This window comes from Squalius cephalus (assembly GCF_949319135.1).
Source record: "Squalius cephalus genome assembly, contig: scaffold_37, whole genome shotgun sequence".
Classification (NCBI taxonomy): domain Eukaryota; kingdom Metazoa; phylum Chordata; class Actinopteri; order Cypriniformes; family Leuciscidae; genus Squalius; species Squalius cephalus.
The window spans coordinates 1,789,945-1,862,033 of NW_027645811.1; the positions used below are offsets into that span (position 1 = coordinate 1,789,945).

General features: G+C 41.6%; 1 long non-coding RNA gene across 1 annotated transcript; it reads right to left on the reverse strand.

Moving 5' to 3' along the window:
- Positions 1-26,565: 26,565 nt before the first annotated feature.
- On the reverse strand, positions 26,566-29,361 carry LOC307154207. Its single transcript, XR_013820301.1, has 3 exons — positions 29,171-29,361; positions 27,262-27,356; positions 26,566-26,712 (listed from the first exon to the last, which is right to left on the reverse strand). It is a non-coding gene; the product is annotated as an uncharacterized lncRNA (long non-coding RNA).
- Between the last annotated feature and the right edge of the window lie 42,728 nt (positions 29,362-72,089).

Sequence of the window (72,089 nt, forward strand, 5' to 3'; positions counted from 1 at the left end):
GAATACCCTAGCAACCGCCTAGCAACCACCTAGCAACCACCCAGAATACCTTAGCAACCGCCTAGCAACACCATAGCAACTACCCAGAACACCCTAGCAACCGCCTAGCAAAAAACGTTCTGGTCCAAACTTTCTCAAGCCAACTTAAAGTTTGTCTCGACGAACTTTTGCATCTAGTTATTATTATTATTATTATTATTCTTCTGAGCGTAAAAATTTACAACTCAAACTCCTCCTAGAGCTTTAACTCCACATACTCCAAACTCGGCACAGACACTCAAACTGATCTGACTCGGTGTGCTATATCTTTTCAGACTGATCCGACTTACGGTTTTCCTAAAAATGACGATCAAAACTCGAAAAAACTCATTCAAAAACTCCCATTGACTTACATTGGGGAGTTCTAAAAAATTCAAACCGACAAAATTTAAATCAAAATACCTTGAAGTCTAAACCAAACTGCCATTCTATATACTATATGAGCCATTGAGACTCATTTAAACTAATAAACTCTAAACTCATACACTTATAAACTAATTAACTTATAAACTCATGAATTCATAGACTTATGAACTCTTAAACTCATAAATTAATAAACTCTGAACTCTTAAACTCATTTAAACTTATAAACTCTAAACTCATTAAAACTTATAAACTCTAAACTCATTTAAAACTTATAAACTCTAAACTCAAAAACTCTTACACTTATAAACTCATCAATTTATACACTTGTAAACTCTAAACTCATAAACTCTGAGTGTGTGTGTGTGTGTGTGTGTGTGAACACACACACACACACACACACACACACACACACTAAACTCATTTAAACTTAAACTCTAAACTCATTTAAACTTATAAACTCAAAACTCAAAAACTCGTAAACTACTTTAAACTTCAAACCACTTCTTAAGTTTAAAGCTTCCAGCTCCCAAGCAACTCCATAGCAACCAAACTTGAGTACCCTAGCAACCGTTTTGCAAGACCTATATCTCTGTATCAGAACATCGTATAGAGATGAGGTTTGGCTCTTTTGACTCATGCTAGCAAACAGCACTTCCAACATGCTACACATGCTAGCACTGAATAGCTACATGCTAATAACGATTAGTTAAGTGCTATATCATGCCAAGATCATGCTAAGAACTCTATAAAGACTCCATAGTAACCATCTGTGACAACTACCAACCACCTAGCAACACCATAGCAACCGCCCAGAACACCCTAGCAACCGCCTAGTAACCGCCCAGAATACCCTAGCAACCGCCTAGCAACACCATAGCAACCACCCAGAACACCCTAGCAACCGCCTAGCAACCACTCAGAATACCCTAGCAACCGCCTAGCAACACCATAGCAACCACCCAGAACACCCTAGCAACCGCCTAGCAACCACCCAGAATACCCTAGCAACCGCCTAGCAACACCATAGCAACCACCCAGAACACCCTAGCAACCGCCTAGCAACCACCCAGAACACCCTAGCAACAGCATAGCAACCACTCAGAACACCCTAGCAACCGCCTAGCAACCACCCAGAATACCTTAGCAACCGCCTAGCAACACCATATCAACCACCCAGAACACCCTAGCAACCGCCTAGCAACCACCAAGAATACCCTAGCAACCGCCTAGCAACACCATAGCAACCACCAAGAACACCCTAGCAACCGCCTAGCAACACCATAGCAACAACCCAGAACACCCTAGCAACCGCCTAGCAACCACCCAGAATACCCTAGCAACCGCCTAGCAACACCATAGCAACCACCCAGAACACCCTAGCAACCGCCTAGCAACCACCCAGAACACCCTAGCAACAGCATAGCAACCACTCAGAACACCCTAGCAACCGCCTAGCAACCACCCAGAATACCTTAGCAACCGCCTAGCAACACCATATCAACCACCCAGAACACCCTAGCAACCTCCTAGCAATCACCAAGAATACCCTAGCAACCGCCTAGCAACACCATAGCAACCACCCAGAACACCCTAGCAACCGCCTAGCAACACCATAGCAACCACCCAGAACACCCTAGCAAGCGCCTAGCAACCACCCAAAACACCCTAGCAACCGCCTAGCAACCACCCAGAATACCCTAGCAACCGCCTAGAAACAGCATAGCAACCACCCAAAAGACCCTAGCAACCGCCTAGCAACCACCCAAAAGACCCTAGCAACCGCCTAGCAAAAAGCGTTCTGGTCCAAACTTTCTCAAGCCAACTTAAAGTTTGTCTCGACGAACTTTTTAATCTAGTTATTATTATTATTATTATTATTCCGAGACTAAAATTTCTATATGAAACTCCTCCTAGAGCTTTAACTCTACATACTCCAAACTCGGCTCAGACACTCAAACTGATCTGACTCGCGTTGCTATATCTTTTCAGACTGATCGGACTTACGGTTTTCCTAAAAATGACGATCAAAACTCGGAAAAACTCCCATTGACTTGCATTGGGGAGTTCTAAAAAATTCAAATTTAGATTCAAACTCACCAACCGACGAAAATTCAAATCAAAATACCTTGAAGACTAAACCAAACTGCCGTTCTATATACTATATCAGCCAATGAGACTCATTTAAACTAATGAACTCTAAACTCATACACTTATAAACTAATTAACTTATAAACTCATGAATTCATAGACTTATGAACTCTTAAACTCATAAATTAATAAACTCTGAACTCTTAAACTCATTTAAACTTATAAACTCTAAACTCATTTAAATTTATAAACTCAAAAACTCATACACTTATAAACTCATCAATTGATACACTTATAAACTCTAAACTCATAAACTCTTGAGTGTGTCTGAGTGAGTGTGTGAGCGAGTTAGTGTGTGTGTGTGTGTGTGCGCGCGTGTGTGTGTGTATTTATACTTATTTATCTATCTATCTGTCATGAACTTCAAACTACTGTAAACTACTTTAAACTTCAAACCACTTTAAACTTCTTACGTTTAAAGCTCCCAGCTCCCAAGCAACTCCATAGCAACCAAACTTGAGTACCCTAGCAACCGTTTTGCAAGACCTATATCTCTGCATCAGAACATCGTATAGAGATGAGGTTTGGCTCTTTTGACTCATGCTAGCAAACAGCACTTCCAACATGCTACACATGCTAGCAGTGAATAGCTACATGCTAATAGCGATTAGTTAAGTGTTAAATCATGCCAAGATCATGCTAAGAACTCTATAAAAACTCCATAGTAACCATCTGTGACAACTACCAACCACCTAGTAACACCATAGCAACAGCCCAGAACACCCTAGCAACCGCCTAGCAACCACCCAGAATACCTTAGCAACCGCCTTGCAACACCATAGCAACCACCCAGAACACCCTAGAAACCACCTAGCAACCACCCAGAATACCTTAGTAACCGCCTAGCAACACCATAGCAACCACCAAAACACCCTAGCAACCGCCTAGCAACACCCTAGCAACCACCTAGAATACCCTAGCAACCACCTAGCAACACCCTAGCAACCACCCAGCATACCCTAGCAACTGCCTAGCAACACCATAGCAACCACCCAGAACACCCTAGCAACCGCCTAGCAACATCATAGCAACCACCTAGAACACCCTAGCAACCGCCTAGCAACAGCATAGCAACACCTAGCAACACCCTAGCAACCAACCAGAATACCCTAGCAACTGCCTAGCAACACCATAGCAACCACCAAAACACCCTAGCAACCGCCTAGCAACATCATAGCAACCACCTAGAACACCCTGGCAACCGCCTAGCAACACCCTAGCAACCCCCCATAATACCCTAGCAACAGCATAGCAACCACCAAAATACCATAGCAACCACCTAGCAACAGCATAGCAACCACCAAAACACCCTAGCAACCGCCTAGCAACAGCATAGCAACCACCCAGAACACCCTAGCAACAGCATAGCAACCACCCAAAACACCCTAGCAACCGCCTAGCAACCACCCAGAATACCCTAGCAACCGCCTAGCAACAGCATAGCAACCACCCAGAACACCCTAGCAACCGCCTAGCAACCACCCAGAATACCCTAGCAACCGCCTAGCAACACCATAGCAACCACCCAGAACACCATAGCAACCGCCTAGCAACCACCCAAAATACCTTAGCAACCGCCTAGCAACACCATAGCAACTACCCAGAACACCCTAGCAACCACCTAGCAACCACCCAGAACACCCTAGCAACCGCCTAGCAACCACCCAGAATACCCTAGCAACCGCCTAGCAACACCATAGCAACCACCCAGAACACCATAGCAACCGCCTAGAAACCACCCAGAATACCTTAGCAACCGCCTAGCAACACCATAGCAACCACCCAGAACACCCTAGCAACCGCCTAGCAACCACCCAGAACAACCTAGCAACCGCCTAGCAACACCATAGCAACCACCCAGAACACCTTAGCAACCGCCTAGCAACCACCCAAAACACCCTAGCAACTGCCTAGCAACCACCCAGAATACCCTAGCAACTGCCTAGCAACAGCATAGCAACCACCCAGAACACCCTAGCAACCGCCTAGCAACCACCCAGAATACCCTAGCAACCGCCTAGCAACACCATAGCAACCACCCAGAACACCCTAGCAACAGCCTAGCAACCACCCAGAATACCCTAGCAACCACCTAGCAACACCATAGCAACCACCCAGAACACCCTAGCAACTGCCTAGCAACCACCCAGAAAACCCTAGCAACCAACCAGCATACCCTAGCAACCACCTAGCAACAGCATAGCAACCACCCAGAACACCCTAGCAACCGCCCAGCAACACCCTAGCAACCACCCAGAACACCCTAGCAACCGCCTAGCAACCACCCAAAATACCTTAGCAACTGCCTAGCAACACCATAGCAACCACCCAGAACACCCTAGCAACCACCTAGCAAAAAACGTTCTGGTCCAAACTTTCTCAAGCCAACTTAAAGTTTGTCTCGACGAACTTTTGCATCTAGTTATTATTATTCTTCTGAGACTAAAAATTTCTATATGAAACTCCTCCTAGAGCTTTAACTCTACATACTCCAAACTCGGCTCAGACACTCAAACTGTTCTGACTTAGTGTGCTATATCTTTTCAGACTGATCGGACTTACGGTTTTCCTAAAAATGACGATCAAAACTCGGAAAAACTCCCATTGACTTGCATTGGGGAGTTCTAAAAAATTCAAATTTAGATTCAAACTCACCAACCGACGAAAATTTAAATCTAAACACCTTGAAGACTAAACCAAACTGCCATTCTATATACTATAAGAGCCATTGAGACTCATTTAAACTAATGAACTCTAAACTCATACACTTATAAACTAATTAACTTATAAACTCATGAATTCATAGACTTATGAACTCTTAAACTCATAAATTAATAAACTCTGAACTCTTTAAACTCATTTAAACATATAAACTCTAAACTCATTTAAACTTATAAACTCAAAACTCAATTAAACTTATAAACTAAACTCAAAAACTTGTACACTTATAAACTCATGCATTTATACACTTATAAACTCTAAACTCATAAAGTCTGAGTGAGTGTGTGTGTGTGTGTGTGTGTGTGTGTGTGTGTGTGTGTGTGTGTGTGTGTGTGTGTGTGTGTGTGTGTGTGTGTGCACACACACACACACACACACACACACACACACACACACACACTCACTCTTAACTCATTTAAACTTAAACTCTAAACTCATTTAAACTTATAAACTCAAAACTCAAAAACTCGTAAACTACTTTAAACTTCAAACCACTTTAAACTTCTTAAGTTTAAAGCTTCCAGCTGCCAAGCAACTCCATAGCAACCAAACTTGAGTACCCTAGCAACCGTTTTGCAAGACCTATATCTCTGTATCAGAACATCGTATAGAGATGAGGTTTGGCTCTTTTGACTCATGCTAGCAAACAGCACTTCCAACATGCTACACATGCTAGCAGTAAATAGCTACATGCTAATAGCGATTAGTTAAGTGCTAAATCATGCCAAGATCATGCTAAGAACTCTGTAAAGACTCCATAGTAACCATCTGTGACAACTACCAACCACCTAGTAACACCATAGCAACAGCCCAGAACACCCTAGCAACCGCCTAGCAACCACCCAGAATACCTTAGTAACCGCCTAGCAACACCATAGCAACCACCCAGAACACCCTAGAAACCGCCTAGCAACCACCCAGAATACCTTAGTAACCGCCTAGCATCACCATAGCAACCACCACAAACACCCTAGCAACCGCCTAGCAACCACCCAGAACACCCTAGCAACCGCCTAGCAACCACCAGAATACCCTAGCAACCGCCTAGCAACAGCATAGCAACCACCCAGAATACCCTAGCAACCGCCTAGCAACACCATAGCAACCACCCAGAATACCCTAGCAACCGCCTAGCAACCACCCAGAACACCCTAGCAACCGCCTAGCAACCACCCAGAACACCCTAGCAACCGCCTAGCAACACCCTAGCAACCACGAGAACACCCTAGCAACCGCCTAGCAACACCATAGCAACCACCCAAAACACCCTAGCAACCACCTAGCAACCACCCAGAACACCCTAGCAACCGCCTAGCAACACCATAGCAACCACCCAGAACACCCTAGCAATCGCCTAGCAACCACCCAAAATACCTTAGCAACCACCTAGCAACACCATAGCAACCACCCAGAACACCCTAGCAACCGCCTAGCAAAAAAACGTTCTGGTCCAAACTTTCTCAAGCCAACTTAAAGTTTGTCTCGACGAACTTTTGCATCTAGTTAAGTTGGCTTGAGAGAGCCAACATATTGAAATCCTATTTAAACTTATTATTATTATTATTATTATTATTAAGTTGGCTTGAGAGAGCCAACATATTGAAATCCTATTTAAACTTATTATTATTATTATTATTATTCTTCTGAGCGTAAAAATTTACAACTCAAACTCCTCCTAGAGCTTTAACTCCACATACTCCAAACTCGGCACAGACACTCAAACTGATCTGACTCGGTGTGCTATATCTTTTCAGACTGATCGGACTTACGGTTTTCCTAAAAATGACGATCAAAACTCGAAAAAACTCATTCAAAAACTCCCATTGACTTACATTGGGAGTTCTAAAAAATTCAAACCGACAAAAATTTAAATCTAAACACCTTGAAGACTAAACCAAACTGCCATTCTATATACTAGATGAGCCATTGAGACTAATTTAAACTAATGCACTCTAAACTCATACACTTATAAACTAATTAACTTATAAACTCATGAATTTATAGACTTATGAACTCTAAAACTCATAAATTAATAAACTCTAAACTCAAAAACTCTTACACTTATAAACTCATCAATTTATACACTTATAAACTCTAAACTCATAAACTCTGAACACACACACACACACACACACACACACACACACACACACACACACACTCTAAACTCATTTAAACTTAAACTCTAAACTCATTTAAACTTGTAAACTCAAAACTCCTTACTTGTAAACTACTTTAAACTTCAAACCACTTTAAACTTATTAAGTTTAAAGCTTCCAGCTCCCAAGCAACTCCATAGCAACCAAACTTGAGTACCCTAGCAACCGTTTTGCAAGACCTATATCTCTGTATCAGAACATCGTACAGAGATGAGGTTTGGCTCTTTTGACTCATGCTAGCAAACAGCACTTCCAACATGCTACACATGCTAGCAGTGAATAGCTACATGCTAATAGCGATTAGTTAAGTGCTAAATCATTCTAAGTACTCTATAAAAACTCCATAGTAACCATCTGTGACAACTACCTAACACCTAGTAACATCATAGAAACCACCCAAAATACCTTAGCAACCACCCCGAATGCCCTAGCAACCGCCTAGCAACACCATAGCAACCACCCAAAACATCCTAGCAACAACCTAGCAACCACCCAGAACACCCTAGCAACCGCCTAGCAACCACCCAGAACACCCTAGCAACCACACAAAGTACCTTAGCAACCGCCTAGCAACACCCTAGCAACCCCACAAAGTACCTTAGCAACCACCTAGCAACACCCTAGCAACCACACAAAGTACCTTAGCAACCGCCTAGCAACACCCTAGCAACCACCCAAAATACCTTAGCAACCACCTAGCAACACCAGAGCAACCACCCCGAACACCCTAGCAACCAGCCAAAATACCTTAGCAACCACCTAGCAACACCATAGCAACCACCCAAAATACCCTAGCAACCGCTTAGCAACACCCTAGCAACCGCCTAGCAACCAACCAGAATACCCTAGCAACCACCTAGCAACAGCATAGCAACCACCCAGAACACCCTAGCAACCGCCTAGCAACACCCTAGCAACCACCCAAAATACCTTAGCAACCACCTAGCAACACCCTAGCAACCACCCAAAATACCCTAGCAACCGCTTAGCAACACCCTAGCAACCACCCAGAACACCCTAGCAACCGCCTAGCAACCAACCAGAATACCCTAGCAACCGCCTAGCAACAGCATAGCAACCACCCAGAACACCCTAGCAACTGCCTAGCAACCACCCAGAATACCCTAGCAACCACCTAGCAACACCATAGTAACCACCCAGAACACCCTAGCAACCGCCTAGCAACCGCCTAGCAACCACCCAGAATACCTTAGCAACACCATAGCAACCACCCATAACACCCTAGCAACCGCCTAACAACACCCTAGCAACCGCCTAGCAACCACCCAGAACACCCTAGCAACCACCTAGCAACACCATAGTAACCACCCAGAACACCCTAGCAACCGCCTAGCAACCGCCTAGCAACCACCCAGAATACCTTAGCAACACCATAGCAACCACCCATAACACCCTAGCAACCGCCTAACAACACCCTAGCAACCGCCTAGCAACCACCCAGAACACCCTAGCAACCGCCTAGCAACACCATAGCAACCACCCAGAACACCCTAGCAACCACCCAGAATACCCAAAACACCCTAGCAACCGCCTAGCAACCACCCAGAACACCCTAGCAACCAACCCAAATACCCTAGCAACCACCTAGCAACAGCATAGCAACCACCCAGAACACCCTAGTAACCGCCTAGCAACCACCCAAAATACCTTAGCAACCGCCTAGCAACATCATAGCAACCACCCAGAACACCCTAGCAACCGCCTAGCAAAAAACTTTCTGGTCCAAACTTTCTCAAGCCAACTTAAAGTTTGTCTCGACGAACTTTAGCATCTAGATCGGACTTACGGTTTTCCTAAAAATGACGATCAAAACTCGAAAAAACTCATTCAAAAACTCCCATTGACTTACATTGGGGAGTTCTAAAAAATTCAAATTTAGATTCAAACTGACCAACCGACGAAAATTCAAATCAAAATACCTTGAAGACTAAACCAAACTGCCGTTCTATATACTATATGAGCCATTGAGACTCATTTAAACTAATGCACTCTAAACTCATACACTTATAAACTAATTAACTTATAAACTCATGAATTCATAGACTTATGAACTCTAAAACTCATAAATTAATAAACTCTGAACTCTTAAACTCATTTAAATTTATAAACTCAAAACTCATTTAAACTTATAAACTAAACTCAAAAACTTGTACACTTATAAACTCATCCATTTATACACTTATAAACTCTAAACTCATAAACTCTGAGTGTGTGTGTGTGTGTGTACACACACACACACACACACACACACACACACACACACACACACACACTCTCTAAACTCATTTAAACTTATAAACTCAAAACTCAAAAACTCGTAAACTACTTTAAACTTCAAACCACTTTAAACTTATTAAGTTTAAAGCTTCCAGCTCCCAAGCAACTCCATAGCAACCAAACTTGAGTACCCTAGCAACCGTTTTGCAAGACTTATATCTCTGCATCAGAACATCGTATAGAGATGAGGTTTGGCTCTTTTGACTCATGCTAGCAAACAGCACTTCCAACATGCTACACATGCTAGCAGTGAATAGCTACATGCTAATAGCGATTAGTTAAGTGCTAAATCATGCCAAGATCATGCTAAGAACTCTATAAAAACTCCATAGTAACCATCTGTGACAACTACCAACCACCTAGTAACACCCTAGCAACAGCCCAGAACACCCTAGCAACCGCCTAGCAACCACCCAGAATACCTTAGTAACCTCCTAGCAACACCATAGCAACCACCCAGAACACCCTAGAAACCGCCTAGCAACCACCCAGAATACCTTAGTAACCGCCTAGCAACACCATAGCAACCACCAAAACACCCTAGCAACCGCCTAGCAACACCCTAGCAACCACCTAGAATACCCATAGCAACCACCTAGCAACACCCTAGCAACCACCCAGCATACCCTAGCAACTGCCTAGCAACATCATAGCAACCACCTAGAACACCCTAGCAACCGCCTAGCAACACCCTAACAACCCCCAGAATACCCTAGCAACCGCCTAGCAACAGCATAGCAACACCCTAGCAACCAACCAGAATACCCTAGCAACTGCCTAGCAACACCATAGCAACCACCAAAACACCCTAGCAACCGCCTAGCAACATCATAGCAACCACCTAGAACACCCTGGCAACCGCCTAGCAACACCCTAGCAACCCCCCATAATACCCTAGCAACAGCATAGCAACCACCAAAACACCATAGCAACCGCCTAGCAACAGCATAGCAACCACCAAAACACCCTAGCAACCGCCTAGCAACAGCATAGCAACCACCCAGAACACCCTAGCAACAGCATAGCAACCACCCAGAACACCCTAGCAACCGCCTAGCAACCACCCAGAATACCCTAGCAACCGCCTAGCAACAGCATAGCAACCACCCAGAACACCCTAGCAACCGCCTAGCAACCATCCAGAATACCCTAGCAACCGCCTAGCAACACCATAGCAACCACCGAGAACACCCTAGCAACTGCTTAGCAACCATCCAGAACATTTTGCATCTAGTTTTAATTTAATACTGTGAAGCTGCTTTAATACAATCTGTATTGTGAAAAGCGCTATACAAATACACTTGACTTGACTTGACAATTTACTCATTTAGGCTCACAATAAGCAGATTACATAATTATACCATGAAAAAAATAAAAAAAAATAAATAAATAAAATAAAATAATAATAATAATAATAACTAGAATGTACATTTCCTGAAGAAAATGTGAGTGGTGCTTGCAGTGGCAAAACTCGCAACTCTGCTGTGTCTGTACGATGTTCTGGTGCTGAGATATGGCGTATTCATGTGTTTCAGGTGGTTGCTAGGGTGTTCTGGGTGGTTGCTAGGGCGTTGCTAGGTGGTTGCTAGGGTGTTATGGGTGGTTGCTATGGTGTTGTTCGGCAGTTGCTATGATATTCTGGGTGGTTGCTAGGCGGTTGCTAGGTAGTTGTTAAGGGGTTCTGGGTGGTTGCTAGGCAGTTGCTAAGGTGTCCTGGGTGGTTGCTAGGCGGTTTCTAGGGTATTCTTGGTGGTTGCTAGGGCGTTGCTAGGGCGTTGCTAGGGTGCTCTGGGTGGTTGCTATGGTGTTGCTAGGCAGTTGCTATGGTATTCTGGGTGGATGCTAAGGTGTTGCTAGGCGGTTGCTAGGGTATTTTGGGTGGTTGCTAGGGCGTTGCTAGGCAGTTGCTAGGGTATTCTGGATGGTTGCTAGAGTGTTGCTATGGTGTTGCTAGGGTATTCTTGGTGGCTGCTATGGTGTTGCTAGGCAGTTGCTATGGTATTCTGGGTGGTTGCTAGGCGGTTGCTAGGCAGTTGCTAAGGGGTTCTGGGTGGTTGCTAGGCGGTTGCTAGGGTATTTTTGGTGGTTGCTAGGGTGTTCTGGGTGGTTGCTATGGTGTTGCTAGGCAGTTGCTATGGTATTCTGGGTGGATGCTAGGGTGTTGCTAGGCAGTTGCTAGGGTGTTCTGAGTGGTTGCTAAGGTGTTGCTAGACGGTTGCTAGGGTATTTTGGGTGGTTGCTAGGGCGTTGCTAGGCAGTTGCTAGGGTATTCTGGGGGTTGCTATGGCGTTGCTAGGCAGTTGCTAGGGTATTCTGGATGGTTGCTAGGGTGTTGCTATGGTGTTGCTAGGGTATTCTTGGTGGTTGCTATGGTGTTGCTAGGCAGTTGCTAAGGTGTTCTGGGTGGTTGCTAGGCGGTTGCTAGGGTATTCTCGGTGGTTGCTAGGGCGTTGCTAGGTGGTTGCTAGGGTGATGTGGGTGGTTGCTATGGTGTTTCTAGGCAGTTGCTATGGTATTCTGGGTGGATGCTAGGGCATTGCTAGGCAGTTGCTAGGGTGTTCTAGGTGGTTGCTAGGTGTTCTGGGTGGTTGCTAGGCAGTTGCTAGGGTGTTCTGGGTGGTTGCTCTGGTATTTTTGGTGGTTACTAGAGCGTTTCTAGACGTTGCTAGGGTGTTCAGGGTGGTTGCTAAGGTATGTTTGGTAGTTGCTATGGTGTTACTAGGTGGTTGGTAGTTGTCAAAGATGGTTACTATGGAGTTTTTATAGAGTTCTTAAAATCTTTAATAACGAGTGCCTTCAGTATGGCACGAGGCCTGTGGCCTCGTGCCTTTGGCCGAATATACACAAGCATGGAGCAATATCACAAGGCTACGAGTGTGATATTGCTTTAAAAAATGTAAAAAAAAAATGTTTTTATTATTTATTGGTTTAGGGTGGTTGCTAGGGAGCTCTTAGTGGTTGCTAGGGTGCTGAAACTGGTTGCTAGGGTGTGGCTATTAAGATTTTAGGCCATTACTTATTGGCTGCTTGATAATATAAATCCTCTGAGGGAGAGAGAGAGGGAGAGACGCAGGGCTGTCAGGCCCTTTGGAGTCTGTGTGTGTGAAAACGGCAGTTGGGATTCAAATATTTTTAGAACTCCCAATGTAAAGTCAATGGGACTTTTTTGGCCGCTTTTTCGTCCGCTGTGCGAACATCGTACACCCGATCGCTTAGAAAAGTCATAGCACACCTCTCCTCAATAAGCCGGTCGATTTGACACCTCACTCAGGGGTCTGTGACAAACGGTGCGGGGCGCATTACGCGCCAAACTTTTGTCCAGAATAAGAAGAAGAAGAAGAAGAAGAAGAAGAACTAGAATGTACATTTCCTGAAGAAAATGTGAAATGGTGCTTGCAGTGGCAAAATTCGGCACGGTTGCTAGGGTGCAGTTAGCTAATTTTTAGCAAGATGATAACATGATAAGTATGTGACTGATATAATGCATGGTTGCTAGGCAGTTACTAGGGTGTTCTGGGTGGTTGGTATGGTGTTGTTAGGGTGTTCTGGGTGGTTGCTAGGGCGTTGCTAGGGTATTCTGGGTGGTTGCTAGGTGGTTGGTAGGCAGTTGCTAAGGTGTTCTGGGTGGTTGCTTGGTGGTTGCTAGGATATTCTTAGTGGTTGCTAGGGCGTTGCTAGGTGGTTGCTAGGGTATTCTTGGTGGTTGCTATGGTGTTGCTAGGCAGTTGCTATGGTGTTCTGGGTGGTTGCTATGGTGTTGCTAGGCGGTTGCTAGGGTATTCTGGGTGGTTGCTAGGCGGTTGCTAGGGTATTCTTGGTGGTTGCTAGGGTGTTGCTAGGGTGTTCTGGGTCATTGCTATGGTGTTGCTAGGTGGTTGCTAGGGTATTCAGGGTGGTTGTTAGGGCGTTGCTAGGTGGTTGCTAGGGTATTCTGGGTGGTTGCTATGGTGTTGCTAGGCGGTTGCTAGGGTATTCTGGGTAGTTGCTAAGGTGTTGCAAGGTGGTTGCTAGGGTATTCTTGGTGGTTGCTAGGCCGTTGCTAGGTGGTTGCTAGGCTGTTCTGGGTGGTTGCTATGGTGTTGCTAGGCGGTTGCTAGGGTATTCTGGGTGGTTGCTATGGTGTTGCTAGGCAGTTGCTAGGGTATTCTGGGTGGTTGCTATGGTGTTGCTAGGCAGTTGCTAGAGTTTTCTGGGTGGTTGCTTGGCAGTTGCTAGGTGTTCTGGTTGGTTGTTAGACAGTTGCTAGGATGTTCTGGGTGGTTGCTACGGTATTTTTGGTGGTTACTAGAGCGTTTCTAGACGTTGCTAGGGTGTTCAGGATGGTTGCTAAGGTATTTTTTTTAGTTGCTATGGTGTTACTAGGTGGTTGGTAGTTGTCAAAGATGGTTACTATGGAGTTTTTATAGAGTTATTAAAATCTTTAATAACGAGTGCCTTCAGTACGGCACTCGGCCTGCGGCCTCGTGCCTATGGCCGAATAGGCACAAGCATGGAGCAATATCGCAAGGCCACGAGTGTAATATTGCGTTAAAAAATACAAAAAAATGTAAAAAACATTTTTTTTTGGTTTAGGGTGGTTGCTAGGGAGCTCTTAGTGGTTGCTAGGGTGCTGAAACTGGTTGCTAGGGTGTGGCTATGAAGATTTTAAGCCATTACTTATTGGCTGCTTGATAATGTAAATCCTCTGAGGGAGAGAGAGAGGGAGAGACGCAGGGCTGTCAGGCCCTTTGGAGTCTGTGTGTGTGAAAACGGCAGTTGGGATTCAAATGTTTTTAGAACTCCCCATGTTAAGTCAATGGGACTTTTTTGGCCGCTTTTTCGTCCGCTGTGCGAACATCGTACACCCGATCGCTTAGAAAAGTCATAGCACACCTCTCCTCGATGAGCCGGTCGATTTGACACCTCACTCAGGGGTCTGTGACAAACGGTGCGGGGCGCATTACGCGCCAAACTTTTGTCCGGAATAATAAGAAGAAGAATAATAACTAGAATGTACATTTCCTGAAGAAAATGTGAAGTGGTGCTTGCAGTGGCAAAACTCGCCACTCGGTTGCTAGGGTGTTGTACATGTTTGCATTCGAGCCAACAACCATGTCTGTACGATGTTGTGGAGCTGAAATATGGCTTCTATATGTTGCAATATGGTTGCTAGGTGGCTCTAAATGGTTGCTAGGGTGTGAATACACAGTTACCATGGTGATATTTACAGGCTGTTTTACAACTGAAACTAATGAGCCAACCCCCATCTCTATACAATATTCTGATGCAGAGATGTAGGTCTTGTAAAATGGTTGCTAGGGTACTCTGTTTGGTTGCTATGGAGATGCTTGTCAGCTGCTAATGATGAAACTACAAAGGCTTCTTGTTAGCATGAATGATATAAACCAACTCCCATCTCTATACGATGTTCTGATGCAGAGATATACGTTTTGCTAAACGGTTGCTAGGGTACTCTATTTGGTTGCTAGCGAGTGGCTTGTCAGCTGCCAATCATGAAACTCCAAAGGCTTCTTGTCACTATGAATGATATAAACCAACTCCCATGCCTCTGTGACATTCAGAATGGAAGATATGCCTCTTTGGATTTTGGTTGCTAGGGTACTCTGTTTGGTTGCTAGGGAGTGGCTTGTCAGCTGTCAATGATGAAATTCCAAAGGCTTCTTGTCATTATGAATTATATAATCCAACTCCCATGCCTCTGTGACATTCAGAATGTAAGATATGCCTCTTTGGATTTTGGTTGCTAGGGTACTCTTTTTGGTTGCTATGGAGTTACTTGGCACCTGCCAATGATGCAATTCCAAAGGCTTCTTGTCACTATGAATGATATAAACCAACTCCCATGCCTCTGTGACATTCAGAATGGAAGATATCCCTCTTTGGATTGTTGTTGCTAAGGTGCTCGACAATGGTTGCTAGGGAGGGGCTAGGAAGTGTTGAGGTGATTTATGATTGGCCGTTTGCTGCCCTGAGTCAAACTTGTGTTAACCCCATCTCTTTATGATGTTCTGATGCAGAGATATAGGTCTTGCAAAATGGTTGCTAGGGTACTCTGTTTGGTTGCTAGGGAGTGGCTTGGCAGCTGCCAATCATGAAACTCCAAAGGCTGCTTGTCAGTATGTATGATATAAACCAACTCCCATGCCTCTGTGACATTCAGAATAGAAGATATCCCTCTTTGGATTGTTGTTGCTAAGGTGCTCGACAATGGTTGCTAGGGAGGGGCTAGGAAGTGTTGAGGTGATTTATGATTGGCCGTTTGCTGCCCTGAGTCAAACTTGTGTTAACCCCATCTCTTTATGATGTTCTGATGCAGAGATATAGGTCTTGCAAAATGGTTGCTAGGGTACTCTGTTTGGTTGCTAGGGAGTGGCTTGGCAGCTGCCAATCATGAAACTCCAAAGGCTGCTTGTCAGTATGTATGATATAAACCAACTCCCATGCCTCTGTGACATTCAGAATAGAAGATATCCCTCTTTGGATTGTTGTTGCTAAGGTGCTCGACAATGGTTGCTAGGGAGGGGCTAGGAAGTGTTGAGGTGATTTATGATTGGCCGTTTGCTGCCCTGAGTCAAACTTGTGTTAACCCCATCTCTTTATGATGTTCTGATGCAGAGATATAGGTCTTGCAAAATGGTTGCTAGGGTACTCTGTTTGGTTGCTAGGGAGTGGCTTGGCAGCTGCCAATCATGAAACTCCAAAGGCTGCTTGTCAGTATGTATGATATAAACCAACTCCCATGCCTCTGTGACATTCAGAATAGAAGATATCCCTCTTTGGATTGTTGTTGCTAAGGTGCTCGACAATGGTTGCTAGGGAGGGGCTAGGAAGTGTTGAGGTGATTTATGATTGGCCGTTTGCTGCCCTGAGTCAAACTTGTGTTAACCCCATCTCTTTATGATGTTCTGATGCAGAGATATAGGTCTTGCAAAATGGTTGCTAGGGTACTCTGTTTGGTTGCTAGGGAGTGGCTTGGCAGCTGCCAATCATGAAACTCCAAAGGCTGCTTGTCAGTATGTATGATATAAACCAACTCCCATGCCTCTGTGACATTCAGAATAGAAGATATCCCTCTTTGGATTGTTGTTGCTAAGGTGCTCGACAATGGTTGCTAGGGAGGGGCTAGGAAGTGTTGAGGTGATTTATGATTGGCCGTTTGCTGCCCTGAGTCAAACTTGTGTTAACCCCATCTCTTTATGATGTTCTGATGCAGAGATATAGGTCTTGCAAAATGGTTGCTAGGGTACTCTGTTTGGTTGCTAGGGAGTGGCTTGGCAGCTGCCAATCATGAAACTCCAAAGGCTGCTTGTCAGTATGTATGATATAAACCAACTCCCATGCCTCTGTGACATTCAGAATAGAAGATATCTCTCTATGAATTTTGGTTGCTAAGGTGCTCGACAATGGTTGCTAGGGAGGGGCTAGGAAGTGTTGAGGTGATTCATGATTGGCTGTTTGCTGCCCCGAGTCAAATGAGACCACCCCCATGTTTCTATGACAATTCAGTCCTGAGATATCCCTTTGATCTCTTTCAATGGAAGTCTATGGGACTTGTTGCTAAGGTGCTCTAAATGGTTGCTAGGGCGTGGCTTGATAGCTTCACAATGATCCTGAGAGACTGATTGGTCATCTGAGTAAGATGAGCCCTCCCCCTTGTCTCTATGACACTGTGATCCAGAGCTACGTTCATTACAAAATCCCTATGCAATTTACCATAGTAGGAAAAGCATGTGTGTTTCACGGGACATTCCTTCCCCATAGTAAGTCAATGGGACAACTTTGGGACGCTCCTGCCCCCCAGGGGTGCAACTTTTACCCCATTGTGAGGTATGTTCTTACAGAGCCTGTCAGCCTCTTCAAATGTGGCAAATCACACGTTTCTGCAAAATCCTCGCTCAGAGCTATGAGTGCTCAAAGTTCGTCGCAATGTTAAGTCAATGGAACTTTTTGGGGCGCTTTTTCGCCCCTGGGGCGAACACCGCACCCCCGATCGCTTATAAAAGTCATAGCACACCTCTCCTCAATAAGCCGGTCGATTTGACACCTCATTCATGGGTCTGTGACAAACGGTGCGGGGCGAGTTACGCGCCAAACTTTTGTCCAGAACAATAATAAGAAGAAGAAGAATAATAAGTATGAGCAATAACAATAGTGATGCCTTGCTTTCAGCAAGCACCACTAATAATAACTAGAATGTACATTTCCTGAAGAAAATGTGAAATGGTGCTTGCAGTGGCAAAACTCGCCACTCGGTTGCTAGAATGTGGTACATGATTGCATACGAGCCAACAAACATGTCTGTACGATGTTCTGGTGCTGAGATATGGCTTATTCGTGTTGTTCAGGTGGTTGCTAGGGTGTTGCTAGGGTGTTCTGGGTGGTTGCTAGGCAGTTGCTAGGGTATTCTGGGTGGTTGCTAGGGTGTTGCTAGACAGTTGCTAGGGTATTCTGGGTGGTTGCTAGGGCATTGCTAGGCAGTTGCTAGGGTGTTTTGGGTGGTTGCTAGGCGGCTGCTAGGGTGTTCTGGGTGGTTGCTAGGCAGTTGCTAGGGTATTCTGGGTGGTTGCTAGGGTGTTCTGGGTGGTTGCTAGGGCATTGCTAGGCGGTTGCTAGGGTGTTCTGGGTGGTTGCTATGGTGTTGCTAGGCGGTTGCTAGGGTATTCTGGGTGGTGACTAGGGCGTTGCTAGGCAGTTGCTAGGGTATTCTGGGTGGTTGCTAGGCGGTTGCTAGGGTGTTCTTGGTGGTTGCTAGGGCTTTGCTAGGGTGTTCTGGGTGGTTGATATGGTGTTGCTAGGCGGTTGCTAGGGTATTCTGGGTGGTTGCTAGGGCGTTGCTAGGCAGTTGCTAGGGTGTTCTGGGTGGTTGCTAGGCGGTTGCTAGGGTATTCTGGGTGGTTGCTAGGGCGTTGCTAGGGTGCTCTGGGTGGTTGCTAGGGTATTGCTAGGCAGTTGCTAGGGTGTTCTGGGTGGTTGCTATGGTGTTGCTAGGCGGTTGCTAGGGTATTCTGGGTGGTTGCTTGGGCGTTGCTAGGCAGTTGCTAGGGTGTTCTGGGTGGTTGCTATTGTGTTGCTAGGTGGTTGGTAGGGTATTTTGGGTGGTTGCTAGGCGGTTGCTAGGCAGTTGCTAGGGTGTTCAGGGCGGTTGCTAAGGTATTATGGGTGGTTTCTATGGTGTTACTAAGTGGTTGGTAGTTGTCACTGATGATTACTATTGCAGTTCTTAGCATTTTCTTGGCATGATTTAGCACTTACCTAATCGCTATTAGCATGTAGCTATTCACAGTTAGCATGTGTAGCATGTTGGAATTCCTCCTTGCTAGTATGAGTCAAAAGAGCCAACCCCCATCTCTATATGATGTTCTGATGCAGAGAAATAGGTCTTGCAAAATGGTTGCTAAGGTACTTTGTTTGGTTACTAGGGAATGGCTTGGCAGCTGCCAATCATGAAACTCTAAAGGCTAGTTGTCAGTATGAATGATATAAACCAACTCCCATTCCTCTGTGACATTTAGAATGAAAGACATCCCTCTATGGATTTTGGTTGCTAAGGTGCTTGACAATGGTTGCTAGGGCGGGGCTAGCAAGTGTTGTGGTGTCTCATGAATGGCTCTTTGCTGCCCTGAGTCAAACTTGTCTTAACCCCATCTCTTTATGATGTTCTGATGCAGAGATATAGGTCTTGTAAAATGGTTGCTAGGGTACTCTGTTTGGTTGCTATGGAGTTGCTTGGCAGCTGCCAATGATGCAACTGCAAAGGCTTCTTGTCACTATGAATGATATAAACCAACTCCCATGCCTCTGTGACATTCAGAATGGAAGATATCCTTCTTTGGATTTTGGTTGCTAGGGTACTATATGGTTGCTAGGGAGTGGCTTGATAGCTGCCAATCATTAAACTTCAAAGGCTTCTTGTCACTATGAATGATATAAACCAACTCCCATGCCTCTGTGACATTTAGAATGGAAGATATCCCTCTTTGGATTTTGGTTGCTAGGGTACTCTATTTGGTTGCTAGGGAGTGGCTTGATAGCTGCCAATGATGAAATTCCAAAGGCTTCTTGTCAGTATGAATGATATAATCCAACTTCCATGTCTCTGTGACATTCAGAATGGAAGATATCCTTCTTTGGATTTTGGTTGCTAGGGTACTCTATTTGGTTGCTAGGGAGTGGCTTGATAGCTGCCAATCATTAAACTTCAAAGGCGTCTTGTCACTATGAATGATATAAACCAACTCCCATGCCTCTGTGACATTTAGAATGGAAGATATCCCTCTTTGGATTTTGGTTGCTAATGTGCTCGACAATGGTTGCTAGGGAGGGTCTAGGAAGTGTTGAGGTGATTCATGATTGGCTGTTTGCAGCCCCAAGTCAAATGAGACCACCCTCATGTTTCTATGACAATTTAGTCCGGAGATATCCCTTTGATCTCTTTCAATGGAAGTCTATGGGACTTGTTGCTAAGGTGCTCTAAATGGTTGCTAGGGCGTGGCTTGATAGCTTCACACTGATCTTGAGGGACTGATTGGTCATCTGAGTAAAATGAGCCCGCCACCTTGTTTCTATGACAATGTGATCCAGAGCTACGTTCAATTCAAAATCCCTATGCAATTTACCATAGTAGGAAAAGCATGTGTGTTTCACGGGACATTCCTTCCCCATAGTAAGTCAATGGGGCAACTTTGGGACACACCTGCCCCCCAGGGGTGCAACTTTTACCCCATTGTGACGTATGTTCTTACAGAGCCTGTCAGCCTCTTCAAATGTGGCAAATCACACGTTTCTGCGAAATCCTCGCTCAGAGCTACGAGTGCTCAAAGTTCGTCGCAATGTTAAGTCAATGGGACTTTTTTGGCCGCTTTTTCGCCCCTGGGGCAAACACCGCCCCCCCGATCGCTTAGAAAAGTCATAGCACACCTCTCCTCAATGAGCCGGTCGATTTGACACCTCACTCAGGGGTCTGAGACAAACGGTGCGGGGCGAGTTACGCGCCAAACTTTGTCCAGAATAAAAATAAGAATAATAATAATAAGTATGCAAGAGAACACTAATGATGCCTTGCCTTTGGCAAGCACCATTAATAAGTATGCAAGAGAACACTAATGATGCCTTGCTTTCAGCAAGCACCATTAATAATAATAAGTATGAGCAATAACAATAGTGATGCCTTGCTTTCAGCAAGCACCACTAATAATAAGTATGAGCAATAACAATAGTGATGCCTTGCTTTCAGCAAGCACCACTAATAATAATAATAATAATAATAATAATAAGTTTAAATAGGATTTCAATATGTTGGCTCTCTCAAGCCAACTTAATAATAATAATAAGTTTAAATAGGATTTCAATATGTTGGCTCTCTCAAGCCAACTTAATAAGTTTAAGTACAATATCAGTAAGTTGGCTCTCTCAAGCCAACTTAATAATACAACAAGGTTTGTTTCTAATGGAATTTATTGATTAAATATATCCCCAAAATATCCCCAACTGAGCAAGCCAAAGGCAACAGTGGCAAGGAACCGAAAAACTCCATCAGGTGACCTAATGGAGAAAAAAAAAACCTTGGGAGAACCCAGGCTCAGTCGGGGGCCAGTTCTCTTCTGGCGTTTATGAACTAGAGACCGGATTTAAAAACATCAAAAACAATAAAACAAAGACAAAGTCACTTATATTAAACACTTTTTTATTTATGTTTTTGTTAACAGAAGTTATCTTGCGCCTTTAATTGCCTCGATCCGCTATCGTCCTGTCAATCATCTGCCTCATTCTCGCGGGTCGCGGCTATGATTACAGTTTCAGTAAAAATGTATTTCACCATCATCGGTACCCACCCTCAGTCGATTGGCATTACAGTATTTTCAATCACCATTCCGTGGCAAAACGGAGCGTCTAAAAGAAAAGCTGTCAAGCGCAGCTTCACCACACACAGCTAAATAAAACAGGCTGGTGGCAGACTAATAATTAATATTTCTGATGTAAAGATTTCTGTGAAACGTGTAAAGTTGCACAGAAGAAAGCCCAATAGGACCTGCCCTGTACAGTTTAAGAATCTGTAGTCATAGTAGAGGACTATTATTTTGTTGAACAGACCTGACCTGAGCGACAACTGATGACGTCACATGCTCAGATTTGCTTGACCAATCGGTGGAAGAGGGCGTGTCAGGCCGCCCACATGTGGAAAACGAATTTTGAAGTCATTTATTCGTTTTTTGCATGGAAACTAAAAAACGAAAAATCAAGCCGAAATCTCGTTTTTTCGTTTTTTTGAAAAAACGAAAAAACGAATAAAGGGGCCATTTTCTCGTTTCTGCTTATTTCATTTCAAATTGGAAAACAAACTATAGTTTGTATGGTTAGACTAGAGCGCTGACTTTGTGTGTTTGACTGAATTGTTTGCTTTATTTGTATAGCTTCTTATACCTTTTACTTATACTTTTATAATGGCTAATATTGATAAAAGTGAAATGTAACAAAAAGAGACTGGGTTGAGTTTTGTCATTTTAAATTTTAATACAACGAAGATGATCTGTAATGGTGTTTACTGCAAAATCTGTTGTTTAGTACAAATGCACATATTGCCTGGACCATATTAAAATGTTTAATATTTTTATATTATATTTAAAACGAAAAGAGGCAGGTTTGTGTTTTATATTTCGTTTTGTTACAGTATAAATAGGCAAACGTTATGTGCAGTGAATATAATCAATACGCGTTGCCTGAACCACATTTGTGTGGCTATAATGTTTAAGATTTCTTTAAATGAAAACGAAAAGAGATACTGTGGTGTTTTATAACATATTTCGTTGCCTAAAATATACACAGATAACCGGAGTAGCAGAACGAGCTGAGTGACGCGCGCTGCGTCAGAAGGTGGGCGGGGTTAGGATTTCCCAAGATTTTCCATGATGAAAGTGACCAATCATAAGAGGGTCAGTGCCCTCCTTGGTTTCCGCCCCCAAATTGTCAAAAGTCGTGTAGACTCGAGGGAGCAGAAATCAGCTGAGCGAGCAGAAATCCACTGCGCGAGCAAAACAGCATTCCGCGAGCAGAAGCCCGCTGCGCGCGAGCAGGATTCCACTGTACAAGCAGAGTTAACCTATGAGAGTATGCCAGGCGCTCGCTCGCAGCTACCTGTACACCTCTCGGTTGTTGAATTTGTGCGCGAGTACTTTTATCATGCCAGCTGAAGGTTCATTTTTGCGCTTGTGAAATAACATAATGTGCTCGTGAGCATGTCTTACACGCTCATAACATTTGACTAAAAAATGACGCCATATTTAAACTTAACTGTACATTTCGTAACCGCCCCTTTTTAGGGGAAAACAAACCAGACTTCCCATAGACTTCAATACAAAATAGCGGCACAAAACAACGTCCGTACACAGCCGGCAGACGTGTATAACTTCAGAAATCACTTAGATGAAATATGTCGAGTAATTATACGTTCACCCTGCCTTCCATAGAGCGTGAACGATACGTTTATAAACTTAATTTGGGCAACTTAAAAACATGTCCCTACCAGCGTCAAATTGGTCTAACAACCCCACCCAGTGGCCAGAAGTGTCTTACCCGGACATTTACTCGTACCTCATCGAGTCACCAGGTAGCCAGTGAATGATTTTACTTCGGTTTTAAGAAGTAAACATCTTTAAATGTATAATATTATGTCTTTATATTTAGAGGAGCTACTGAGTGCACTTTTCTGTCCAGCCATACAACTAGCCTGATTTAGCTTTCGATAGCATCATCCGTAATTCATGATATTTCCATAACAGCAAGATATTGATGATGGCAGGCAGAGATGGGCATAAATACATGGAAATGTATTTGAAATAAAATAAAAATACAAAATACTGTGTGGAAAAATTTAATTAAATACAAATACATAATAGGGGTAGCCTATTGTGTGAAAAAAAAAATGTTTAAATACAAATTACATGTTTGTAAGGGTTAGTACACGTCCTCAATCCGATACTGTGTATGGTGCTCGCCGGTTTGTTTTCCCCTAAAAGTGGGCGTGAACCTTTTCAGAGACGTTCTATGACGCTACGCCGGTTGTATGTATAGACCAACGCTACTTTTGCGTCATCGAAGGGTAACGCCCCTTTTTGGGGGAAAACAAACAGATTCCCCTGAGAACAGAACTCGCTCGCTCTAGACCTGCAAAGTTTCTTGATAGCAAAAATCGCACAAACATACACTCTCTTTGGACTATTCAGACATCTACCACTATCTCGTGGAATCACCAAGTAAGTAGCCTATTTTTTTTTTGTCATTAACACACTCATAGTATGACAAACTAGACGATGAGGCCATGTCAAGAGGAGTCGGTGGTTTACTTGGATCATATTTCACTTGATTTAAGCTATACCAGAGAATGTCTAATAGGAAGAGAATTGGCACTCTCTGCTTACTTCCGGGTTCTGGATTGGTTGCAGTAACACGTCTCTGTCCATGCGGGGGCGCTCGCGAGCGAGTGCAGAATGAATGGAGGTCTATGGCGAAATACCCCTCAAAACCCACTTTTCTCAGGATATAATTTTTTGTCTAGTAATTTGAATGTTGTATTCGAAAGGAGATGCAAAGAAATTACACATTGCTGGGTGTTAGATTTTTTTAGAGTCACTTATTTGGTTTAAAAAGTCTTTTAAAATGTCAATGACGTCAGAATGCTGACGTCATTAGCAGAATGCTAGCGTGTTATGGGCAACAACAACTCAACCTGTAAGAAATAGAAAAGAAATAAGTACCCAGATAGCAGGCAGACGTCGATTCAACGTTGATTCTTAGTTGTAAAGGTTAGTATCAATCATCAATCAAATTTCAACGTTGGATCAATCTTTACTATTTATTACGTTGAAAATAAAACATTGATTCAATGTTGAAATGCGGTTGAATGGCGTGTCTGACGTTGATTCAACGTTAATTCGATGAGCAAAGTGATGTTGTTTCAATGTCAGGAGAGACGTCGTTTCCATGTTGGTTCAATGTCAGTTTGCTATCTGGGTAGGCTACTCGTTCATTCAACTTTCGACCTATAACCCATGTTGAACTTGCAAAACCTACAATAAAATCTGAGATTTCTCAACGGCATTTGGGTGAAAGAGACACATTTAGCCGTCTAGCCCCATTGACTCCCATTCAGTCTGCACTCGCTCGCGATCACCCCCAGTGGAATTCTAATGGAACTGCAACCAAAATCAATACAATGGGGCTTAGAGTTCTCAACGGGTCGGGTCGGCCCGACAAACCCGACGGGACCCGCGGGTTCGGGTCGAAAATATAATCAAATGACTCGGGTCGGGTCGGACCTCGGGCTTAATCTTTTCCGCTCAGTAAAAAAAAACAACAACAAAAAAAAAAAAACCCATTTATTAATCATCGCTGCTGTTCACCGTAAAGAAAGTCTTGCTGCTGCGTGTAACGTGCATCATGGAGAGGGGCGGCGGCAGACCTGACGCCGCTGCGTGCACGCCTTTAGTCTGGAGAAGATGGAGTTGGTGAGAAGTAAACTTGCCGCAGGTGAATTCACCGTCGCTACTACAGCCTATTTATATATTTAAAGTTTATCCCATACAGAAATGTAATATATGTCAATATATGTAAATTACATATATAATGTTAGTGCCCATGTATGTCTGCTGCATATATGAGAATATATGCAAAATTCATATATGTAAAACACATATACATATATGAAACATATATTTCAAAATATATCAAAAATGGCCGTTTTCATGTAAGTGCCATATATTTTCCCGTATATGCACATAAATGTGAAATATATGTAAGACGCATATATGTATACACGCATATATGGCGCATATATGTATACACGCATATATGGCGCATATATGTATACACGCATATATGACGCATATATGTATACACGCATATATGGCGCATATATGTATACACGCATATATGGCGCATATATGTATACACGCATATATGACGCATATATGTATACACGCATATATGACGCATATATTTATACATGCATATATGACGCATATATTTACACATTCATATATGTACTTATTTCTATAGTACATACTTTCACATGTATTAGGGATACAAACCTTATATCTGAATGCCTTGAAATTAAATGCCTATAGTTGGAGATTGTCTATTGTGTGAATACCAAATATAGTATTTTAATACAATAATGCAGTGTTTTCTTTGTCATTTTTGACAAATACATCCACAAAGTACCATAACCATATGCCACAGCTTTAAAAATGCATCAGTATCACATGCATGTACACTGTAAAACTTTTCACTGTAAATTTACAGTTAAATACTGGCAGCTGGGTTGCTATCCACATACTGTATTTTTACAACACTACTACAGTAAACAGCATTTACAGTACTCCACTGTAATTACCAAATACAGTATATACCACATTTTACATTAAACTTGTCGACAGCAATAAATTGTATTTTTACAGGGAAAACTGCTTTTATTATTACATAATTAAAATATTATACTTTAAGGTTTCATAAGAGTAGTCACACTAGGAAAAAGAAAACATTTTCTGGGTTTTAAAACATTTATTTAGTTAAAATGCCATCTGTGAACATGTTGGCTGAATTACTTTTTAAACATAAAATGCAATTTTAACACTTAAACAGGTAACAGTTAGCACTTAATTAAAGGAATAGTTCACCCAAAAATTTAAATTAGCACATGATTTACTCACCCTCAAGTCATCCTAGGTGTATATGACATTATTCTTTCAGACGAATACAATCAGAGTTCTATTAAAAAATGTCCTGGCTCTTCCAAGCTTTATAACGACCATAGTCCATAAAAGTGCAAATGAAATCCCATTCAAAGTCTGCAAGGTTTCGCAGAAGTGAGGACACCTGTAGGCTTACAGTGGTGTTCTTGTTTTGCACAACTTGGCCAGTTTTCTTTGAAGTTACTTGTCCTTTCTTTGTTTTTGATCCACGTTCAGGATTGATGTCAAGAAAGCGTCTAAAAGGCAGAAAAAAACAACAACTAAATATTATTAACTGAGTGTATATATTTTGACAAAGAGAGACAGCACAAAAGCGGTCTAAAACTGAACAACATGAAAAAAATAAAATAAATGCAATGTTGGATGTTGTGAGAAAAAAAAATGCAATGTTGGATGTTGTGATCAATAACTGATATTTTTTCTGCCCTGGTAAAATACATCAACTCAATGTGTCTGTTTACATGCACACTGTCAACTAACTAAATTTTTGGAAGTGGGGTTGCCAGATTTAAAGTTTTATTCTACAACTTTTGTCTACTCATCACCCAGCTCATTAACAATATCATGCCCTCATCCGGTGCCATCAGAGTATCAGTGGAAAGGCAGTCTTTAGACTCTCCGTTTATATAGAGCACACACTGCCAGAATCCAGCCCAAACCTTTGTGACAGAAATAATTTAACTTAATTGCAAGCCTTGCAAGTTTATTGCATATATGACAACATGATTTACCAGACTAAATGCATGTTTGCACCCAAAAATTTTAATTCTGTCATTATTACTCACCCTCAAGACTTTTGTTCATCTTCGGGACACAAATGAAGATATTTTTGATGAAATCTGATAGTTTTGTCCTTCCATTGATATCAATATCATTGCAACTGTCAAAGCCCAGAAAAGTGGTAAAAACATTGGTAAATATATACCTACAGTGGTTCAACCTAAATATTATGAAGCAGGGTTTCTGCACATTTTTTAAAGTCAAATTTAAGGCTTTTTAAGACCTTTTTAAGACCCGAAGAAATCAAAATTAATACCATGCATTAGGGGTGAGCAATATTGACAAAATATGTCTCGATCGATATTTTCAAAGTTTTCTTGATAATAATTAGATAACATTTTACGGATTGTGTTTCTGTGCTTGGTGCCATGGCTTGTTTAGGCCTGTTGACAGCTGACTGACAAAGATATTCATATTCTATGCAGTGGTCAGTTTACAGCAGTGACAGAAATTAACATTTTTTATTAAGGGGTAATATATTTGCCACCTTAAATTGATTTCAAGGGGCATTTTCACCTATATACGGACATTTGTAGATGTTTCAACAAGATATCTTTCACATCTACTGCAGTCAGATTCACCCGTGTTCACTCTGAAGGAATCACTCACATGGCTGGGCACTTGTATGACACATCAAGGATGTTAAGAGGCTAAAAGCAGGTTTAAAAATTGAAGTCAACAGGGTGCAAATTTTAAAAAGAGGATAACACGGTGTAGGCAACACCGATTTTTGTCGTTGTTCTCTGTATTGACAGCACTCCAAATTTACAAAAAATTAGCTCAATGTTAAAATTGACCGGAGTTCTCCTTTAAGGTTGCACTAGTTACATGGATTATTTAAACAATGTTTTTACTAGCTTTCTGGGCCTTAAAAGTTGCAAAGACGTTGCTGTCTATGGGTGGTTCAGAAACCTCTCAGATTTCATCAAAAATATCTTAATTTGTGTTCTGAAGATGAACGAAGGTCTTACAGGTTTGGAACGACATGAGGGTGAGTAATTAATGACAGAATTTTCACTAATCCTTCAACTGAAAACAACTTGCACTGATATATCTTAAAATATATGACTGCCACTGTTTTATCTCAAGATGCACACCAGTAATGTTTTTTTTTTTTTTAATGATACATTATTATAAAAGCTGCTTAAATACCCTAATTTTATTAAGGCCTAGACCTGGCTTAAGCTAAGCCCTGTATGGAAACCAGGGCCATATTGTTCATACCAGTAGTCAACATAATAAATACTGTCAAGTCAAGGTTAGTGACACAATTCAGTCTAATATATATATATATATATATATATATATATATATATATATATGTATGAATGGCAAATATGCCAATGACTAACCTCTGACCAAACTCAAGGTGCTGCCTCTTCCTGGTACTGCAAGCTGAAGTTATAGGAGGAGGCAAACAGCGCTGCCAGGCCAGTGATGAAGAGGCTGTGATGCTTCACACACACCTTGACCTTCCAAACTTAATATCCAGCACTGGTTGCTTAGAGATTGACCTGTAATGGAATAAAAAAGAAAATAAAAAAAAAGAATAAATAAATAATATTAATAATTAAAATAACTACTGTGGGTTCCACTGTGGTTCGATGTAGTTGTCTATTCATAGTTCTATGAATTAAATTTTTCAACTAAAAATTAAAATTGGTTAGAATGCTAAAATGCACTGGCATATAATTTTGTTTGTTTTAAGCATAAACTCACTTAATTTTGACTTATTCTTTCAGAAAACAAGACAATTTTTACGTGTCTAATAAATGCTTCTTCATGTAAGAATTGTAGATATCTGGACTGGAAACAAAATAAAAACACTAATTAAGAAAAACATATTTTGCAGTAGGGTGAGTAAATGATGGCTTTTCATTTTAGGTTTCATCTACCCCTTTAATGTTTACATACCAGGAAATAAGTCGTGGACTTTCTGGCAAATGTAGATTGCTGGACATCAGCGATGCAAATTTCTGAAACAATTTTTAAAAAGGACAGCACAACCTTGATCAACAGAACCCAAAACATAAAACATATTACAAATTAATGAGATTTGCTGAATAATCTCTACTTATCTGCTTGAAGGATAACACCGTCTAACTTCTTTGAATTAGGGAGTAGTTGTAGGACCATGGGATGGCAATCAGGAACAGGCCTACTACATTTGAAAACAGCATTAGGAACATGGATTTTCATGTGCTAGCAAAATTCTGACAACGATTCAAAAGCACGATCACAGAACTGACAGAATTTGACAGCATTTTTTTTTTTTTTACAACATAGACTATAACTGTAACACTACTTAAAAGCACTTACATTAACAATGGCCATCAGATTACAAAGCCTAAAACGAAAAAAAATATCAAATGCACGTCATGCAAATAGCATGGTAAAGGTTGTCTATTATATGAAATGTCGAAGTTAACGTTACTTGGTAAACAGGTGGAACAGAGTCAGTGAATTGCTTGCGCGGCCACGGTAGTAAACCGCGTTCGCAAAATCAAACCAAATACGTGAAAACAATGTAGAAATGCGAACGCAAAAAAAAAAAAAAAAAAAACTTATATATTGGCTTACCGTATCACTCAGTTGAACAATTCTCCATCTTCTCAAACTCTAAATCCCACTTATCGTCACGCGCAGGTTAGATTATTCAATGACAAATTCTTCCATCTGTCTTCAGGTAGCTGCTACCATAGATATCATATAAAGGCTGCTACCGTTAACGTCGTCCATTTTCTGCTGCGTCACAGGCAACTAATGTTTGAAACACGAACCGAACCGAACCTCAAAAAAGCTTTAAAATTGCTCACAGATTCGCAGACATTGTTTATCTTGATAACAGGAATGATTATTTGTTCAGTTGAATCCCGCTGACAAAACGAGTTTGCCTGTTGTAGCTGCCTAACGTTACTGTCTGCTCGCATGACGCGTCACATTTGAACTGAATTGAGCGCGAAAGAAATCAATCCCACAATGCAATGCCTTTTCAGTCAGTATGATGGTAACGAATTTATCAGGACGAAAACATAAATGTGCTGTATATTTACAGCTGTTCTGTAAAAGATACAGCTTAATACTGTATTATGGAAATACAGTAGCCTACAATTCTGTAAGAAATTCGTTGTAAATTTACAGTAAAGGGTTACAGTGTATGTTTACATACATTTATTAAATATGTTGAAAACAAATATGTATGTCACATATTTATAATTAATGTTGTCCATATATGCGAGAAACCAATACTATACTGTAATATATGCAGATATATGGTATCATATATGGATGAACTCAAATATTTTCTTCACATGTTTGGACACATACATGTTCATATATGCTGCAGGCATATATTGTGTTCTCAGATAAGTCAAATATATGTATAGATATATGTTGCAGGCATATATTGTGTTCTCAGATAAGTCAAATATATGTAGAGATATATGTTGCAGTCATATATTGTGTTCTCAGATAAGTCAAATATATGTATAGATATATGTTGCAGTCATATATTGTGTTCTCAGATAAGTGAAATATATGTATAGATATATGTTGCAGTCATATATTGTGTTCTCAGATAAGTCGAATATATGTATAGATATATGTTGCAGTCATATATTGTGTTCTCAGATAAGTCAAATATATGTAGAGATATATGTTGAACATATATTGTGTTCTCAGATAAGTCGAATATATTTATAGATATATGTTGCAGTCATATATTGTGTTCTCAGATAAGTCGAATATATGTATAGATATATGTTGCAGGCATATATTGTGTTCTCAGATAAGTCGAATATATGTATAGATATATGTTGCAGTTGTGGAAATTGCAGTAATTTGCAAGAGACAACTTCTCACTTTGAGCACACGAATGCGTGTGTCGTTTATTTTACAAGGTAAACAAAACCACAGAAGAAAAGCGCTGCCGCGCGTCCTACGTCATCACGCCTTCCCAACATCTTAAAGGGACCGCGATCCCTGAACAGTTATGCAGAAAAACAGTGTACAGAACTACACTTAATAACAAAGGTGAATTATGTCTTTTACATTCACTACACACGTCCCCCCAGAATTCACCATAACATAAAAACCAAACAGTCAACGTGGAGGTGGGCGTATCAACCGGCCACAACGACTGCGCTTTACCGAAGGTCGAGGAGACCCCAATGCAGCCGGTGTAACGTCATTACACGGGTGAGGGGCATGGAGTGTGGGAGGCTTGAGTGGGATGGGAGCACAGGGTGGGGGCAGAGCAGGAGGCCGTCCGCGTCGTGGGGGCTGGGCCAGGTCAATGGGCCTAGCCACGTCCAAATGAGCCGGTTTAAGGCGGTCGATGGAGAGTCGCTCCGGTTTGCCACCCCTGTCCACCACAAAGTGTTTGTCCCCTGCCTCCAGAACCCGGAATGGGCCCTCGTAGGGTGGGCGTAGTGGTCCCCTGTGGGCATCGTGGCGAATGAAAACATAGTCGGCTGTTTGAAGTCCTGCAGGGATATGTGACTGAGGGAGGCTGTGACGGGAAGTGGGGATGGGTGCAAAAAGCCTTGCATTATCCAGTAGAGTAGACCGCTGGAGAGAAGCAGACCAGGGAACGGTGGTGTTAGGGACAAAATCCCCTGGCACTCGCAGCGGCTGTCCGTAAACAAGTTCTGCGGATGAGGACTGAAGGTCCTCCTTTGGTGCAGTCCTGATGCCCAGCATCACCCACGGGAGCTTGTCGACCCAGTTGCTGTCTTTGAGGCTGGCACGCAGGGAAGCCTTCATCGACCTATGAAAACGTTCACAGAGTCCGTTAGCCTGCGGGTGATATGCAGTCGTGCGGTGGAGTTTCACTCCGAGGCTCTGTGCGACAGCGTCCCAAAGCTCAGACGTGAATTGCGCACCTCGGTCAGAGGAAATGTCCGAAGGGGTACCAAAACGGGCAATCCAGGTGCCAATAAATGCCCGTGTCATCTCGACAGACGTCACAGATGTCAGTGGCACAGCCTCAGGCCAGCGGGTGGTCCTGTCAACCATGGTTAACAAATATGTGAAACCTTGAGAGCAGGGCAGAGGACCAACCAGGTCCACGTTTACGTGGTCAAAACGCCTCTCAGGAACCGGGAATGATTCTAATGGGGCTTTAGTGTGGCGGTGTACTTTGGCCCGTTGGCACTCAACACAGGTGTTAGCCCAGTCCCTAACGTCCTTCTTGAGGCCGTGCCAAACAAATTTAGCTGCAACAAGTCTCTGTGAAGCTTTCGCACCTGGGTGGGAGAGACCGTGGATGGCATCAAACACTTGTCGTCTCAACCCTGAGGGAACGATTGGCCGAGGACTACCTGTGGAGATGTCACACAGGAGTGTTGTGCCGGCATCGGCAAAAACCACGTTCTCAATCTGCAGTCCAGTGGTAGAGTTTTTAAGATGTTGCACGTCTGGGTCTGTGGTCTGAGTCGCGGCCATGTGGTTGTAATCTAAACCAAGATGGACTGCCCCTGCCACGGCCCGTGATAGGCAGTCCGCCACGTGGTTGCTCTTACCGGCAACGTGCTGCAAGTCCGTGGTGAACTCGGAAATGTAAGACAGATGCCGTTGCTGGCGGGCAGACCACGGCTCAGCCACCTTGGCCATGGCAAAAGTCAGCGGCTTGTGGTCCACAAAAGCAGTGAAGTGTCGGCCTTCTAGCAGGGAACGAAAGTGTCTAATGGCGAGGTAGAGACCCAGCAGCTCCCGGTCGAAAGTGCTGTACTTCCGCTCACAAGGGCGCAGCTGACGGCTAAAGAAAGCCAGCGGCTGCCAGGCCCCGCCCACCCACTGCTCGTAAACAGCGCCGACAGCGTAATCCGAGGCGTCCGAGGTGATGGCAATGGGGGCTGTCGCAGAAGGATGCGCCAGCATGGTGGCGTTCGCTAGTGCTGTTTTAGTGGCATCAAAAGCCTTGACTCTGCTCTCAGTCCAGTCCACAGCGTGTTTGGGTTTACCCTTCAGGGCCTCGTGCAAAGGCCCCATGAGCTGAGCGGCTCGAGGGATGAAGCGGTGATAAAAATTTACCATGCCGAGGAACTCCTGCAGGGATTTGACAGTGGGTGGGCGTGGGAACTGCATGACTGTCTCCACCTTTGATGGGAGAGGAACTGCCCCGTCCTTAGTGACTCTGTGTCCTAGGAAGTCGATGGTGGAGAGACCAAACTGGCACTTGGCGGGGTTGACAATTAGTCCATGGTGGCTAAGCCGCTCAAAAAGGGTTTGGAGGTGCACCAGGTGCTGAGACTTGGACGTGCTTGCTACCAGGATGTCATCCAAGTACACAAAAAGGAAAGGCAGGTCCCGCAAAACAGAGTCCATGAGGCGCTGGAAAGACTGGGCGGCGTTTTTAAGGCCGAACGGCATGCGTAGGAACTCAAACAGACCAAACGGCGTGATTACTGCTGTTTTGGGAATGTCCCGTGGGTGTACCGGCACCTGATGATATCCCCGGACGAGGTCCACCTTGGAAAAAATTACCTTGCCAGCCAGGTGTGCTGAAAAATCTTGTATGTTCGGGACTGGGTATCGATCAGGTGCCGTTGCCTCATTAAGCCGCCGGTAGTCGCCACACGGGCGCCAGCCGCCGCCAGGTTTGGGGACAATGTGGAGGGGTGATGCCCATGGGCTGTCGGATCGGCGTATTATGCCCAGGCGTTCCATGTTTGCAAACTCAGCCTTTGCAACGGCAAGCTTGGTCGGGTCGAGGCGCCGAGCGCGGGCGTAAACGGGTGGACCAGCAGTGGCAAGATGGTGCTCCACACCATGCTTCACAGTAGATGCAGAGAAAGTGGGCTGAGTGAGGGCTGGGAAACTGGCCAGTAGACGGTGGAAGTCATCGGAAGCTGAGAGCATGTTAGACAGTCGGATGGGGTCAGCCTCACTGAGCGTGCACGTATAAGAACAAAACGTGACAGCATCAATCAGACGGCGGTTCTTAACATCTACCAACAGTCCATGTGCACACAAAAAATCGGCGCCGAGGAGGGGAACGGCAACCTTTGCAGTAACAAAGTCCCAACCGAACTGCTGTCCTCCGAAGCACAGTTTGACATACCTTGTTCCATATGTGCGGATGGGGCTACCGTTGGCAGCTTCCATAGGGGGGCCGTGGCTGTCGGTCACCATGTCCAAACGGGATGCAGGCAGAACGCTCCTTTGTGCTCCCGTGTCGCACAGAAAACGGCGACCGGAGATGCTATCGTGGATGAAAAGCAGCCTGCCTACTCGGCCGACACTCATGGCCACTACTGAGCGCCGGCCCTGGCATTTCCCGAAACACTGAAACTGCATGGTGGACGGCATTTGTTGGCCTTGGTTCCAAACTTTGCATGATAGAAACACAATCCAGAGAGCTGTTGGGTGCCAGAAAACTGCTGCCGACGAGAAGTAGTCGCAGCAATAACAGTGGAGTCGTCCTGTGTCACTGAAGAGATATGTGCAGGGGAAAACGCGGCCGCACAATGTCCCTGACTCGCCAGGAAAAATTTATCAGCCTCTTCAGCTAGTTTACGACAGTCAGTGATTGTGGTGTTGGCTAATGCAGCTCTCACTTGGGAAGGCAGCTGACGCAGGAAAAGCTGGATGAAAAGAAAGTCAGGTCTGTGTTCGCCCAAAAGATCCTGCATACGGTCCATGAGCTCGGACGGTTTGCTGTCACCCAGTCCTTGAAGTGAGAAAAGCCTGCTGGCTCTCTCAGTGTCCGACAGTTCAAACGTTTTCAACAGGTGGGTTTTAAGTGCTGTATACTTCTCATTTTCGGGAGGATTTGTAAGAAGGCTAACCACCCTGGATGCTGTTGAATTTCCGAGAGCAGACACAACGTAGTAATATTTAGTCGTATCCGCGGTGATCTCACGCAGCGCGAACTGCGCTTCAGTCTGGGCGAACCATGCAGATGCTGACGATTCCCAGAATTCGGGGAGTTTGAGGGTGACAGCGTTCGCGGTCATGATCGCGTCGTGTCTCTGGATACGTCCAGCAGACTAATGTCGGGGTCACCAGTGTGGAAATTGCAGTAATTTGCAAGAGACAACTTCTCACTTTGAGCACACGAATGCGTGTGTCGTTTATTTTACAAGGTAAACAAAACCACAGAAGAAAAGCGCTGCCGCGCGTCCTACGTCATCACGCCTTCCCAACATCTTAAAGGGACCGCGATCCCTGAACAGTTATGCAGAAAAACAGTGTACAGAACTACACTTAATAACAAAGGTGAATTATGTCTTTTACATTCACTACACAGTCATATATTGTGTTCTCAGATAAGTCGAATATATGTATAGATATATGTTGCAGGCATATATTGTGTTCTCAGATAAGTCGAATATATGTATAGATATATGTTGCAGGCATATATTGTGTTCTCAGATAAGTCGAATATATGTATAGATATATGTTGCAGGCATATATTGTGTTCTCAGATAAGTCGAATATATGTATAGATATATGTTGCAGTCATATATTGTGTTCTCAGATAAGTCAAATATATGTATAGATATATGTTGCAGGCATATATTGTGTTCTCATACAAGTCAAATATATGTATAGATATATGTCATGCTATTTAAAATATAAGTACATATATGGCCATATATTACATTTTTGTATGGGTATTGTTTCAGTTGTTTGTATTGTTAAAAGGCATGAACATTAAAGGTTGATTTGAATTCCCATCTGCTGGTCATGATAATACGTGTATGAGAGAAAAAAAAATCCGACGCGGCGTCGGGCCGCGGGCCGGGTTCGGGCAGATAATTCATGTTTTTGTGTCGGGTTACATCGGGTCCGGGCTTTAAAAGCCACGGGCCGGGTCGGGTCGGGTTGTAATTTTCAGGCCCGTTGAGAACTCTAATGGGGCTGAATAGGGAGTGCCAAGGCTCTCCGTAGACGGGCTCTGGCTATACGCTGATTTCACGCAGCCGCCATTTTTAAATCGAAAGTGAGGCTCCGGTGGGAAAAACCCCGGAAGTAAAGATAAACAACAATGCCTTTGGACTACCAACCTGAAGCTGCTGCCGCGATTTACACTTTTGGATGTTAATATCCAATATAGGATATGTATATAGTTCATTCCTGCTTCTTTTTTTACTTTCTGAATTATATTAAAAAATTATTTTATTTATAAATGAATTTCACTGTATATAGTCTAAAGTATTAAAGAAATGTATGTACAGTTTTAGAATTGACACAACATCATTAAACAACAATACGCCATCGCATTAAAGACTCTCCTATGATTAAAGGCGACACTTCCGTTTTTCTTCCCACCGGAGCCTCGCTTTCGATTTCAAAATAACGGCTGCGTGAAATCAGCGTATTGACATAGTTTTGTTGTCGACTAGCTATAACTTACTAGTTAGAAAGACGAAGCTGCTAGCAGCTACGTGATTAACGTTAGCTCTCACTAGGCACGCTACCTTGGCTGTTAACTGATTTTACTGTTGAGGCAGTCTAGGACTAAAGTGGACTTGGCTGGTTTCTGCTTGTGTCTAGAAAGTGCTAGGACTTTGAAAGTTGTAAAAAGGTTTACAGTGTACGGCAAAATATGTATGGGGCATATTTTTCATTGTCTCTACCCCACTTAAGGTACGGACTATTTATGTTTTTAGCCTCTGACATGATTGTTCTGATTACAGTGTTTGAGGGTTTCTTACTAGTATAGCTAGTCGACAACAAAACTGTCAATAGCTTAAATCAAGTGAAATATGATCCAAGTAAACCACCGACTCCTCTTGACATGGCCTCATCGTCTAGTTTGTCATACTGTGAGTGTGTTAATGACAAAAAAAATAGGCTAACGTTACTTACTTGGTGATTCCACGAGATAGTGGTAGATGTCAGAATAGTCCATATTTGGCCACTGCGTGGGGTCATTAATCCAGTTTTCGACCATTTCAAAGGGACACCTCTGTAACTCCCTATCCAGTAGCTTCTTTAAGTACCGCTCACGGTCCTCGGCCGGCAAAGAGAGTGTATGTTTGTGCCATTTTTGCTATCAAGAAACTTTGCAGGTCTAGAGCGAGCGAGTTCTGTTCTCAGGGGAATCTGTTTGTCTTCCCCCAAAAAGGGGCGTTGCCCTTCGATGACGCAAAAGTAGCGTTGGTCTATGGGGGGTATGGGCGGCGCCATCTTGGAAAATCTTGGGAAATCCTAACCCCGCCCACCTTCTAACGCAGCGCGCGTCACTCAGCTCGCTCTGCTACTTCGGTTATCTCTGTGTATATTTTAGGCAACGAAATATGTTATAAAACACCATACGAACTCTTTTCGTTTTCATTTAAAGAAATCTTAAACATTATAGCCACACAAATGTGGTTCAGGCAACGCATATTGATTATATTCAACTGCACATAACGTTTGCCTATTTATGAAAAAACAAAAAATATAAAACACAAACCTGCCTCTTTTCATTTTAAATATAAAATATTACACATTTTATGGTCCATTTGTACTAAACAACAGATTTTGCAGTAAACAACATTACAGATCATCTTCGTTGTATTAAAATTTAAAATGACAAAACTCAACCCAGTCTCTTTTTGATAAATTTCAGTTTTATCAATATTAGCCATTATAAAAGTTTACGTAAAAGGTATAAGAAGCTATACAAATAAAGCAAACAATTCAGTCAAACATACAAAGTCAGCGCTCTATAGTCTATACATCGGTAAAGTTAAATAGCTTATAAAGTTATGAAACTTCCCCTCAGCCAAAACGATTGCCCAGGGGAAAAAAAATTAGATTCACGAGACCAAAAATCGCCCATTAGATATACACAATATCTCATGTTTAACCACTAAAGAGACGCCAGAGTCCGCGGCATTGGCGGCAAACCTCATAACGTCAAGCCGATGAAAGACTGCTCCAGGTGGGGTACATGAACGCCGAGCGCCCGGTCATCGCTGGATCAACTGGATAAAATTTTCATAAATCTTTAAATAAACCACAGATTTGAGCTTTAAACAACTACATTCTCGCCTGAAAAACTCTTAAAACTACATTTCATGATACACAAACAGTAGTATTATATGTCAACTGTATTAAAAAATGGCGCTTCTTGTTGTCATTCTCCGTGGCGCTGCCTTGTCAGCTGTCAATCAAGCTGTCACTCAAAGTTAACCACGCCCTTATTGTCATATATTTTATATCTAAATACGATCCAAAGAGTATAGAGCATCACAGTCCCGCCCACAGCCCGAGAGCGCTTCGGTGCCGGAAGTAAATTTCCCATTCATTTCTCCCATTGACGTTTTCGAAAATCCGTATCTAAAGAGTTTTAGAGCATGTCTGAGGATAACCAGCTACGGCTGAACTCATAGGCATACAACATATCATTTCGAGTGAAAAAACGACGAGAAAATCCAAAAAAAGTCAAAGGTACAAGACTGTGTACATATTTTCATTTCCGAGCGAAGGAACTACTCATCCCATAAACCACCGCGCCTCACTGTAGTCGACTGAAGCCACAACCGCGAAAGAGCCTTAGAGCGACTTTAAAATCTTACGACAGCCACGCGAACTTTTTCTTGTGCCGTTTATAGCAGTTCTTTCAGTAGTAATTGTGTAAATAGACTGGAAAGCATGGCTGGCGGTCCGCGGCTCACGGGTGCAGATCTGGCGGTCCGCGCGGCGTTCTGCTCATCAGTTTCAGCGGCCCACGGGCAGGTTGCTGACAAATGCCTCAACAATTTCCCACTTGTGGTCCATGCTCATTTTATTCATGAAGTTATAGTTCATCCTTAATTTTAATAACATTTAATGTATTTTCTTAATAACAACAAGTGAAAATTAAAAAGTGAAGGTCAGCAAACCAGAAAGTGCATCATATTCAGTTTATTAACTTGCCATGAATTATTACACAAATGTTCAGTAAATGCATGAAGAGCTCTCTATGGCTCTGGGTATGCCTAAGCTAAATATTGTTTTGACAGTGGCATCATAAAATGCTTGATATGACTCATACCATATATGAAGACTCCTCGGTTCAAATGTCACATCAGTGATACCGTGCAAAAAAACGCAACAGTTTTTTTTTCTTTTTCTATTTATCTTGAGTCTTCACGAACTTTCGCGGGGTTTACACGAGCTCCACCAATCAGATGCATCACTGTGGGATTGTGGGATTGTTTAGGATTGTGGGTAATGAAGTACTTCTCCAAGACATCGCGAATAAAAGGCATTTATCTCAAAACAAGTTTAGTGCCCCATGAACTTTTGGCGGTTATATGAGCATATACAATCGCTTAGTACTGCCGTAGCTGGTTTTAAGTCTATCATGTATGGTTACGTTTTTATGGCTTATACCCATAGACAGTAAAAGAAATGGACACAGCGACCCCATTGGAACTCAATGGAGACAAGTGAAGCCCATTTTCAGCGATTTCTTAGCACTTCCTTTCCTGACGCGCAGACTCAAACCGAGCAAAGCGTTACACGGACCACGTGAGCAAACCGTCTGTCTTCTAGTGGCTGTGCCGAGAGAAATCTGAATCATTCCCTTCCGAATCTTGCAGAGACGGAGAGTGTGAGTACGAGCTGTCCATGAGCGATGAGCAGGAGAAACTTTTAGTAGGTGTTCTGATTAATTACTTTGCCATTTTCCCTCCACGTCTCCCCGATTGCCCGCGAGCTTATCCTCCTGTCCATACGGTAATCTCTCTACTGTGCGACAGAGAGTCGAGTGGTTATGACGCAATCGTTAGCCTACTTTTACAAAAACTGCTTCTACGGGCCCATAACATAAGCTACAATGTAATGGAGCATTTTATACATTGCCGTGTTTCTTTAGAAATAAAAAATGGACAAATGGAGTCTTCAAACGCCTCAGATGTAAAGTTATTCGCTGTCAAAGTGACGCCAAAATGAATGGAAGTCAATGGGATTGCTAACGCAAGTGAAGTTCCGCTCAAGATGGCGGCACCCGGCCGACTTCAACTTCCGGTCGACTTCCTTCCCGCCTGCTTATACCCCAACTGTCAATGGAGAAATTGTATTGAATTTTTACTTCCGGCACCGGCTGTGGGCGGGACTGTGATGCTCTATAGAAGCCCAAGAGGCGAAACTCAATAGAACGCTCCATAGCAACAGTTGCCCCCATGACGTGACGGCGCGGCCGCCATTATGGACTGAAAACTGAAGGAAAACGCCGAAAAATAATGGGAGTCAATGGCACTGAAAAACTTAACATAACAAAAACTTAACATAGCTTAATTTTTTCTGGCCGTCATATCTAAATATGAAAACTATTTAAAATACATTAATGAGGATGACCGACGTTAACCCCCTGAGGTCGGCTGTCGCGCCGGCGCGATAGGCTCGTTTTTTTCCGTATGAGTGCAAAAAAAAAATAAAAAAAAAATATTAATTTTTATCTTATATGCTTGTGTTATACATCAATCGATCCTGTTTAGTGTGTATTTTTTTTGTGTATGCTCATAATAAAAACAAAGTGTTGTGCTTTTCGCCAAATAAAGAAAAATAAACATGATGCGAGTTCTGCCTACTCTCCGTCAGTGAAGTCAATTCTGAAACGCGTCCGAAAATGAACTGTAACTCAGCGAATACTCAGTCAAACAGGCATGCAGTCACACAGGCATGAAGCTTGAATTCTCTTCTTTAAAATGAAGTAATTTTTATAAAAAACAAATATTCACAGTTTATGTAATATGCATGCAAAGAGAGAGATGTCAGTCGTTCTCATCTCAGCTCATTAAGTTTTAATGTGCTCCGCCCACGGAGAGCGCGCGCTATTCAAACGCAAATGTGAGGCGATCCAAACAAACCTGTGAAACGCCCACATCAGCTGGATAACACACCGCGAGTTCACTTTCAGACTTATGTACTTTACGATGCTGTGAGGAATAATACTATCTTGATAATAATCCTGCAAAAATTTACCTCAGAAGTTCTGGAAGTATCATTTCGAGGAGCAAACGGATCCCGCTGAGGAATTAGGTCAGTTCTGTTTGCTTTGTTCTAATCGGAATGAATGAACGCACAGATGCCTGCTGTTGTGGAGCTACAGCTGGCAAAAATACTGTTTAAATATTGATCGCGTTTCTGTGTATGAATGAATGAATGAACGAACGAATGCACAGATGCGCGCTGTTGTGGAGCTACTACAGCTGGCAAAAATACTGTTTAAATATTGATCGCGTTTCTGTGTATGAATGAATGAACGAACGAACGCACAGATGCGTGCTGTTGTGGAGCTACTACAGCTGGCAAAAATACTGTTTTAATATGAATCGCGAATACAAAGAAAGATTACACTGGAAATATTGTTACAATTTTAAATGTTGTTGTAATTGTATAACCTTAAAAAAAAACTAAAAAAAAAACATATATATATATATATATATATATATATATATATATATATATATATATATATATATATATAATATATTTATTTATATAAGGATAGATGTAAACAAAATCTTAAAAGGTCATTATAAGCCTTCTCTTTAAATAATTGTATTATGCTTTATTAGTGACACATTTGGGAAGAGAATATATTCCAAATCTGAAAATACAGTATGAGAACAATTAACTGCACAATTACTAGAAATGTTTACCTTGGATATTGTACAATTTGCAAGCAAAATTTGTGGAAAAAAAACAACAAACCAGTTATATATTGTCCTTGCATTCTTGTGGCTGAGTCACACACCTGAATGAAAGGCTCATTACGTATGCAGCCTCATTATGCGGGCCCCATTGTCTCCGCAGGTGTGAATCACGCCCACCCGCATATGGCCTTTCCAAACAAAAAGTGTTTTACAAGATTTAAATCAATGTATTGTGTTATGTGAATGATTAGGCAGGATGATTTTCACATAATTTTGAAGAAAAAATTCTAGGCAACGTCATCCATTTGTCAGAAGTCTTATTTACATATATTTAGAATATGTTTTATGGCCTTATTTCAGAAACTTTAGTTTTTTGTTTTTGAAAAAAACATGCATAAACATTATTCTATCAAAAATACAAACATGTACATGCAAGTTGTTCACATATTATGGTAGCCCTGTTTGTGCTAAATAGAGTGAATTTACACCTTTGCCATTAATATGTTTATAAGCAACTGAAAAAAGCACAAATGTCAGGGCATGTCAGAACATCTCAAGGACCCCAAAAACCCATCAGACCCCAGAGGGTTAAATGACAGAAAATATACGTCTATGTGTTGGTTATGCATGGTCTTCATATCTAAATATGAAAACTATTTAAAATACATTAATGAGGATGACCGACGTTAAATGACAGAAAATATACGTCTATGTGTTGGTTATGCATGGCCTAATTACCCTTAGGAAAATAGTATTTTGGGACAAAATATTACTATAGAAGTACTATAAGACTACTATAGAAATACTATAGCGGCTCTAGGATATTATAGAGGTATTACAGAACATAACATACTTCTGTGATGTTCTGTAATAATATTTTAAAGCTGCTATAGTATTTATATAGTAGTCTTATCGTACTTCTGTAGTATGTCCCAAATTACTAGTATTCCTATAAGATTACTATAATATTTTGTCCCAAAATACTATAAGATTCCTATAGTACTTTTTAGTAAGGGTATGTCCCCCACCGAATCGGCTTCATTAGCCTACCACTTACGGTTTGCAAAGATACAATTATAAAATTACTGCAAACCTTTAATCTATCAATATTTATGTTCTATTATGCATTTTCCTTGTTATATGAATAACAGAAATTCATGAAATAATATATAGGCAGACACACAGTAATAAGATATTTATTCAAATGTTGATTTTGAAATTAGTGAACATCACCATATATATGATTTGAAAAAAAAAAAAAAAAAAAAACCATTATAAATGAACATTTCTAAAGACTTTTCTTTTACATAGAATATCACAAAAATATTAACAACTTGTTTTTTCAACATCTTCAGTGAGAGTGCACATAGTGAACGTTTCAATGGCAAGAAAAAAAAAAACAATCTATGAATGTCCTATTACAGGCGGAAAGGTACAAAAAAGATGTGCAATCTAGCAAGTGCACACATGAACTATAAACACCTACTAAAATGGATTTTGCCATTGACTGGCGCTAACGATTTCTGCAGCTTTCAGTCCATAATGGCGGACGCGCCTCCGCAGCGCCATCTACAGACTGTTACCCATAACACAACAGAGTTTCGCCTCTTGGGCTTCTATACTCTTTGTACGATCTAAACTAACAAGTTAGGAAAAAAAATTCACCCCCCTCACAGTTGTCAGGCACTCGGAAGCTATCGAAAAATACAATAAAAGTCCATGGGACCAACTTGTAAAAACATGAATTTATGCTGTGAAAACGGACATTTTAACATGGGGGCTATGGACATTTGCTCCCTTTTGGGACCTCCCTCTAGCGGATTTTCGATGTATTGCAGTTTTTCGCACTTCCGGGTAGGCTTCATTTTTCAGATCAGAATGTTGCCGCTTGGTTGAATCAGAAATAATGTACATACCTTCAATAATTAACTGGTTCACTAGTAATAAAAGTTAACTTAGGGTCCTTATAGGGAGTGTATACGTTTGCCAAAATAGAGATAGTTTACATTGCATTGTTTTAGAACTGTAAAATAGCCTCTAAAGGTATAACAGAAGATACTTACATTACAATAACGTAAATGAACTGAACCTGTTTCAGAAATGTGCACCCCCTGGTTGTTTTTATAATCTTTGACTTCCTGAATGGTCTTTGACTGTAGTTTTTGAGTTGTTTGCAAGTTCCTGCTTTGTCCTTAGACATAAAAGTGCCCACCGTTGTTAAGCAAAATCCTTCAGTTTACATATTCTTAGTTCTTCCAGCATTTTCTGCACATTTTAATTGTGTCCTACATTGCCTAATGCTGAGAACCATTTTTTTTCACTTACAGTAGAACAGTAAGGGACTCATACACAATTCTTACAAACAATACACATATCCATTGATAATGAAGAAGTCAACACACTATATTAAGAACCCAGAGAATGTATTCTTTTGATCAAGTTATAATCAGGTCACCTTAGAATTATAAGGTTCTATCTGACATTTTTGTAAAATTTTGTTATTTACATATTCTTATTCTGTGACAACTTATTTACATTATTTGATGTTTCTTTTGTAAGCTATGTACATTTTGGGGCCTTTGTTTAGAAAACAAAAATGGTTCTATATACAGAAGTCTATGGAATGCATAAACTTTGAAGCTTAATATCTCAAAAGTGCTCAGAATGCAGATAGAACCTTATAATTCTAAGGTGACGTGTAAACTGTAATGATTAATGTGTAGAAATAGAACATAAAATATTTTCTCTCATATAAATTACACAGACCATAAACTGATGAAAATTTTACTATAGTTTAATATAGTATGTTGCCTTCTTGAGCATCACTGAATGTTTGCACCGTTTCTAATAATTGTGAGTCCTTTAAATTACATTTTTGAAAAGCTGGATCTCAAGGATTGATAGCAGAAACCTTTACCAAAACTTACAAAATGAGGAACATTTAAGTAATTTGTCAAAAGAGATATATCAATCTCTAATTTCTGTGATGTGCAACTATCACAGAAGTGAACATACAAAGAGTTATTAATCATCATCAAGCAACAGCAAACTAATTAAGAGGATATAAACTTTTTGAACCCTTTTATTGGTATAATTAAGTTTTTTTGTATTGTTCCTATTAATTATCAGGTATTGTATGTGAAATAGATGCAAATATGTGTTATGTGAAAGAGCTTCATCTGGGCAACCTGATCAGGGCAACAATTACTAAATGTAATTGAATTTACCAGTAAACACTAGCTAGGTTGTTAGATTATTTATACCCTTAAAGTTTATACTGAGCTCCATTTTAAAATCAGCATGGCACGTAGATCAAGAGATGTGACTTTTTCTACATAAATGTTGTTAGATGTTTTAAAATACATGTTAGTTAATATAGATGGTTAATTAATGTATTATGAATTCATGGATGCATTTATGTTCTTTTAAAAACTAATCTATAAAATTAAATTTTTACTGTATTTTCAGATTGACAAGTCTGTGCTCTCAGCTATGAATGATGAACAACTGGCAAGGTATATCGGTTCATTTGGTGACCGACTGGCTGTCGTCTCCTTCTGTCAACAAACAGCTGCCTGCTCTAACAAAGAATCTTTGTTAGAAAATTTGAGAAGTAAAATAGAAGCAAGAAAGCTGGGCTCAAAGTCTGGTAAAGCTCTCCATGGAAAAGCAAGTGTCTTTCCTAGGGAAAGTAATATAATGGCAAGACACAAAAATGTTTCCGCAGAAAAAAACAGCCAGGAGAATTGAAATTGGATGGCTTCACTTTGGCCATAATGGATACCAACAAGTGAGGACCAATAATGGTGGTGGCACTCGGCATTTGACAGTTCAAAAAAAGACAACAGTTTTACAAATAATGGAAATGGGAAAGAACCTTTTTTTCCCAAATGGAGAGTCACCAAAAGGTCCAGAAACAGACTTCACTTTTTGTGTTTGTGATTTTAAAAAAAACGTCATTCCCACAGACAGCAATGTTGGAGATCTCTATGAGCAAACCAAACTGAAATTGATGAGATTTTACATTTGCACTAAACAAGAGGTGTACCTCACAGATGTAGAATCTTTATCTGATGGTGATAAAGAAGAATGTAATGAATACTCAGTGCAGGATGGATTAGATGGTGATTCTGAGAGAACTGCTGCGAAAGCGTCATTGCATGGACATGACAGTGGTCTTGAGGATACAAGCATGCATTTATCGGATGACAGACTTTCATCTAACAAAGACACCAAGAGGAAGGTTAGTAAAATCATGAAGACTGGCTTGGATTTATTTAAATGTATTTTGGGTTTCATTTGTAAATATACTAACAAGAGTTGTTAATGATCATTTAGGGCTGAAACAATTAGTCACCATTATCCACAACGTTGACGACATAAAACTGTCAACAAATGTTTTTGTTATGGTTTGCTGATGTTTACAAAAATCTCAATGTTGCTGGACGCTTTCCTCTCAATGACAAAATAAACATACGTAATCTGAAACAACCATTGGGTAATTGATTATCTAAATCAGTGGTCCTCAAAGTGTGGTTCTCCGGCTTCCTCTAGTGGTATGCAGAAAAATCACTAAATGATATATAAATTAATGTTAAAACAACACAATTTAATCCTAATTTGAGTATTAAGTTATTATTAATTTTTTAACATTTGCATTTTTATTTAACTTTTAGGTACATCACATTTTAATTTAATCAATCACTAATCTAAATAATTGTTTGTTGTAGCACTGAAATAATTACATTTACAATTGAATGTTAATCAGTGAATGTTATATTGAATGTTTTTCAGAGACAACTAAGAACTGAAGCCCAAAGAACAAGAGGAATGGAGTATGTTCCTCAGAGTGGTTTTACCTTGGAGACACCCAGCACTTCATACCACCCAGACTCTCTTTTACCACCCAGAGATATCCAAAGAAGACACACCTTCCAAAGTCTCGCAAGAAGCTTAAGTGAAGAGGAGACTGATGAACTGTGTAGACAAAATGCACATCAATTGAAAAGTCCACAGCATTCACTTGAGCTCTCTGATTTTCAGAGAAGCTATGAATTTATTGACTTGACCAATCACACTCCACCGCTACACAGCAGCATAGTTGAGACCCTTCAAGAGGACAATGATAAGGAAGACACAGTTAAATGGAATGAAGGGGATGAACTTGAACAAACAGATGAGGACCAAGCAGTTGTAATAAGATGGAATCTAATTGAGAACATCATACAGGTAACATGGTCCTTTAAAAAAAAAAAAAAAAAAATATTGTGACTGTTTTACTTATAATTTTCTGCATATTTATTAATCCTCCAGAATGTAGAGTTGAATGACGCTGAAAATGAAGTGCCATCACCGCCCTCAAGTAATAGCAATCCTGCACTGCTGGTAAGTAAGCCAAAAAGTTTTGCATGTGATTAGACCATAGATGATCAGTTCCAATATACCTGCAGTCGATTTAAAATACTTTTGTGTAAGATTTGGCTTTGCTTGTATACAATGAAAATTAAGGAAGGGACAAAGTCTATATAGATCACATACATAGGGACAAACCTTTGAAATTTGATAACTAACAAAGTTCTTCGTTGAGGCCCTAAATTAATCTAATTAATCTGAGAATCAAGCTTCTTCTAATACATGTAAGTAGGCATTTATAATATTTGTGAACAAAAGCAAAAACACATCACAGAAGACTAAAGTTCCATGTAAGTTATACATCCTGACCAAAATTATACATGCAACAATATTGTTTTTGCCTCCATTTTTCATGAACTGAACTCAAAGATCTAAGACTTTTTCTATGTATACAAAAGGCCTACTTCTCTCAAATATTGTTCACAAATCTGTCTAAATCTGTGTTAGTGAACACTTCTCCTTTGCTGAGAAAATCCATCCACCTCACAAGTGTGGCATATCCAGCAACTTCGCACAGCTGTTGAAGAAGAGTGGACCAACATTCCACAGACCACAATCAATAACCTGATCAACTCTATGCAAAATAGATGTGTTGCGCTGCGTTGGGCAAATGTTGGTCACACTAGGTACTGACTGGTTTTTGGACCCCCACCAATACAGCAAAACTACACATTTTTGAGTGGCCTTTTATTGGGACCAGCCTAAGGCACACCTGTGCAATAATCATGCTGTCTAATCAGCATCTTGATATGCCACACCTGTGAGGTGGATGGATTATCTTGGCAGAGGAGAAGTGCTCACTAACACAGATTTAGACAGATTTGTGAACAACATTTGAGAGAAATAGGCCTTTTGTGTACATAGAAAAAGTCTTAGATCTTTGAGTTCAGCTCATGAAAAATGGGGGCAAAAACAAATGTGTGTTGCGTTTATAATTTTGGTCAGCGTAGGAACAGTTAGTATGAACATTCTGTGGCTCATGTCATGCCAAACCAGCATGACTTTCTTTTTCTGTTGAATACATTTTTCATGCAGGTACAAAGAATGGGGACTGGACTGTGTCAGGAAAATATATCTTAAATCAATTTTAACAGAAACTACATGAAATCATTATAGTAAACGCAATTGGAAACCCTAGAACTAAACTTAAGTATTCAAAATCTAACTAAAAAAAATGCAACTTACCCTAATTACACAGTGCTGTTTTACAGTGACACTAAAGAAAAGCTTGTTTAGAACAATATGAGGGTGAGAATTGTTTAACTGAACTGATTAGTAGAAAATCGCTAATGAATACATATTGTAAAAGAATATAGAAATAATTGTTCTAAACTGTTTTTAACTCTCCTTTTCTAGATTGGTAGTGAAATGCCCTTACTACCAGAAAATTTGCCATCCCATTCAGGAAACCATCTTTCTCCTGTAATTTCATCTGGAAACTCTGAAAGTGCAATGGTTGTGAATGCTGTAATACACAGGGTAAAGGTTGTAGAAGATCTTTTGGCTGTGTTCATGGATGGCAGCATAATTCAGTCTACACTGAAGATGGAATTTGTAAATGAGAAAGCTGTAGATGATGCTGGGGTGTCCAGAGAAGTTTACACTGCATTCTGGGATCAGTTCTTAGAACAGTGTGAAGGAGAAGATGAGCGGGTTCCTAGACTGAGACCGGACTTCTCTGAAGCTGAATGGGAGGCAGTAGGAAGGATCTGGGTAAAGGGATTACTTGACCTTGGTGTACTGCCAGTAAGGCTTTCCTGTGCTTTCATTTTAGCATGCATGCATGGAATTGACTCAGTCAATGATGATATCCTGATGTCATCTTTCCACAACTACCTCTCTTTGGCTGAACGAACTGCCGTTGCAAAGGCTTGTCAAGGGGCTGGAGGAGTGTGATGAAGATGATTTGCTTGACCTCTTCACAAGAATGGGCTCTCATTCCATCCCTCCAAAAAACACCATGAAAGTTGCCATCCAAACAATGGCTCACAAAGCAATTCTTCAAGAGCCCAAATATGTAATAGATTGTTTCTCCAGAGCCATGCCAGTTGCACTGCTGAAAGTACCAGACCAAGACAGTCTAGTATCTCTGTATGACACAAAGGCGGCCACTGGCAAAAAAGTGGCACAGCTACTTCAAACAACAGAGGTGATTCGCTCTCAGAAAGAACAGATGGTATTCAATCATCTGCAACGTTATCTCAGAAATGCTGACCAAAGCAAAGCCGAAAAATTTCTGCGGTTCTGCACTGGTTCTTCTGTTATATGTGTTGATCAAATTAAGGTAAGCTTCAATGCAGAATCTGGCCTCAGCAGAAGACCAATAGCTCATACCTGCGGAGCTACTCTTGATTTACCTTATACTTACAGTTCTTACCCAGACCTCCGCACAGAGTTTGACAATGTTCTGTCTAGTGATTACTTAGAAATGGACATCCTGTGAATTTGTTGCTGCCCAGGAATAGTTCATAGTCATCAAAGTCACTTTTTTTTTTTTTTTTTGGAACTTGATAGTCTGTAGTTATTATGCATGTTCGATGGTATTTTTATATACAATGGGGAAAAGAACAGGATGCTACAAACAACAGCAGTTTTTGGATGACTATTAATTTGATTTACATTTGACTGTCATTACGTTAATTACGTTTCAAATAGGTTTAGCATTTCCCAGCAAGTGGTCAGGTTTGTTGTCTTTGAAAGCATATAATTTGTGCTGTTACGGTTTAAATTGAGCGTCAGCGTCAGTTCTGGCAGGCCAGGTAGTCAAGACGCTGCTAATGCATTGCTTCAACACTGTCCCGCCAGCTGATCTGCTCCAGCTGATCTGCTTCAGCTGAGTTGCATTAGCTGGGTAACTCCCCTCGCTGCTCAATGGCCAAGCTCAAACAAGGCGCCCTATTTAAAGCACATTCAGTTTGCTCATACATGCTTGCTGCTCGCTACTGCTGCCCGCCACCTCCCCAGCTCCTCCTTATGCATAACGTGGCATTTTGCTTTGTCATGTTGCCTGCTCTGTTCACAGGGGGATATTTTAGCTCTCACAGTCCTAAACTGTGTGAACGTTCCCTAATGCTGCTGCTGCTGTCCTCTGACTCTCTGCTATTTCATGGTGCTCATGAAAGGTCAGAGGACTCCCTGAACAGAGCCATACCGCCAAATTTCAATTCAGGAACATCAACCTGTTTGCAATCTATTCAATAAAAATTCTTAAATTATTTTTATTGTCTGTGTGTTCTTGACTTAATGGACCTGACAGAACTGTTTTTTTGATCGTCTTGTTGCAAGTGTTTTGTTTGCACAAAAGAAATTTTAGTATAATATTTTAAAATGTGTATTTTTCTAGCTAAAATGTCTTGAAACAATCTTCATCCCATGCAACGTACGTAACCTTTGTTAGAATGGAAATGCAACAAATCATTAGCTTTTTTGTTAATTACATAAAATGTAACCATAGTATTTGGTCAGGTTTGTGTTCTTTTAAAATATATCCCTCAATCATTAATATTGATAAATATTTGATTCTTATGTCAATTCAACCTTAAATGCATTTTATTTACAGCTATTCAAACTTTTTGAAATTAAATTGTAATTGAACTTTTAGCAAACATTCTGATTTCCATTCTATGCAGTACCAGTTTGGTTGTTAGTAAGGAAAGTTCTCTGAAAATTTAAACTTTTTTATTTTATAAAGGTAAAACTGTTTACGTGTTGATACAGGTTCAAATTTGGAAATTAACATTTCCTCAGTAGCATTTCTTTACAGTTGTATACGACTTTGTAAACAATAAACAATTTTGCAAATGTTGGTTTCATTTTTAATGACTTTTATGTGCCTAGATTGTAGTCTGTTAAATTGTAATTCTATATAAAAACTTTCCACAATGTTGCAGGATTCCCATGGAGACAGTATTGTCTACATATTACATAGACATTTCAGATAAAAATGACCTTACTTGCAGTAATGCCCTGATCACATCTCTTAAATGCACATATAAGTTCACAGCTTGATATGGGTCTCTTGGAATGTTCCACTGAAACTCAGAGATTATGACATTACACAGTTCATTTACATCTGGATCACATGGTATGGGGCATCGGAAAGTGCATTCATTCTTGCACAACTGAACACTTTCAGTGTCAGCTGAGGTCAGGAAGTCTGTGGTGTGATAGAGCTCAGACAGTGCATACATCACATTGGGCCGACCACTGGGGTTACTGATGTTCTTTGATGGCCTAATGGTGTGTGCATTCCAAATCTGTGCAGTGTCATCCAGCTCATCCTGTAAAACAATAAAAATAAATAAATAAAATTAGGCAAAACTTGGAAATAGTAAATGGTAAATTGTGTCCTAATTTACTCAGTGTATCACTGTTACAAACATCTAGACTGTGGAAACCAAAAGATGATGGCTACTGCTCTGAATGTCTCCTTTTTGTCTCCCACCAAAAACAGTCATGTGTTGTTGTGTTTATAAAAATGTGGTAATGATAAAATATCCAATTTTGGGGACTTTGCCTTTCTCCCCGGCCCGTCTCCCCCTTCTCCCTCTGAATATTTCACACACAGAGAGGCATCAGAACATAATTTCAGATAAACTTACTTGGATGAGTCCCATGCAGCAGAACTGGAGCAAACTTTTGTCCAAGAATCCTCCATCGAAGAACCCACTGTCTCTGAGGTCAGCGAACAGGGAAATCCAGAATTCCATGCACTCTCTGCGCAAAAACCCCCACCAGTACTCGATCCTTTGGTTGGCAGTACTTGGACCTTCCAAATAGCTGTCGAGGGTTTCCTCTGCGTGATTGATGTGAAGAAAACGTTGAAAGTCTCTAACATGACCATTTTCAGTTCCAAGATCCCCTCTTACGACTCTAGGGCATCCTCCCAAACGCTCCACCGCGTCAATATAGTAACCACCTATTAACTTTGGATCGCTACTAGTTGTGTAAGCATTCAGCCAAATAATCTTGCGCGAAAAGCCATCAATGCAGCCATTAATGCAAACGCCATATGGTTTTAACTTATCATACGAGTCCAAATGCCAAATGAAGTTTGGTCCCTTGGCAAAGTAGTAGCGCCGTCTGAGACGCCTTGCTCTCCTTGCTGAAACTCCTGCAGGATCCAATTCCTTCAGCACCAAGCGCACATCCTCTTTTCTCACACGCAGACCCCTCTCTCTGCATTTCGCGTACATCCATGAAGTTGCCCAGAGTACTGCAGCTGATGACTGATGAAATCAACAAGATCCACTAAGGCCGAGTAACCTTTCCGTCGAGACAGTCCTTTTTCCCGTAATATCCTTTTCAGGTGTGTTTCACTGACGTCAAAACCGTGCTTTGAACTAAGCACATACCGTATTTCTTTGTACTTCAGTCCAAGTTCAAAATAAAACTCTATGAACTGCTCCATTATGAATGTATGGCGCGGAGCTGTCTGAACCACTGGAAGCAGTACAGCAAGCAGGAAACAGGAAATGGTTTTGCAAGAGAACGCAAAAGTTTTGCGAGGGAACGCAAAAAAAAAAAATGAAAAATATATTTTCTCCCACCCTGATTTTTTTCCACTACGTCGATTTTTTTTTCCTACCCACCCCGAATTTTTTTCCACCACCTTGATTTTTTTTCTACCCACCCCGAATTTTTTTTCCACCAGCTTGATTTTTTTCTACCCACCCCTAATTTTTTTTTACACCACCATGACCTTTTAGGGGCTCCGTATGAATGCCTGTGCGGCAATGTGAAATAACGGCAAGCACACACACAACTTCTACGGAACATTTCGACTTTAATCTCGAAATGCTAGCTTTTTTTTATTTTTTTTACATAATTTTATTTTTTTTTATTTTTTTTTTACGTTGCGGTTCAGGGCTTCCGTACTATAGGCAAAACACCACCGTTTTTTGGTTTTGTTTGTGTGAACTTTTACCCCCAACCATATTTCTTCATGGGCTCCACGCCAGGGGTCACGCTCAGCACCCCTACTTCCCATGGTACTAACTGTAATTAACATTATGCTGACCCAGTTTATATGTAAAATCTTTGTGTAATGTGCATCTAAATGCAGGGTCAGATGCTACTTCTGTGCCACATACTGCAAAGCTGGGTGTTTGTTCATACAGAGTTAATCAGACAGCCTAAAGCCTCTTACGTTGTTGATTTATATTTCAAACAACAATTCGACATTTGCTCGCAATGTTTTTCTTACAAAAAACCTCATCATTCTGCAAGACAATTGTCTATTATACAACACAGATAGAAGGGTCCCAATAAATCTGTGGTGATATACAAAACGCTTAAAGAAAAGTTTATTTCCATCACACTGTAAAGTGTTTTTAGATATTACATATAGAGTACATATACCAAAGATTTTACATATAAACTGGGTCAGCATAATGTTAATTACAGTTAGTACCATGGGAAGTAGGGGTGCTGAGCGTGACCCCTGGCGAGGAGCCCATGAAGAAATATGGTTGGGGGTAAAAGTTCACACAAACAAAACCAAAAAACTGTGGTGTTTTGCCTATAGGCATACATATTACGTGTGTTTGTTTTTATTTATGCTGTATTATAAAATACCCATAATATAACAAATAAATAAAATATATTTGGAAATTGCCCTTTAAAATGAAGGCTCAGTTTGTGGTTCACAACTATTTGATTAAAAACAACAAAAACAATAAAACAAAGACAAAGTCACTTATATTAAACACTTTTTTATTTATGTTTTTGTTAACAGAAGTTATCTTGCGCCTTTAATTGCCTCCGCTATCGTCCTGTCAATCATCTGTCTCATTCTCGCGGGTCGCGGATATGATTATTACAGTTTCAGTAAAAATGTATTTCACCATCATCGGTAGGCCTACCCAGCCTCAGCCGATTGACATTACAGTATTTGCAGTTGTCTGCAGTTGTCAAGCCCCTCCTGAAAAAGAACAATCTGGATAAGACCATATTAAGCAACTATAGGCCGATCTCAAATCTTCCTTTCATAGGCAAGATCATTGAAAAAGTTGTCTTCAATCAGCTGAACAAATTCTTATGCTCGAATGGATACTTTGACAATTTTCAATCTGGTTTCCGACCGCACCACAGCACAGAGACAGCACTCATAAAGATAATAAACGATATTCGCTTAAATACTGATTCAGGCAAATTATCAGTGCTGGTACTACTCGACCTCAGTGCTGCATTTGACACTGTCGATCATAACATACTTCTTGACAGGCTGGAAAACTGGGTGGGGCTTTCTGGGATAGTCCTAAAATGGTTCAGGTCATACTTAGATGGGAGAGGTTATTATGTGAGTATAGGAGATCATAAGTCTGAGTTGACATCCATGACATGCGGAGTCCCTCAAGGCTCAATTCTTGCGCCACTCCTGTTCAACCTGTATATGCTCCCAATGAGCCAAATAATGAGAAAGAACCAAATTGCTTACCACAGACGACACACAGCTCTACTTAGCCCTATCGCCTAACGATTACAGCCCCATTGACTCCCTGTGCCAGTGCATTGATGAAGTCAACAGTTGGATGTGTCAAAACTTTCTTCAGTTAAACAAAGACAAAACTGAAGTCATTGTATTTGGAAACAAAGATGAAGTTCTCAAGGTGAACGCATACCTTCACTCTAGGGGTCAAACAACTAAAAATCAAGTCAGGAATCTTGGTGTGACACTAGACACTAGCAATAACTAAATCAGCATACTATCATCTGAAAAATATTGCAAGAATTAGATGCTTTGTTTACAGACAAGACTTAGAGAAACTTGTGCATGCTTTCATCACCAGCAGGGTGGATTATTGTAACGGACTCCTCACTGGCCTTCCCAAAAAGACCATAAGACAGTTGCAGCTCATACAGAATGCTGCCGCCAGGATTCTGAGCAGAACCAGAAAATATGAACATATCACACCAGTCCTCAGGTCTTTACATTGGCTCCCAGTTAAATTTAGGATTGATTTTAAAGTATTATTACTGGTATAAATCATTCAACGGCCTAGGACCTCAATACATTGCAGATATGCTCACTGAATATAAACCCAACAGATCACTCAGATCACTAGGATCATATCAGCTAGAAATACCAAGGGTTCACTCTAAGCATGGCGAATCTGCTTTTAGCTACTATGCCAGCCGCAGCTGGAACCAGCTTCCAGAGGAGATCAGATGTGCTCCTAATGTAGTCACATTCAAATCCAGACTCAAAACACATCTGTTTAACTATGCATTTACTGAATGAGCACTGTGCCAATGTTCGTCCGACTGTTTGTACTGTACTGTATTTTATTTTATTTATTTTTTTTTCTAAACTGTTTTAATTATTCTTATTTATTTTTATTATTTTTATTTCTTCTATGTAAAGCACTTTGAATTGCCATTGTGTATGAAATGTGCTATATAAATAAACTTGCCTTGCCTTGCCTTGCCTTGCCTATTTGCAATCACCATCCCGTGGCAAAACGGAGCGTCTAAATGAAAAGTTCTGACTGCTGACTGAACATTGGTCAGTGAGCTTCTCCCGCTCGGCGCTGTCAAGCGCAGCTTCACCACACAGATTTAACTCCGCACAGCTAAATAAAACAGGCTGGTGGCAGACTAATAATTAATATTTCTGATGTAAAGATTTCTGTGAAACGTGTAAAGTTGCACAGAAGAAAGCCCAATAGGACCATGCCCTGTACAGTTTAAGAATCTGTAGCCATAGTAGAAGACTATTATTTTGTTGAACAGACCTGGGGTGCGTTTCCCGAAAGCATCGTTGGCCAACTATGGTCGCAAGTTCATCGCAATGTCCATTGAACTCTATTGGTAACGAGGGAACTTGCGACCATAGTTGGCTAACGATGCTTTCGGGAAACGCACCCCTGAGCGACAACTGATGATGTCACATGCTCAGATTTGCTTGACCAATCGGCGGAAGGGGGCGTGTCAGGCCGCCCACGTGTGGAAAACGATTTTTGAAGTCATTTATTCGTTTTTTGCCTGTGAACTAAAAAACGAAAAATCAAGCCGAAATCTCGTTTTTTCGTTTTTTTGAAAAAACGAATAAAGGGGCCGTTTTCTCGTTTCTGCTTATTTCAAACAAACTATCAAAACAAACTATCAAAACGTACACAATCAGGGTATCTTCCGTCCATTCCAAATCCGTTTTCAATTAAAAAACAGAAAACGAAAAAAGTAATCGTTTTTCAATTTATTATAGCCTATCCGTCATAAAATGAAGAAAAAAGAAGACGGATTTTAAAAAAGAAAAATCCGTGTATCATTCGTTCAGTCGTTTTTTAATTTAATATTGAAAGTAGAAAAATGAGAAAACAGTTCCTTTTTCGATTTTTCATTTTTTCCAAAAAACGAAAAACAAGAATTCAGTTTGATTTTTCGTTCTGAGGTAGAAAAATGCATAAACAGCTGAAATATTCGATTTCTACACGTGGGCGGGAATGAAACGCCCCTTTCCTCTGATTTGTCAGCCGAAGATCAAACTGTCCCGTCAGTCAGTTCTTCCTCAGTTCTGCACTGCAGAATAAGAGTCCTCCGTTGTGCGGATTCTTAACGCGTTTATTGCAACTACATTTCATCTTTTTTTCATCAAACAACCAGACCAACGAATGGTTATTATTTTATTATTAGCCTATTCAGAAATAGTGTAAAGACCGGTAAATAAAATACAACATTAACATTATAAACACTATTAATAATAATAATAATATAGGCTATGTCTATGCGTAGGCTTATTTTACTTCCCCTTACTGTAGCCTATGTCAAATCCTTAAATGAATGGAAACAACAAGAATGAAAAATAAGTAGTCACGTATAATAAAAATATAGCCTAACAGCTTATAAAAATAGCCTATTGTGTCCTTTATTCTAAACAACATTTAGCCAATTTTAAACGCCAAGCCTAAACAAATTTATTGAATCGAAACTGAAACTGTACCGACGTTGGTTTCGCGCATCTCTCATTTGGTCCAAAGTTTCCATATTTGCAATGTAACATTTGGATGCTAACTAATAATGTAAAGAAGGCTTTATACTTCAGTCGAGTCCCAATATACACGTATAGGCTAAATCAGCATCTTCACAGCAAGGGAAATGAGTTTGGAATAACAGCAAGTTGTGCGGCACAGCCTTTATATTGTATAATAATAGTTAACTGACAAGCTGAGCCATATCGCATTAAAATCGCTGACGTATCGCCTGCGATAATTAATGCGCAGCTTGTCAGTTAACTACGGCTCTTTGTAGTAAATGCCGCTCCATCTGAAAGCAGGTGATGGCGATTTACTACTAATCAAGGAACCGGCTTTACTGACGAGATGCGCATAACAATCTCACGATTTAAATCGCCCAGCCCTAGGAAAAAGCACGGTATTACACAACCATTGTTTATTTCTCTATACCAAATGTCATACACTTGCAATGAAGCTAAAAATATAAACAACTACATCATTATGTTGATATCCTATATTTTTACAATTCACTAGCAAGGACCACGCCACAACTGCACGGAATTAGCTATTAGCTTTGTGGATGAATAAGGGTCGAAGGAAATGGGGAAAGATGTAAACGACGGATCTCCGTCTGGCTGATCAGGGAGTCTGACCCGGGAGACTCAGAGTGGGGGCTTCGTCTCGGTAGGCAGTAAGCTGAGTTACTTGAAGACCCCCCTGGATGCAGCCTGTGGAATTAAAATAGAGATGTTAGAGATTGAAGGAGAGAGGATTGGGGTCGGGGGGAAGTGGGATGAATGGATGAGTTGGAAGGGAAGGGGTCGAGTTAGAGGTTGAGGGGGGGGGGCTGGGGTCGGGGGGAAGAGGGATGGATGGATGAGTTGGAAGGGGAAGGGTGGGTGGGGTCGAGCGCTAGAGGTGGAAGGGTAGGGGTGGGTGGGGTTCGAAAAAACTGAGACGAACGGTGTGGTGAAGGTGGGTTCCATGTATATACACAGACGGGGAGAGAGAGCTGATTAGTTGAGGTGTGGTCCTGCTCCCGAACTTCAATTAACTTGTTAACTACATTTCACTAGCAAGGACCACGCCACAACTGCACGGAATTAGCTATTAGCTTTGTGGATGAATAAGGGTCGAAGGAAATGGGGAAAGATGTAAACGACGGATCTCCGTCTGGCTGATCAGGGAGTCTGACCCGGGAGACTCAGAGTGGGGGCTTCGTCTCGGTAGGCAGTAAGCTGAGTTACTTGAAGACCCCCAAAGGTTTGGATGAGACGATGCGGGCTTGAGCTTGACGGAGATCGTTTAGATTATTGCGGATGTACAAGCGGTACGCTTCGGATGACCATCGACCTAAGACTCTGATTGTCTCGTCCGAGATGCCCATGCTGGCGGCCGTGGTGGCTGCTCCGATCCGGAATGAATGTATAGAGTAATGTTCGGGAGATATGCCGGAGGTCCTGAGAATACTTTGGAAGTGTTTGCTAAACCAAAATCTCGTGGCCATTTTCCTGTTTTCCGTGAGGAAGAGTGGTTCTTGAGGAGATGAATGGTTGGCGTATCTGGAAGAAACGTATTCCGAAAGTGGCTCATAAGGACTGAGGAAGGAGTGGAGGCGAAAGATGTATATTGGAAACGACTCTCCGAATTGGTCGGTCTTACTTCTCTTTAGGTTATATATCAGAGAATCTGGTGTATGAGCGGTGATGTCTGAGAGGCTGGGATGAATGGCTGGATTGAAGGCTGAAGTCGACGGGGCGAATTCGGAGCATCTCAGGAAGCCGAAGAATGCGAGAAGAAACATGCATTCTAATGTTTGGTCGATCGATGGGCTCAGGTAGCCGGAACGTAATGTGTGGATGCATTGGCTCAGGAGGTCAGAAGTTAAGGGTAAGCGTTTGATGTTGAGGACTGGTTCTTGTTTTCTTAGACCTCTGATAAGCATAGATACGTGGGAGTGAGAAATGGTTTGGCATTGGTCGCCGGTGGCGAGTTTGTAGATAAAGTTAATTCCGGATAGGTAAGTCTGAATGGAGGATGCCCTGATATTTTGGTAGGAATGGGCATGAGTAACGAAGTTACAGATGGACCAAACGTTCATTAGAGGAAATGAGAGTTGGTAAAAGGAGTGGTAAGCCTTAAAACAGTTCCAACCGGTCAAGTAAGCAGAGAGGGTACTCTGGGCGAGGCCGTTGAGAATAGCTTCTCGCGAAGCATGTGAAAGTTCTTCCAGCTGTGGATTTAGTTGAAGATGGTGGCTGAAAACGGTGGAACTGGCGTGGGATGGATGTCTGATTCTGGAGCTAAGATTCTGGAAAAGTGGAAAGTCCTGAGTGTGGAGGTGCGGATGTAGGTGTGATGATGAGGAAGTCGTCGAGGAGGTGCAGGACGTAGGGAAGCCTGTGGTTGTTGATGAGAATCCAACATAAAGCCTCCGAGAGGGAGTCAAATATCTTGGGGCTGCTTCTGCAGCCGAAAGTGAGGCGTACTGAAAAATAATAAGCTCCTTTCCAGAATATTCCGAAGAAACGCCAGTATTCTGGGTGAATGGGCAAGACTTTGAAAGCACTGGTGATGTCTGCTTTTGAAAGCCATGCTCCGTGGCCTGCCTTGCGGATGAGAGTGATGGCTTGGTCGATGGAAGCGTATTTCATGGAGAAGTCTGGAGCTGGAATGATGCTATTAATGCTGGGAATGTGTGAGCCGTGTGGGGAGGACAGGTCGATGATTAATCTCTTCTTCCCGGAATATTTCCTGGTGGCGATTCCAATAGGGCTGATGCGAAAAAGAGAGAAAGGAGGTTCTTTAAACGGGCCTATCATAAATCCCTCTTGAACTTCTTTAGCTATTAAAGTGTCAACAGTGTTTGGTTCGGAGAGGGCAGACTGGAGGTTATGGGAAAGATGAGAAGTGTCTGGGATTATTTCTATGCCTGGAAGAAAGCCGTTTTTAAATCCATTGATAAGGAAATCTACGAACTCTCTGTCGGGGTGGTCTAGTAAGGCAGTAGCTAATGCTTCTACCTTGACTGGTGTGCCGAGATACTGTAATAGTCAGTCGGTTAGAGCAGTTGGGTTGTGGGGGCAAGAGGCTCTTGAGTGGGCGCCTCCACAGAAGGAGCAGGTGTGTAGGAATCTACAGTTGGAAAGAGAGCAGCCAAGATGGTTGAAGTTGTTGCATACCATTCTGCCTCCTTGGTAGAGGATCGGTCGTCCTCTTTTGTCAATGCCTTTGGGAAGTGGAACGTTGGCTGTGGGCTGTATGTTTAGAGGTTTCGGAATTAGAGGAGGAGGTGGGGCTGCTGTGGATAATCTATTGAATACAGATGTTTTGCGTGAGGAGGGTTGAGATTGAGAGGGTGTGATGGTGCAAGCTGAGGCTGGATGTGATGGTGCTCCGCATAGTTCACAGGACATAGAAGTGCGTGCTGCGAAGATCCGACAATAGAGTTCTGCATCAAGAGTGCCCCAGTATGTCCCCTGATTGAACTGCTGTAACCGACCTGCTACTTGTGTGGCGAAAAGAACGTGGTAGTTGTAGAAGCCTGTTCCTCCAAAACGCACAGCCATGTCTAAAATGATTGATAGGTAATCGTCTAGCTCGGTTCTTCGATCGGGATAAACAGAGCAAATTATATCTCTGTAGATCGAGAAAGCTAAAGCAAATTCGGTGGGAGTGAGGTCCTTTGAACGAGAGTTTAAAGGATGGCTGAACTGCATTAGGCCTTGAATGGTTTGCAGCTCTCTGGGCTGGCTGATATTTATGAGGGATGGATGGAGGAGCTGGGCTAAATCTGTATAGTTACCTGATAATATCTGAAGACGTGGGGAGGGTCGGTGGATTGATGAAGCTGGACGAGGAGGCGGTGCAGCTGTGGCCAGGGTATATGGGCTAGTATTTATTGGCAGGATGTGAGGGTGTTGGGAAAGGGAGGGGTAGGGGTGGGGGAGGGAGGGGAAAAGGGGTAGATTAGTTGCGTAAAAGGAAGAAAGAGGAGGGGGTTGAAAAGGTCCACTGAGAGGTAGAAGTCCTGGGTTTGCTGCATGAGGGACTTGAATTGGGTGAATTTGTACGGAAGAATCAGAAATAACAGGGGCCGTGTGGCTGTTAATGCCAGAAGGAAGGGTAGAAGAATGGATGCTGGGATGGAGGGATGAATGTCCGTGAGGATTTGTAGCTGTTTGTGAGCTTAAGTAAGCAAAGAAAGATGTCATGAATTGGGATAAGTCTGAGGTAGAAGGTGCAGATGTTGGAGGTAGTATTGCTTGGTCTCCACTAGGTGGCGCGGACACTGCTGGCTGAGGCCGTTGTGGAGGCAGTGTGGTGACGTCATGAGTGACGATGAGAGGATCGCGTGTCAATGCCGGAAGCGTTGGAGGCTCGGAATTTAAATTTGAAGTGTGTGTAGATGCTGTGTAAAGCTGAAATAGTCTTGATTTATTGTCAGATCGGCTGAAGTGGATACCTTTGTCCTTAAGAGCACGCTGAAGGCGAGCCACAGTCCAATTCTTGATGGTATTCTCTGGTCTGGAAGACGTGGCGTGAGTGCGCTGAGAATTGCTACGGTTTGTTGAATGATGACGCGGTTGACGAGGAGAGCGATCGCGCCGGCTTTCGTGCCTGTGTTGATCGTTGATGGTAGTTCTCGTTTGCAGAGGAGAGTGATCCTGTCGAGTCGGGGTTGGAGAAATCTTCGATGATGAACTGTGACGTGAATGCCCGCGGGACTGAGGGATTTCTACGACAGAACGCAGCCGGTGTGAATTTTGGCTGCCTAGGGATTGTTGTGAAGACCTGACGCTCTGTGACGGAGGAGAGTTTCTGAATAAATCGTCTTCGGAGTCAGAGGGGTTGATCTGCAGCTCGGAATCCATGTCGAAAAAACTGAGACGAACGGTGTGGTGAAGGTGGGTTCCATGTATATATACAGACGGGGAGAGAGAGCTGATTAGTTGAGGTGTGGTCCTGCTCCCGAACTTCAATTAACTTGTTAACTACATTAAAACTTACGACAAACATGTCTTCTAATATCCTCAGTTGTTACGCGAGCTGCATCGAACACATTTGTAAATTACTTTCCTTGAACCCATTGTGCGAGTTCACTTTAATACCACGTGCTTTACATGCATGTTGCTGCTGATTGGACTGCAGTTCTGACACACCCACCAAACAAGAGAAAACTGGGGCATGTTCAAGTTCAAAACGGTGCGCAACGTTTTGCTACGGTTTCCGGGTTGAACGTCATGTTTCCTGGAAACGGCGTGCACCGGTGTGCAACGGGGTTTGAGATGCGTTTTCTCTTGTTTGGTGGGTGTGTCAGAACTGCAGTCCAATCAGCAGCAACATGTATACATGGCATCAGTGTCAGACCCCCAACACGTGCCAAAAGGTACATTAAGTTCATTACTTGCACAACTTTTCCAATGATATATTGTCTGTGACTTATCTATTTAAATGTGTGCTTTAGATTCAAAGCCATGGACGCACAATGCAACATTGCTTTTAATTTCTCTGGCAAAGCAAATGGCTGAAGATTTTCAATCTCCTGTATTAAAGAAAGTAGAAGTGTGGAAAAAGGTAGCTGCACAAATGCAGGCAAAAGGATATGACTTTGGAGCAGAGGCATGTGACAATAAGTTCAGGCAGTTAAAACACAGGTTTGTTTTGATACTGGCATTTGTATTATTTTGGGAGTATGGCCACTTGAAGACATTTGCTGTCTGGGTTTTTCTTAATAGTGGACAAAACAATAGTGGACAGTAAGAAGAAGACTGGGAGTGGTGCCAGCAGCTGGGTCTTTTTCTCATCAATGGAGGACCTCCTGGCTGATGATCCCAGTGTGGAGCCGGTCCTGGTCATGTTATCTTTTGCTGGTGATTATCTTTTTTTTTGTGCCACATCAACCTGAATTAACACACCAGATTCAAAGAAAATTTTATTCATTATTTACTAAAAAATATTATTATGTAAACATTATTGGATGTTAATTGTAGGTTTTAATTAAATCACTCTGTGATGGTCTCACATTAGCATCCATGTTGGATACATAGTAGCTCCAATGTTGTCATCTACTTTTACTCCATAACTTGGTAGGGTTGCTAACAGCTTTATTTAAAGGATGTCTATTGTGTGGCTCAGGTAATTAGAAGCTGGGTTAACTAGATGTTTAAAGAAGCTTTGTTGGTACATGACTCTAATTTAGAGGAGATGTGTCCATGTGAGAACCAAAAAAATTATTTGTTTGCTGCCTTCATCATTACCATTTTAAGCCCACCAAGTTTAAACTTTTTTTTTCTTTTCTTTTTTTTTTTTCCCCACATAGAGGCTTCTTCAGGATCATCAACTTCGCAATCATCAAATTCACAACCTAAGGCATCAGCAGAATGTAGCAAAAGGAGAAGGTGCAAGTCTGAAGCACCTGAGTGGTTTTAACAGTATGTCAGTGAGCAAAGGAGGCAGATGTCAGAAGTCATTAGCCTGCAAAAACAAGCAGTGGAAGTGGCAAGTGAACGTAACAACATCTTAAAAGATTTTGTTTCTGCTTTGATGAAGAAATAGCAATTTATATTTTCTCCTTTTGCTACATTATGCTGATGGTTAGGTTATATTTTGTTTGTTTAATTACATGATGTACAGTATATATGCTGAGAGAAATAAATGCAATATTGATCACCTCACCTTTGTGGCTTTTTATTCATTATTTTACTTCCATTCTGTTATGAAACAAAAACTTCTGAAAACTAAGGTGTACACAATAAGAATGAGATAAACAGAAACTTTAATCATCCTCCACCAAAAATAAAGCAAGTTCATCCCTTTTTCTTTGACCTGAAGTATTTTCAGGGTATCCTGCTTCACAATCATTGTCATTGTTGCCATCCACTTCTTCACAATCCTCCATTTGGTGGCCTTCCTCCCTCAAGAGGAAATTGTGTAAAACGCACGCAGCTGTGATGCCCATGGGAGACCTTAAAGTCCCAGTGGTTAAGTATTTTAGTCGTCTCCATTTCCCCTTCAGAAGGCCAAATGCCCTTTCTATCACAACTCTGGTGGAGCTGTGGACTGTGTTAAACTTTTTCTGTCTTTGGGACAAGTGCCCATTATCTCTGTATGGTGTAATGAGAGATGTGCTGAGTGGGTATGCAGAGTCTCCAAGCAGGTGGTAGTCACTTCTCATCACATCCTGGAGATGGCTATTTAATGGGCAGTTTCGAAACACTCTAGCATTGTGCACAGACCCTGGCCAACCAGTGTACACATCCAGGAACCTCATCTGTGATGTACACACTGCTTGGAGTTGAATACTTGCATGTCCTTTCCTGTTTATGTAACTGTTTCTATGGAATGTGGGTGCTAGGATGGGAATGTGTGTGCCATCAATTGCTCCAATGACTCCAGGAAAGCCAGTTTTATCCTGAAAGCCATTTGCCAGGTTTGCAAACTCATCCTCTCTGGGCCATTGAATGTATTGGTTACTCAGTGTACAAAGGACCTTGCAAATCTCCGAAAAAATATAATGAAGGGTTCCTTTTGACATATCAAACAACACCCCTGAAGCTCTCTTGGTTTGCCAACAACCAAATAGAGCACAGCAATTTTTTCGGGATGTCCAAGGTTCTGTTTACAAGGAAAGGACCAACTTTCTCACAGAGAGCCTGTAGAAAAGTATATGCAACATTTATATTAGAAGTTTCTACATCCCTATGATGCTGTAAATAAGCTGAGACTAATCTTGCTATGGCTGTTGTGTACACACCTGATGCACATATTGCTTTATAAAGTGGAATTTGTAAGTAAATGTAATTAAGATCAAAATAAATTCACTAAGAGCAAGTATATTGTTTGCACATGTTTACTTACATTACAGGCAAAATAACTGAAATAATAAAATCACAGGTATAGATCTGGAACTTTAAGTCTGTCAAAATATTATTTAGTAATTGCAATTAGGAAGGTTTGCTAAACTGATTAAACGCTACACATCTCTATATATTTTTTATATATTTTGCTATTGAATTGTGAAGTGACAATTTCACAAACTTTTCTATACTCTGATTATATAATGGTAAATATTACAATAATATAGCAAAACAACAGTGATCAGCAATAATGATAAGCAATAACAAAATAAGGTCATACAGATCATAACACAGTCTCGGAGGTAAGAAGTGGATTATCATTCACCTGAAATGTTTGTCTTTTCATTCCTAAAATGCGAGGCAGATGTTGTATCACAATAATTAGGAACCACAGTTTCCACAAATCCCTTCACTCGATCGAGATGTTCTCTTTTGTTCTGGGCGGCAAGTGCAGTAACTGTAACATCGGGCATATTTTGGAATATTAAACACATATTTATACCGACTTCATCAGGCTCCGAAAATTCTTCACAAAGAACACACAGAATGGCCTTCTCAGCTGCCATAGTTGCAACTCTTGCATCATCAGAACAGTGTGTTCAACGCATCACTGTTTCTGTTTAAAAAACGTTGTGCAACGTTTTGTCGGGGCTGAACGCAGCCCAGGTGTGTTCGACATCGGCTGCGGCTGGATGCACCCGATCGGCGAGAGTAGCCGTTCGCAGGCGGGGAGGAGCTGCAAACGGAGACGTGAAGTCGGACACTTTCTGGTTCCCGTGGTGACCGCTCACGTGGTGTTTGCATACTTTACCACAGCCAGGCATGTACTGGCCATCGGGACTACCGGGAGATTCCCGGTGGGCCGCGGTCTGGTTGGGCCGGTGCCGCGGTGCGTTATGTATTTTGTTTTTAAATCATTATTAATCGTAAATATATTTGTAAGTATATTGTTGTATAGTCCAATTCCGGGCTTATATCTCTCTCTCATGAAGCCGCATGAAGCTGATGCGAGCTGCGAGACTGACAGGTCTAAACGTGTGATGAGCACACGTGACGTGTTCACTGAACATTGGCCAATCAGAATCAAGTTCAAGTTCTAGACTTGAAAAGCGGCCGCTTTACAACTGCAGCGATGTGATGATGTGCAACGAAATTCAATATGTTAAAGCATAACATCTTTAAACGTAAAGGAGGGGCCGAGAAGTTGAGAGAGAAAAAACGACAAGCACTTGAGGCAGATGCCACCAAATGTGTTAAAATAAACAAATTATTTGCTGGAAGGCCGGCAAAAGACTTCAGTGAAGATGTCAGCAGGGCGGGCCTGACTGCTGAGGTGAGAAATTTAATGATACACGTAGTGCTAGCCTTCTGCATTGTTTTGTTTAAAAAAATGTTACGATATTCCAGCTGTAATAGGCCTCCACTGATTTATATAAATGACATTTTAAAAATCTCAGCTCTCATGTTCTGTCCATTTTATTACGAAATTCAGACAATGCCGTTTTGGCGCTAGAAAATATGACGTGATAGATCGCTTTAGCGCCTCAGTTCAAGTAAACCGATCATCTGTTACTTTTTATTTAAAGATGCAGTACAACTTACCGAAAGGTAAATATGCCTCATAAATAATTTCGATCAATCAGTGCTTTTCAACCACGGAAAGAGATCAATAAAACAGCAGGAGAACAATTATGTCACAGAACGTTACATTTACCTCAGGAAAGCCATTTAATGACCAGCACGTTAGTTGACTAGAAAAATAGCAATAGAAAGGAGTATTTTGCTAAATATGTGCACTACTTTATTACACATTTATTATAGTTTCACTTGTGACATTAAATAATTGTTATTATAATGAAAACTGCATTATAGCCTATATATATATATATATATATATATATATATATATATATATATATATGCATATTTGTTCAATTTGTAATCAATTTGAGAAAAAAATCCCTGAAAGTGAAGCCTTATACCTACCGTCTGTGTCATTAATGTGAACAAAAGACAAAGAAACATAACTCACTGCTCTTGACTAACAGCTTTAACAAGGATTGACATTAAAGGCCTTTGATTATGTTAAGAAAAATTAAAAATAAATCACTACACAATGTTCTTTGTCTTAATTACTCTTTTATTTTATTGTAGATCAGTGGATCAGTGGTTATTTTATTGTAGATCACTTTATAAATCATGTTTACTGTAGATCAGTGTTCTTAATACTACTATCAACAGCCAACAGGTCCAAGATTATTTGTGTAAATTAATATATATAAAAAAACAAAAAATACAATAATATATACATCAATAATAGAATGAGCTTAAAAACCTCTTCAAGATCCCGAGTCAGGTCCACAAGTACCTTTTTTCAGGTCCTAAAATGTTCTATTCGTAATTATTCTGAAAAGTGGTGCATGGGTCTTTTTTCTTTACTGCATACTCTTCTAATTTAAAGAAACAATACAATACTTACATTATTTGCCATTATAAACTTAAATTTGAGCCTTTTAGCCCTGGGTAAGAACATGAAACACCGTCAAATTTATTTTGGTGTAGTGTTTAGAACAGGGTTCACCAATGTCGGTCCTGGAGGGCCGCTGTCCTGCAGAGTTTAGCTCCAACTATAATTAAACACACCTGAACCAGCTAATCAAGGTCTCACTAGGCATACTAGAAACTTTCAAACAGGTGTGTTGGAGCTGGTTGGAGCTAAACTCTGCAGGACAGCGGCCCTCCAGGACCGAGATTGGTGAACCCCATGGTTTAGAACATATTGTGTCAATTTTTGTGCATTTGTGACATCATCTGTGTTTATTCTCAGGCTAGGGCCAGTTTGTCCGCATTAGAGGAGAGTGGAGAGGAGAGAGGGCATGAGGCAGGAGAGGAATGTGAAGAAGAAAGAGGAGATGAGAGTAGACAGGAGAGAGAAGAGAGGAAAAAAGACAGAGGAAAAGAAAGAACACATGATGGAGTAGAGGATAGATAGAGTACATGGAAGAATAGGAGAGAGTGGAGAAGTAAGAACATACACAGTAGAGGAAAGTGAAAACACCAAGGAACAAATTGATTACTACATTCGTCCCCACCATGAAAGCTTGAAGACCTTTTTTGAGTATCATCCTCAACAAACATCAAGTAATCCAGTAGTGCAAAAAGTGTTCTGTTGCAAGGATGGCACTAATAGAAGGTGGCTTACTTACCGCCAAGAACGTCATGCATTACATTGCTCTGTCTGCTTAGCATTTGCCAAGTCAACTGACAAATCTTCCTTCATAAGTGGTATGACAGACTGGAAACATGTGCATCAGCGCTTAGAGGAACATGAAAAGAGCATGGCTCACAAAACTTGTGCAGAAGCATACTTTTTAAATGCCTCTAAATCTGATGTGAAAGACTTACTTAGTGGAAGTCAGTTGTCCTCACACAGGAGACAAATCCGAAAGAAACGACAAGTACTGGAGCGTGTAGTTGATGTTGTAAAGATGATCGGCAAAAGAGGCCTTAGCTATAGGTCAGAGAATGAGGCTGCATACATGCTTGATGACTTCAATATTGATCATGGTAACTTCTTGGAGGTTATAGTCCTGTTAAGCAAGTATGACATCTGTCTAAAAGAGCATTTAAAGGAATGCATTGAAAAATCCAAGAAGATTCATCAAACTGGGACAAAAGGCAGAGGTTCCCTGGTTTCGTTACTGTCTGCAAGAACCATTAATTCTGTCATTAACACCATTCAGCAGCTTATCCAGGAGACCATTGTGAGAGACATAAAGAATGCCGAAATGTTCTCACTTCAGATTGACACCACACAAGACATCACCTCACAAGACCAGTGTTCTGTTGTTGTACGATATGTTACAGACAAAATTCACGAAAGGCTTATCAGCATTGTCAAGTGTAAGGAATCAACTGGACAATATTTTGTCAGTCTTGTTTCAGAGGTTGCTGAGAAGCTCAATTTGGATCTGAGCAAGTACATCGGACATGCTACAGATGGTGCGTCTAATATGCAAGGCCAATACAAAGGCTTTTCTACTCAGATGTCCAAAGTGGCACCAAATCAAGTGCATGTTTGGTGTTATGCGCATGTACTGAACCTAGTTCTGGCTGACACAACCCAAACAGTAATAGAAAGTGGTTCACTGTTTGCAGTTCTCAATGATATTGCTGTGTTCTTTCGCGAGTCATACAAAAGTCCTTCGGATGAGACGTTAAACCGAGGTCCTGACTCTCTGTGGTCATTAAAAATCCCAGGATGTCCTTCGAAAAAGAGTAGGGGTGTAACCCCGGCATCCTGGCCAAATTTGCCCCTTGGCCCCTGTCCATCATGGCCTCCTAATCATCCCCATATACTGATTGGCTTCATCACTGTCTCCTCTCCACCAGTAAGCTGGTGTGTGGTGGGCGTTCTGGCGCAATATGGCTGCCGTCGCATCATCCAAGTGGATGCTGCACATTGGTGGTGGTTGAGGAGATTCCCCCATCTATGTAAAGCGCTTTGAGGTCTCAGAAAAAGCGCTATATAAATGTAACGAATTAAATTAAAAGGATGAATGTGTGGGAAAGTGAGAGCCAGGGCAAGCACCAGAGGCGACTCTCACCAATTGCCGAGACAAGGTGGTGGGCCAAAGATAATGCTCTCAGGAAAGTGTTTGGATCATTTGCAAATCCAGAAAATTGTCTCTATGTGGATGTCATCCTTGCATTGACAGCAATACAAGAGGATATGACCATGAAAACAACTGCTCGCGTTCAAGCACGAGGATTTGTTGAGGCTCTGCTTAAGTATGAGATGATACTGACAGCACAAACCTTCCTCAGGATATTTGAGCAGACATCAACACTGTCCAAATACCTCCAAACACAAGGGATGGATATTTTGTCTGCCCACAGAATGGTAATGGCAACACACGAAAGCTTGAAAAGCATGTCAAGAGACTTTGCCTCAGTCAATGCAGCTGCAGGGAAATTTGTTCTGTGGGCAAATGAAAAATTGCAGGAGCAAGACAAAGAGATAGAGCTGGAAGTTGAGTCTGCATTGCCATCAAAAAGGAGGAGGAAGAAGACAACCAGGCCCGGAGAGATTCCTCATGCTGAAACTGTCACAAATCCAGAAAAGGTTTATGAAGTCACAGTCCATAATCAGATCATGGACACAGCTACTGAGACATTGCACAGGAGGTTTCTGGGTCATGGAACACTCTATGCTGACCTTGCATTTCTAGACCCCAGGAACTTCACTCAGTTAAAGACGTCCTCTCTTCCACCATTGATGTTCCAAGAGCTCAGCAAATGTCTGTTGAGATTTGACAGTGAAGCAACTGCTGAGAATTTACAATGTGAATTTAGAAGTTTTGTTCTACAGTGGGAAAAATTGAAAATGTATCCACTCGATGAGTACAAGGTCAAAACATTGGAAGACAAGACCGAAGATGAGGGGGTTGAAATCCGATGCAAGGAGTGTTCCTCATGTAATGAATGTCCACTGTGTTGCTACCAGATTCTCGGGAGGTTCAATCTGATGTCAAATGCCTACCACCTCCTAGGTCTGGCATACAAGTTCCTGTTCACCCTGTCAATCACTCAGGTTGCCTGTGAACGCACATTTTCAACGCTCAAGTTCATTAAAACCAGACTCAGAAGCAAGCTGTCACAGGAACACTTGGAAGCTTTTATGTTGATGGCAACGGAGAGGGACATCCTTTTCTCTCTTGACTCTGATGTGATCATTGACAAAGTTGCAGAGAAAAGTGAACTGTTTACTAAGCTTCTTCTGTAGGCCCTGTCAGTGAGGTTGCACCTCATGAAATATAGTTTATATAGTTAATATAGTATACCCTAAGCATTAATAGTTCTATTAGAATAATAAGCAGCACATAAATTAAGACCTTTAGTTATTTTACAATAAAGCCTGATAAAATCATTTGCATTTTCTTTGTTTATTATTTTAATAGTTTTTTTTCTTGGTTTTGATAGTAAATAAATTCTAATCAGTAATTTTACATGCAGATTAATGTACGTATAGACATGTAGTGTGTGTGTGTGTGCACTGTAAAAAATTTCTAACCCTCCCAAATCAAAAATTTCAAGTGACCGATAACATCTAAATTTTTCAATTGGCCCAAGTGAAATTCTGTAAATTTAATTTTATAATTTACAGAATTTCACTTGGGCCAATTGAAAAATGTAGATGTTATCGGTCACTTGAAATTTTTGATTTGGGATGCTTAGAAATTTTTTACAGTGTGTGTGTGTGTGTGTGTGTGTGTGTGTGTGTGTGTGTTTACATGCATAGTGGGCCGGTCTGGATGAAGTCCAGGGCTGATTTTTTGTCCCAGTCCAGCCCTGACCACAGCTGAAGTGAAATAAATGCAATATTTGCCAAATAATAGATGTTTCAGAGACATTTTCATTCAATACTTTATGTACTGCTTCATACAGCGTCTGTTTGAACAAGAATAAAGTTCAACATAAGCTACTATCAATGAAGTGGAGTCTACGTTTTTTAATCAGTTTTAATTTGATAAACATGACACAATATAACATCGCAACGACATGAAAAGAGTGTTTACTGTTATAAAAAACTGATTTGAGAGCTTAAGGTGTTCGAATAAACACGAAACACACATGATCGTTGTCATGCAGTGAATCCGGCCAATCGTGGAACAGCTGTGTCGTCATCAGCCCTCGTGCAGCCCAGTGCAGCCGCTCTTGAGAAGCTGCGCTGGCTGAGTTCTCCTGCTACTCTCGAATCGCTCTCGCGGTACTTTGATGGCATACGTCACAGTCAGGGGCGTGTCTAGAGGGGGGGCACGGGGTGGCACCGGCCCCCCCTGGAATATGATTGGCCCCCCCTGGTGCCCCCCCAACATCATTGGGCTAGATTTAAGGCTTGTTCGACTTCATGCAGCTCTGCGCAGACCGATCGGCGGCTGACTTGCAGTGCATGCCGGTTAGAAATTTTGTCTGACTTGATACAGCGCCAACGCCACGTGACTGTGACGTATGCCATCAAAGTAACGCG